The 72,089-nt window shown below is 35.5% G+C and overlaps 2 protein-coding genes across 2 annotated transcripts; both read right to left on the bottom strand.

Moving 5' to 3' along the window:
- Positions 1-7,286: 7,286 nt before the first annotated feature.
- Positions 7,287-14,735, bottom strand: LOC127854606 (uncharacterized). The gene is made up of 5 exons (XM_052389670.1): positions 14,599-14,735; positions 12,297-12,476; positions 9,974-10,264; positions 8,459-9,376; positions 7,287-8,304 (listed from the first exon to the last, which is right to left on the bottom strand). The coding sequence occupies exons 1-4, from the start codon at positions 14,733-14,735 to the stop codon at positions 8,623-8,625; spliced, it is 1,362 nt and encodes a 453-aa protein (XP_052245630.1). The 3' UTR covers positions 7,287-8,304; positions 8,459-8,622.
- Positions 14,736-26,924: 12,189 nt separating this feature from the next.
- Positions 26,925-64,155, bottom strand: LOC127854605 (phosphatidylinositol 5-phosphate 4-kinase type-2 alpha-like). The gene is made up of 7 exons (XM_052389669.1): positions 64,066-64,155; positions 41,724-41,873; positions 33,098-33,244; positions 32,203-32,241; positions 31,196-31,309; positions 29,029-29,308; positions 26,925-28,019 (listed from the first exon to the last, which is right to left on the bottom strand). The coding sequence occupies exons 1-7, from the start codon at positions 64,153-64,155 to the stop codon at positions 27,835-27,837; spliced, it is 1,005 nt and encodes a 334-aa protein (XP_052245629.1). The 3' UTR covers positions 26,925-27,834.
- Positions 64,156-72,089: the final 7,934 nt, after the last annotated feature.

Here is a 72,089-nt window from a genome sequence, read left to right as displayed (position 1 = left end):
TGTGCAGGCAAAGTAATGTAACTCTGACTGGCAGTTTGACAGAATTATGTGCCCTTTTTATACTTAGAAAATTGAAAATTTGGTTAAGTTTTGTGTGTAGGTCCACTTTATTCCTACAGTATCAAAGCTATTGCTTTCATACTTGCAACACTTATTAACTATCATAAGGGGACTGTGCAGGTTAAGTTATGTAACTCTGACTGGCATTTGGACGGAATTATGGGCCCTTTATACTTAGAAAATTACATTTCTTTATTTCTTTTATAGACAATTTTCTTGTGGGACCATGCCAAGTGCCGCTTATTCTTTCTTTAAAAAATGTCCTATTTTAACTTGTATTGTTTTATAGACACGCGCCACCGCTGAGCAGCACCAGCGAGCGGAACTTGTTAGACATCTAGAAATTCGCCGCATTGAAGACTTGCAACGGGTATGGCCTAGTTAAAGACTAAAAAAGGAGTGATATGCAGGGTTACTACTGTTGTTTTGGATTTAAATGTCTGTATATAAGACTCAAATTGAATATTGCATTCATTAAAGCGGGTACGCACCATACTGCAGATGTTTAATGACTAAAACATAAAAGTCTAGGAGAGCCTATCAGAATATCATGCGTCCGTAAATGCGAAATAAGCAGGATATTTAATTTGAAATAACACCGACTGTACAGACAAATATTGCATCATGTATATCATGCATGTACAATGTAATGCTAAATTGAGATTTGCAGACCGTGTGTGTCTTAATTGTTTAATGAGTGCACCGGGATTCTCTCCCATATGACCATCGCCCACAGGCAGACGTGTTAGTTGGTTACAGGAGATTGTGCAAGATACAGGAGACACCCCTTTCCAGAGGTGACACTGGGTATTTTAGTGCTCAGTGTATAGCACCTAGTACACTGTACCTCGATTTTACGTCTCATTCGTAAGACGAGTTTGTAGGTCACGTGCAGAGGGGGGATCGAACCAGCGATCTCTGGATTGTGAAGCCAGTGCGTTACTATTAGACACGGATCTGCTACTTTTTTTATCCAGAACATTCTATTCGCCATTGTGAAAGTCGAAAACAATCGCCAAAAAAACATTGCTTATATGCATTGTTAATATTTCATTAATATTTCAGCTGCGTGATGCAAGACGTTCGCGAATCCAACCGGAGGTAGACCAGGGTGTAACCGTTCGTTTTCGCTTTCCTAGTGGCGAAACAGCAAGTAGATTGTTCGGACCAGATGCGGGCGTCGAGGTAATTGAATTCACGCGCTCTCGCATGAACCACGGTGTAAAAATTTAAATGAGGTTTTAAAAGTAACACCATATTTGAAATAGTTTATAATTTAGTGACCGTTCATTGCATTCTTAATAGTGAAACCATCGCTAGAAATACCCTCATGGGGAATATCAAAGCCACCCATTTTTAACCTAGTCAAATATTCCAAAAATGGCCGAGGTAACGTGTGTATTTATATTTAGCCTTCCTTTAATTTCAATCGATCACGTCGTTATATTTCCTTATGTGTAGGAACTAATCAACTTCGTGGGAGCCCGTGAGGATGCCACACGGCATTTCTGCCTAAGCAACCGGTTCGGGCCTTCCATCGACAGCAGAGAGACAAGTACAGATGGCACTCTATCGACATTCGGTATAGCGGGTCCCACCACTCTGTTCGTTGTCTGGATTGAAGAGGTATACGAAACTGAAATACTATATACCAGTAATGATCAGTTTCTGATTACTAACATCAAGCCTTGGCAATGAGATTGAATTCGTGCTGGTTTATTGTCTGTTTTTAAATTCATGACAATTGTTCGCTGAAAGACTATGTTCTACCTAGATTAACGACTATGTTCTACCTAGATTAACTTAAGATAAATAACAATCTGTTAAAAGTATTATTACGGCATACCTAACTATCACCAGAACGATTTGTTTCGACCATATCACACCTGTTTTTAAACTTGAGTTCATTGGCTTCGGGTACACCGCAGGATATCATAAAGAAAATACCGATGAACACATAAGAAGCTCTAAAATGATGTACCAAACTTGAACTCCAATGGATAACTTATAAATAGGTCAAAGAAAATGTTGTTATTCATTGTTCTTCATAGAACCACGATGATGATCACGGCGACTTTCGGCATTCACGCGCTCAGTCGTCAGATGGTTCGTTTGAGTCAGCAGCCAGGTCACCTCCCCTGGAAGGACAACACGTAGCGACCACGGGGGCGGACTCGCCAGGACATTTGGTTGATGCAGCGCCCGTGTTATCTTCCGACAAATCGATGGACCTTATGCATACGGAACAAGCCTCTCCTAGCATGGATGATCCAATAGCTATTGAGTCGGACGCTAGCCTGAATCTGCATTTGTCTCTGGATGAAGAAACACGGTGTGTGAACGATTTACTACGAATTCTTACTTGTCCGATAGACACCAATGTCTCGGGTGTTCATTTTACTGTGGGTGACTTGTGGTGTACCTCAAGGATAAATCTTAGGTCCTTTGGTATTATTATTTATGTGAATTACATGCCAGGTGCAGTCAAACATAAACTGTTTCTGTATGCTGACGATTTAGCCGTTATAGTGTATGGTAGGCAAGATATTGAAACTATTTTAAGTCCTGAAATGGCTGTACTTAGTCTTTGGTAAATTTCAACCAAGTTGTTTTTACACCTAGGCAATACTGAATCTATATTGTTTGGCTCAAGGCAACGGTTTAAATCCCCGCCATCTTTGAAAGTTACATGCAATTGTTACACCCTAGTGGTCTGTCTGTATATTGTTTTTTATTTACTTAGCCAATTGTACACTAGCATATGGTTCTGATATGTAACAGGCAATGTTCTGAATGCCAGAAACATATGGTGTCAGAATAGATTATAATACATTCACTCTGAAGTTTCTCTAAATTAATGACATTTTAATTAAGATATAAAGGAGCTTTCTATCACACACGTATTACGTATTTTAGATCTGTTTGTGTGTTTTGTCAGAATGAAAACAGATAGCATTATATATAAACAACTTATCTAAATCATATATTTATCTCCCACAGGACAACCCGCATCGTAGTTCGGCGTATGAATCTAATGAACGACATGCTGGACCAGTTCAGCGACGACAGTATCATCGAGACAACAGTTCGAGTTGACGTCGTTGGAGAACAGGCCGTTGACGAGGATGGAGTGTTTCGCGATGTTCTTAGTGGGTTCTGGGGTGAAGTTATAGATCGCTTTTTCGTTGGCGTGGATCAGGCTGCCCCAGTTTTCTCCGGCGCAACACCCACATCTATATGGGAGGCAATTGGCCGGATATTGTACGTCGGCCTAGTCCAGCTGGGATACCTCCCGCTTAGGTTTGGCCTTGTCAGCCTTATTTTCGGCGTATTTGGTGCGTTACATGACGACCATCTACTGCTCTCATGGATAGGAAGTCTCGGGGGACTGGAGCGGGAGGTCATGTCCCAAGCTATTGACGTCGGTGTGCGCAATTGTGATCGGGGCATATTGTGTGACATTTTGGGACGACACGCAGTGCCCGAGCTGCCGACGGACATCAACATGCGGCGCCTGGCGCTCCAGTGTGCAGAGGTTCAGTTTGTGGCCGGAGCCATGTATCCGCTGCACAGAATGCGTTTAGAGCGTCTGCGCCCCCACCTCATATCTCCGTCACACACCATGGGCATTATTGAAAGATTACGACCATCCAGTCGGGCAGTTTCGGAAATGATTCAGACAGAAGCCACCAATAGCGATGAAGAACGAGTTTTAGGATATCTGAGACGTTTTATTAGAGATATAAATAGTGATCTCCTGCGCCTTTTTTGTCGGTTTGTTAGCGGAAGCGACAACTTAAGTTTTGCCGCGATAAACGTCAATTTTGTTCCCCACCTACGAGGCCTGGCTCGAAGGATCGTAGCACATACATGCTCGCAGACACTAGACCTCCCAACATCGTACATGACGTACAATGAGTTCGCCGCCGAAACACGAGCTATATTACAGGCAGGTCACTGGGAGATGGACTTCGTTTGAAACATTGTAGAAGCACTCTTATAGATTTGACTTACCGTGTTTTTTTGTGTTTTTTTTTGGTTTAAAAATACAGGAAAATAGAGGTGTCTCAGTGAATATTGGTTTCATTTATATAAAATAAATATTTATTACACTTGTATATTGAGTGATACAATTTATCAGAGATTACTTGACGGGCAGCTTTGAGCTTCCGGCTTCTTTTTTTTTTTCTTTCTTACTTTTACTTTGTTTTGTTTTCTTTTCATATTGCAAAAACATAAATAATAACCTATAGTTTGACCACAATTATCACTATTTTTCCTTGCAGATTGGGTATATTTTAAAGACGAAATATTTATAAAAAAAACATTCTATTGTACGTGCATATGCACCAATAAATTGTACTTGAAAGAAAAATGTTTGCTATGTATGTACATGTATAATGTTTTTTTTTTTAGTGATATTAAATTAAAAAAAAAAATTGTTTCTTTTAACATCATCCTTAATGTAAAAACGTAAGAATACACGAGTGCAAGTTAAAAACTAGAGTGTTAACAAGGTTTGACTAAAGTCATATAAGGAAAAATGCCCCGCCCCCTGGCAGCCATGTTTTCAAGCAAACGTAATCATTTTCGAACTCATCCAAGATATCATTAAAACCAATCTTCTGACCAAATTTCATGAAGATTGGACAATAAATGTGGCCTCTAGAGAGTGAACAAGGCAAATGTTGACGTCGCATAACGGACAACGCACGACGGACAAAAGGCGATCACAAAAAAAAGTTAGTGATAAAGAAAACACTATTGGCAAATGATTTTGTTTAAACAACTTTTTGTTTTTCACAAAAGATGAACACGAGGAAATAACGTATACGTATGTACACATTAAACAGATTACACATGATCCGTATATAATATCACCCGTCTTCAGCTAAGTAACTCACGCTGTATATATTTATGATAATTTATAACTACGATTATATTTATTTAATATATATATTTTTACACCCATAGGGAAGTTTATTCATAATTTTTTGTACAAACGCTAAGTTCCGAATTGTTAATTTGGTGATATTTATTTTACTGATATTTTTTTATATTTGTATATACTTTCCTCTGCAATAAAGAAAAGGGCCGCGGTCGAACTACGTATTCTGGTGTATGTGGTTTTAATACATACTACCTACATGGGACCTGCGGTCTTAAGTACTTAATATATTGCACTAGTAGTTTCTTAATACATATACTCTAAATTGAAACTGCGGTCTTAATGCGTCTTCAGGTATGCCAAGTTCTTAAAACATTGACTCTTGCGGTCTAAATACGACTTCTGGTACGCTAGGTTCTTAAACAAAGTGACTACTTGCGGTCTAAATGCGTTTTCTGGTATGACTATATGGATCTTGCGTTCTTAATACGTCTTCTAGCATGCGAAATTCTCAAATAATCAACATGTGTCTTGCGGCAGTACTTTGTTGGCGTTTACAATGTTAAAGAAAGGGCTTAGAGCCAAACAATGGAATTTCTTTCAAAAACAAGAGTGCCAAACTGTCACAAGATACGCTCGTTCGGTCGTAGGTTTTGGACACCATGCTCAATGTTTGAAATCTTATAAGTGACCTCGAGACCTAGTTATTGACCCGGCATGATCCATATTTGAACTTGACTTAGATATAATTTAGACGTAACATCTGACTACATTCGGTGAAGATCAGATGAAAACTACTTCAATTAGAGAGCGTACACCATGCTAAATGCTTGAAATGCACTAAGTGACATCGTGACCTTGTTTTTGACCTGGCATGACCCATATTTGAACCTACATATCATCTAGACACAACTTCTGACCAAATTTGGTGAAGATCGGGTGAAAACTACTTAAATTAGAGAGCGGACACCATGCTTAATCATTGAAATGCACTAAGTGACCCCGTGACCTAGTTTTTGAACCGGCATGACCCATATTCGAACTTCGAGGTATCATTGGGACAAATCTTCTGACCAATTTAATGAAGATCGAACAACAAATGTGGCCTCTATAGTGTTAGTTTAAAATTCTCTATAGCCAAATAAGGAAAACTGCCAAGCCCACTGGCGGCCATGTTTTTCAATGAACCGGAACCACTTTTGAACGCAACCCACATATCATCAAGACAAGCATTTTGACATGAAGATTGGGCATGAAACGTGACTTCTACAGTGTTTACAAGTTTTTTTTACCTAGTTGTTGACCAAGCATGACCCAGTTTCAAACTTGATGAGATATCATTGGGACAAATCTTCTGAACAAGTTTCATGAAGATCAGACAAGAAATGTGGCCTCTAGAGTGTTTACAAACCAAATGTGTACGACGGACGGACGGACGGACAAAGACCGATCACAAAAGCAAAAACTAGATGTGTTTGTGAAACACTGTGTCCCCCATATAGTTGATCTTTGATCTTTAAGGATGACATCGACCACTAAAAATGTGCAGCTACATGCATGCAAAATATCAAGTAGCTTAAATATTTCAACAGTTATGGCCAATGCTAAAGTTTGAGGCAAACCAACAAACAAACTAACAGGGTCAAAGCTAAATGCACACTAGGGGACATAAAAAGAGAAAAAACACAGAAAACACTTGAATATTGAACCGTATTATTTATTTAAATTATAGAAGATTTCTTACAATAAGCACCAGCCTGAGTGTTCAAACAGACACAACAATAAATCATAAACAAGAGCACCGCCTAGTAGGTGCAGACAGCCAAGTAGGTGCAGACCGCTTATCTATTGTTCTTTTTTGAAAGGTCGATGGAAAATCTCAATACTTCAATCCAAAAGGGGGGGGGTGGATGGGCCAGAGAGAGGTGTATAGTGTGGGATGGTGTCATTTATTACATTTTCTTTAAAAAAAAACAACAACACAGGATTCTTGGGGGGGGGGTCTATACAACTTTCAATATTTTTATTTTTTTTTGGTGGGAGGGGGGTCTGTGGGGATGGTTTGGGCCAAGTTTATTCAAATGTAAAGGTCAAATTCAACTTGCAAGGTACAGTACCCTCCTGATAGTAAGAAGTCTTAAACAAATTATCAATTTTAAGTATAAATGGGTCATAATTCTATCAAAATGCTATTCAGAGTTTCAGAGTTACTTGACTTTGCTTGCACAGTCCCCTTGTGATAGGTAGTAAGTTTTGCAAGTATGAATTCAATAGCTTTGATACTTAAGGAATAGAGTGGACCAAAACACACAACTAAACCAAAATTCAATTTTCTATGTATTAAAGGGGCACATAAGTCATTATTCTGTCAAAATGCCAGCCAGAGTTATCATGCTTTAGCTGCCTAGTGCCCTCATGATAGTAAGTAAGTGTACCATGTTTGAATGCAATACCTTTGAAACTTTAGGAGAAAAGTGGACCTAAACACAAAACTTTACAAACGCAGACGCTCAGGTGATGACATAAGCTCATAATTTTTTATCAACAGATAGATGCGCTGAAAGACACACTGAAACATGTTATGCAACATATATTTATATACAAATTCAAATCCAGCTGGAATTTTTGTTTGAAAAAAACAACAACATTGAATACCATAGGAAACGACGTATCTTCATTTAAAGCAGGAGACAAGTATTTAAGCTAAATTCAGTAATATCAAATTTATTTTTGCAACATCCTATTATTATACAGAAATTCTCATTTGAAGTGGGAAGAAACAAGTAAAGAATTTGAATAGAGTTACATACACTAAAAAATGTACTTTTTATTTGAGCATATATGCAAGTATCACCCCTTATCTGTTGCCCTTAATAACATATTTTATATTTCAAATCTTGTTTTTAGTACTTAAGGTGTTTTTTTTATCCATTTAATAAATGTATAGTACATGCATAACCGAACAGATTGACAAACCTAATACTTACCCAATATGTTCATGTGTCAAACCAAACATATTCACTAATTGAATACATAACATGTATCAACAAAAGCTGTTTGTAAAACACGCAGGCCCCCCAGGGCTGTACGTAGTCATTGTGTGAGTGCGTTAGAAGCCATTTCACTGCTTCAGGTCACTGTGACCTTGACTTTTGACCTAGTGACCTGAAAATAAATAGGAATCAGCTGCCAGTCACCATCAATGTACGTATGAAGTTTCATGATCCTAGGCCTAAGCATTCTAGAGTTATCATCCGGAAACCATTTTACTGTTTTGAGTCACTGTGACCTTGACCTTCGACCTATTGATCTGAAAATCTGAAATACATGTTTTATGCCAGTCATGATCTATATACCTATGAAGATTCATGATTCTAGGCCTAAGCGTCCTTGAGTTATCATCTGGAAACCATTTGGTGGACAGATCCCACCGACAGACAAACAGACCGACATGTGCTAAAATATTCACCCCCTCTTCTTCAAAGGGGGGCATAATAATAAAAGTAAAACCAAGCAAAGGGGAAAATGGTGTTTAAGGGAAAGTGTGAAGCACAACTGACAATGAAAAACAACTACAGTTCACATTAGCTGATAAAGGAAGTGAAACATATTTCAAATAATAGTCTGTGATGCATGGACTAATATTCACAAACTAATAACTCTCCTAATTATTTCTATTCTACTATCTCGTTGCAAAAATCTACAGTTCTTCTGTACAAATCAACTCCGAAGCCATCTTCTGAGTGTCCAAGAGGATCAATGGTTCTCTTCAGCTGAAGTAGGCGTTCATTACTCACTGGACAAGGCAATCCTGACACCTCAACTTCTCCATCTTCTTGTGGAACTGGACCATCCCAATCAACACCATAGTACTCTGTCATGTCTGGTTCATGAAGTATTTCGCTGACACCAGTTTGGTTTGATCCTCTATTCTGGATAACCCCCTGCACAAACAACTGATTGGGAGTTTTGCCACGCTCACTGCTCAGCCTGTGGTTGTTCCAACCCTGAACAAACTGGTCCAGAGATCTGTTAATTCGTGGCAAGAATATATAGTGCAAACTCCACAAGTGAACACCGCTGTTCAAATCCAACACTCCCTCTTCTTCTAGCTTGTGAAACAAGTCCTTGAAACGGAAAGAACACCCTGTGTAGAGGTCACGCCAGAATCTCTCTATGCGCTGATTGTGGACTGATTTCCCTGTAATGCAGCTTCCCCTTGACTCTCCATGATGAGAGTTCATAAACAAAGCTACATCCTTGTTTTCTCCACCATGGTCACATCTGACACGAGAAGGTATTCCATAATTTGCAGTTGCCTCAGTAAAGCAGTCCATGACAGTCTCTGCCCGATTGTTGGTGGACATTCTTAGGAACACTACCAAACGGCTAAATCCATCTATGCCACCATGTATGACCATGCCCCACCTGTAAAGTCATATTGGGAATTAAATGATCATTATCAACTAAAATATTCTGTCAACACAGTATGGCCATGTCAAAGAACTAAATTATTTGGCAATTACCTAAAGTACCTAAAGAGAATATTTTCCTGGCCATATGTTCCCTGGCTATTACAAAGACATATATAAAGAATAGAGGTCTCCATCCATGTTTGGGGTACCAGTACTTGTATCCTCAGGTGGGAGAAATTATGGCAAGTCTCATTTTTTCCAAATAGAGGGATTTAAACCAGAACATAAGAAATGATCAAATACATAAATCCTTTTTAGTTTTTTCCCACTATCTAATAACACTAGCAGGAATATAGATGTTCAAAACAAGTTAAATTTTGGTCTCATTTTTTCTTTGAAAACGCCTTATCTCGAACTTTCAATATTTTTTCTTGTTCACGCCAACTAAAAGAGATAACGAGAGTAGGGCCTAGGCTGTATCTCAAGGATATACTCTGGACACACAATTGTAGATATTCTTACAGACCCACAGACAGTTCAAGAACTAAATGCCTCTTTGAGTCCTATATGCACAAAAAAAGAATTAATTTCAAAATTGCCCAAAACGTACCTTATAAATTTGTGGTTGCCATCAATGTGCCACAATGCATTTGGCCCAGGCACACTGTATGATCGTCGCTGAATCGTTCTACTCCACCTCATGGCCACAGCTGCTCCATCAACCCTTGTTAGGGATTCTGCAACTCTGCTGCGCTGCACCACCAGTCCTTCAGATGAAAGCAATCCCTGCACATTCCGTTGGCCCAGAAGTGGATTGCCATGTGTCAATCTGAGAACATGCGTGTCCAAGTCCTCGTTGGATATAGTGGTATACTGATTTTGACGACCCAGACCATATTCTCTGAAAACAAAAACAAAATAATCAAAATGCATGAACTGATCAACTATCATGATACACTACAGAATAATTTATATTATGCTGGCTGTAATAATATTAGACTACAAGACATTTAAGCAAACAAATTTTATTTCAGCACTGTCCATAAAGTCTGACCACACAATAGCAATTAAACAATAATAAGTGGACGGTGAATTTTTTTTAATGTTACAATGAAGGACACAGTTATGGCCCAGACAAGCTAATTTATGGAAATTTTTGACCTTTGAACTCAAAGTGTGACCTTGACCTTGGAGATATCGACATAATTCTTTGAATTTCGCATTAAACACCGTCCAATGATCGTGAACAAAAGTGCCAATTGATTTTAAAATCTCACAATGAATAACATAGTTATTGTCCGGACAAGCATTCGGTACAGACCGACAAAGTGACTCCTATATATACATGTAATCTATACATAAACATGTATGAATACATGTAATAAATATCAGTTCCTTTTTACACTTAAAATTTTATTATTTTTAAAACACAGCATATCTATTTGGGAATCTGTTACTGGAATTGAAAAAAAGTTTTCCAATTGGAAACATGATGGAACAAGCCAATTTGTTGAATTGATATCCCCCGCCAAATAAAATTTTGTTTATGGATGGGTGTAGAACTTGAGTATGGTATAATCCTTACCATATAAGGCATACTTATAATCAAAATTCGAACATGACCCTGGCAACCTGCATCTTAAATTTGCAGGTTTTTTTTAGAAAAAGGGGAAGACGCTGGACGCTGGGTGAAAGGCAAAAATAGAGTGCGAAAGAGACATATTTGGGGAAAAAATAAAAACTGTTTTAATCAATGTCTATAACACAGGTACTTGAAAAAAAATGTTTGGTCCGTATAATGAGAGTCTTTTTATATATATAAGGACCAAAACTATTTGTTCAAGTACCTGTGGTCTAAAACTCATCTACTCTGATTTTAGGGTTTTTCACCACTGTTTGCGCCTCCGGTAAAAGGAGGCATTCCAAAAGCAAAAAAACGGCCCCATTCCCAATAAAATCAAGATGACATTTTCCCAATTACATTAAAGAAGTTTTCTTTCAAAATTATGAAAAACGTTAACAAACACTAATGACACAGGCTTCCTGAAAAGTCCCAAAAAGTGCCTGTCAACCAGACAGGCTGATGGAAAAGTTAGCCTGTCCGGACAAAAATTCATCTGACCGCAGGCGTGATATTATAACGGAAGAATTAAGTAAAAAACAACAAAGGAAGAGCACTCTTAAGAACTAGTGTTTCTAATGACAAAAAGGTTCGAAATTGACAAAAAGAGATATTCTAATGGGATGTATAAACAGATGGTGTACAATCCATTTGGCTACATCATCCTCTTATCCATATATATACTCATACCAAATTTAATGAAATCCCCCAAAGCAATTCCAAGATATGGCTTCGGACGTACGAACAACGGCAAAACAACATCCCTCTGCCTATGGCGGGGGATAATAACAGCTATAAATCAGCTGAGAAAAGCCCTGAAAGGGTTCTTTTTATAGCTCAAACACTGATAAAACAAACAAATATTACACGTACCTACAACTACATGAAATGACTTATGCTGGTTCATTCCCACAAGATAAAAACAAGAGATGTGTTTGTCTGACTTTGTCAGAAACACAATGACTCTTATTTCGCCGCTTTGAAATATGATTTCATTTGGCAGGTTTAGAAATTATCTCCCTTTTAAAGCTTATTACTTCCCTGGATTGTTTATACTATTTTTTGAATTTTGACCTTGAAGGATGACCTTGACCTTTCACCACTCAAAACGTGCAGCTTTATTAGATACACATGCATGCCAAATTTCAAGTTGCTGTCTTCAATATTGCTAAATTTATGGCCAATGTTAAAGTTTTCGGATGGACGGACTGACCGATAGACGGACACTTCAACTGCTATATGCCACCCTAACAGGGGCATAAAAAGCACACCTTTATAATCTGAATTGGACAAAAATTAAAATTCGCCATACCTTAAACGACGTTTGATGACTGAAATGCTAACACCAATCATATTAGCAATATCAGCATCAGTAAATCTGAGTTCAAGTAGAAGCTCCAGCTGTTCCTTGGGAATATGGAAACGAGGTCGACCCATTCTCTGACTGCCATCGTAAGAAGGTCTCATTGTTACATTCTGCTCCTGTTGTTCCCTGTAAACATCATCGCGTATGTTTATTAATTTAGTAACAAAAACTGACATTAAAACCCGTACTATGGAATTTTCTATATACTAGACTGGTACATGAATATTAAATTTGGCTTAGCGGTAGTCTGGAAATACCTGAACTGAACTAAACTGGTTGTGAAAACATTGATTCCAGACAACAGCTACGCTAAATAAACCCTCATAATTGTCATTCTCTTGTGAAAGCTTTCAATGATATTACAAACGTCTACAACACCAGTAAAACTGTACCAAATAGTAACTCGGCTACAAATGACTTTTATTTTTCTGAGGAATTTCAATCTGTTTTGGGGATTTTGTTCAGCCTGAATTGTGGAAAAATAAGTTTTTTTCAGAACTGGTAAGTAGTCGAATATATGCCTCTGTTATATACGGATGAAAAACCCTCATAAAATAAGCAATGTATAAACATGTTACAAGTGCAATGTTATAACAAGTGTAAGTTTTCTAATCATTCCAGGCCCATCAGAAATTTGCAAAATGCATATGTGCAAATATACATGTTTTTATAACAATGGGGTACATCCATTAAACTAAATCAAATCTCAAATCACATAGTACTTACTACTGACAACTGTACACAAATACAAGAATAGCACAAATTTACTTTAACAAAGATTTTGAAAGCTTTTGAATCATTTGTCTTTGCAATGCATTGTTACATACAATTTGAGGAATCTCAGCAAAACACAAATTCAGAGAGAAAGATTTAGCATCCCAAAAGGTAAAGGGTTCTGCTTAACAGGAGCAGGGTAGAAATTTCGACCCGAAAATGACATATGATAGTATTGCTATGTCCAAGGTATTAATAAGCCAAATGCACATAATTAGGCACTGAGGCTTTATTTCTTATTGACCAAATAACAGACTTTGGCAATTGAATTGAAATGTTAAACATTCATTTCTTTTTGACAGTCACAACGAACCAAAAAGGAGCAGGCTTCAGCACCGTCCTGTTTCGCTTTACACCTTTCTCTACAATTTTTATAGCACATTTAATAACAATTTTAATTAAAGATTCAGGCATGGTGTTGCTCTGCTGCTTTAGGACCCAGGGAATATGCGTGCATCCATGAGTGACAAACATGTCAGTTTATTTCAATGCACTAACCTTTCATTACAGTTTAAAATCATGTGATTTTCCTTCCATTAAGCGTATTGTTAGACATGAAATATTTGAATAAAAGTTAAAAAAGGACTTATTTCATTTTCAAGTACCTTTTCATGGAACCAATAATATCTTGAATTTCAATGACATCGTTTAGAAGACTGCTGCACTCTGGAAACTGGGCAGACATCCTGCAAAGTTCAATATTGTTGTACTTTAATAATTATTGCTTTACACATATACAACACACACTCATAAGTCTATCCGCTCAGAAGTTGGGGGTAAAAAATTGTAACCAAAAAGAAGAAATTGAGTGGGTCGACTCATTAAGACAGGTAATTCTTTTAAATAAAATCTTTGTTGGAAATGTATCGCTTCTTAAAATACAGAAAGTGTCTGGTCAGTTGCTGTTGTGTTAGTTTTATTATTACAATACTGTAATTTATGGGGGGGGGTGGAGAACTTTTAAGTTGACAAAGTTAATAAAATTGTCAAGATCATGCATACACACTTACTTTTTACAGAAAAAATACACAATTTTAAACTTGTAAACCTAAAATATGTCACAATTAGATTATATGAGTTTTGACATAAAAATATTAAAAGGAGTAAAATGTTTATAAGTCACAAAACAGTTATGCTTCTAGGCATTATTGAATAATTGACTTGAAAAATATTATATCAGCTTTTATCGCATTTCTAACGTCTATTAATTCCTCGATAAATTACTAATTAATTTGATTTTATATTTTCTAGCTTTAAACTTAAAGTACGAATATTAAAACTCAACTTCACATACATGTATATTTCTTGTAAGACAAAGTTTGGAGTGTGTTTAATAGAATAGATATCAAGTTATATCTGTTTCGATGCGCTGTACCTGGATAATTTGAAAAAAAAAACAAGGCGTAAAAATAAAATGTACTTTTTATAGAAAATAACCTCGAAGTTTAACAAGTTTGAACATCGTTTTGCCTACCTGTTGATATTTCTACAAAGAGCATCTAAACGAATGCTCGACGAATTCAGGGTATCCACTGATGGAGATGTTGATAAAGAGCGCGTGACGTCCCTCATCACTCGTTGCGAATTACGTAAAAACTCTTCAAGATTCATTTTTGTGACTTCATTGCATGTTACTTCGATGTTTAAAGATGGCGGTTGTTTTTTCGTCGGATGTTGAAAACGAGAGTAAAATGTAACACGTATTTTGATTGGTTGTTATTTTTAGCAGATCCCTGATTGGTTATAACATGTGTAGGAACAATTAAATCTTCCTTAGGAAGAATTCGATGACGCGGCTAAAAGGGTCATAAGTCACGAATTCTTCCTTAGGAAGATTTAATTATTCCTCAGGAAGATTTAAATCTTCCTAAGGAAGAATTAATACTTCCTTAGGAAGATTTAAATCTTCCTAAGGAAGATTTAAATCTTCCTAAGGAATAATTAAATCTTCCTAAGGAAGAATTCGTGACTTTAGATCCTGATGGTACGTCATAGACGTATGTATTGAAAGTCAAGTTTGTATCAAGGTGGGAAAACATTTAAAAATAGTTGTGTAATTGTTTCGTTTGATTTTTTTTTGATGTTGTTGTTTGTTATGTTTTTGATATTGTTGATTCTGTGCATTTTATATCTTGTATAGTTTCATATATAACCATGTGCAGTAGCACATAGAGTTTAAAACATTAAAAGTTTTCATCAATCATTGTTCGGTTATTTTAAAATCATGCACGGGACGCATGAAACCGGAGGCGTGGGTAATGTAGCGAATTTTTCTGCCTTCGATCCGTTTGTTAATAATAGTAGAGTGTAACCATTGCTCTATACGGCATCGTCCTCTTACAGTTATTCGGACAAAATAGATCGGACGCTAGCATTTTCAATATGGGTAATACATATATTTTTATTCTCAAATTAATAAAACAATTTGCAGTAATGCCTTACAATATAACTTTTTACTGCAAGACTATAATGGGTAACTCACTAATGAGAATTGAATATTGTTAAATAGTATCTCATTGCTGTTTCATAAGGCTGAAGTAAACTAGTTTATACCTATTTCGTAGAATAGTTTCGTCTAGGTTATCACGTGACTTGTCTGTATATAAGATGTGGCTTCTCTGCATTAGGATGATTTTCGAAGTTGGTTCTCAAGGCGTACAGATCGAATACTAGTATTATTAGGTAAATAACTGTAGCTTTCTGTGTACTGAGTAATTCCACATTGTGGTCGGAAAAGTGACAGAACTAGTTGTTAGTAAGGGCTTGTCTGCTGAGTAAACCTAGGTGGAAAAGCGACAGTCTAAATCTAACACTAACAGTTTAGGCTTTGACGTTCGTCTATCCATAGTCTCACACCAGGCTCATCCATAGTTTCAAGCCAGGTTTATCCATAGTTTTAGACAAGTCTCATCCGTAGTCTCAAACCAGGCTCATCCATAGTTTCAGACTAGTTTCATCCATAGTTTCAGAATAGTTTCATCCATAGTTTCAGACTAGTTTCATCCATAGTTTCAGACTAGTTTCATCCACAGTTTCAGACAAGTTTCATCCATAGTTTCATACTAGTTTCATCCATAGTTTCAGACTAGTTTTATCCATAGTTTCATACTAGTTTCATCCATAGTTTCAGACTAGTTTCATCCATAGTTTCAGACTAGTCTCCTCCATAGTCTCAGACCAGGCTCATCCATAGTTTCAGACTAGGCCCATCCATAGTCTCAGACCAGGCTCGTCCGTTGTTCTTATTGATTAGTTTGTTATATTGACCCGGTTTTGTTGATTTCTACTGTGATTTATTATATGCACCAATCATTGTTCCAAATCCTTTGTTTCTAATCACACTGGTAAAGCAGCCAGGCGAAAATATTATATATCCTTAGCCAGCGTTAATCCTAGTCTGGCTACCTTGCACGCTACATAATCATGGAGCGGTTTTTGCAGAATTAATTTTCTGTTAAAACATTGTTTTAATCATGATTCATTTGTGCGAAATCGAGGGGAGAATTAAATCAATTTACATTTATTCAGTCCTGAATAGGAAGTGAAGGCGTCGTATGTCTCTGCCTAATTCTTCGATGGCTTTAAGTATGAACATATTCTCGTCGGTGTATATATGATCCCTGTAAAAGCTCATCGTGCACAATCCTCAAAGCCTCTTGTCGGACATGTTGGATCTTAGCCATGTCTTGACTCGTCTCAGTGTGCTCAATTATCGTTCCTCCCTACAAGTGGTGGCGAGCAGTAAGTAATATGATCATCGCCTCACGAACGGCAAGAAACAAGTCCGTTTCAAACCAAGTCAAAAAATCTGATTTATTCTGTTCGATGAATTCCTTCTTGCTCATCTTGTTCAAAAGTATAATTCGTTGATGGTTCGGACTGTATCTTAAGTACCTGATCGATCGATTTTTTATGAAGTTCGTAGTGAGTTGATATAACATGAAATCAGGCATGTTACATTCTGGAAATCGGCTTCCTAGAGACTGGATAAGTGATTCCACGTACGGAATATAAATTGTGCGTCGATAGTATTCTTCACTGGTTCCAGCAACATTTTCTCGATACTTGACGGCCAAATTGCCGTGGTATCGTCATTGTAACACCAATATCTTCGGCTGTGTGTAATGCCTTACCGAATATATCCTTTGAGAAAATCGAATCTGCATTTCCTCTTTGATCGGTGCACATCGATGTAAGATTATTGACGTGTTTTTGACAACCGTCATTTCTTATTGAACAGCCTGAAGACCTTGCATTATGGGCTCTAAAATGGACGAATCTTTGGCTATTATGTGGAGCGGTGTCACAAATGACGCCGTTCTAGTTGCTGTCCATAACTGATGTGCTGTCTGTCGTCCTGTCGTATTCTGTTCGTTTTGCGCTAACTTTTCTTATTGACGGCGTATTAAGATGCAATGGTTAGCGAAGATACTTGCGCTATTGTACTTTGCGTTCCACCTGGTTTCGCTTTACAATGGTGTTTTCGGAACTAGCCGTATTATCTAAGGGCTGAAATACTTAATGGTTGTTTTCGCAGTGTCTGTGGTAGTACGTACGTCATAAACTGTCTTTAGATCATCTACAACAAGATTAATACGTTTAGCCGAACAATGAACAAACACGACAAGAGTATAATCGGCTTGAAAACGGGCTTGTGCACCATGTTCTTTTCCAGCAATAGTCGAGCATCCATCGTTTCCTTGGCCGCGTACCTCGTTCAAGGTTAGACCGTACTTCTTGCACAGTGTCACGATTGTCCCTGGATAAGTGTCTGCGTCCATTTCATCAAGTGCTGTACATCCAAGAAATTTTTCTCTTATTACGAGTTTCTCTTAATCGAAAAATCACCGACCGATCGACAGTTGCTCCGTTCCCGCGATATCAGCAGTCCCATACGCTTATATTGAGAATCCAGTTGAATTGTTAGCTGCAGTAACAATATAATCCTTCGCAGTCTCTTCACATAGACTAATCCGTTTATTTTCGATTCGAACCGAGGTTTATTTACTTTGCATTGTCACTTGCGTGTTCCATACGTCTCTTTAATCATCAGATTCGATTCAAAACGATAAGTAATCATTCGAATTGCCGGATTTGGAATATCTATCACTTAGTGCAATATCATGGGTACCTAAGAAGATAATGGAATTCCATTGAAAGAAAATGACCGCTATAAGCATCTTAACTAGATGACAAAACATCTTCGCGGAAATGACTAATACACAGGTCCCGTACTGAAACGGGGCCTTTCGATTTTATCACGACATACCTTTCACATTAGTTATTGTGGGATAAACATATTGGATGTCTTCAGATGATAAGTGATTACTAATTAAGTTTATCAAATCCAAATACTGACTCGTAACCTACAGATATACTTCATGATGCACCATTATAGTTTCTGACCTAATTCTCAAAATGTTCTTCGCTCCCTATGTCAAAGGGGGAGAACCCACCCTTGACCGCCATAGGATAACTCCTGCGGACGCCAATGCTTATGTAATATAACCTAAATTTTGAAAACATGTTCATCCATATTTAAAGACTACAATTTAAATGTATACATGTACACAACCATACACGATATAGTTTATTTTTCATATTGCAAGATTGATACATGATTTTATATATAAGAAACGGTAGATGAAAATTTTAAACAAGTTCACATTTTACCATACAAATTACACTACAAATCCCCATTTGCAGGACCACGACCAATGTCAGCAAACGGGTACTTCGTCAAGCCGATATTCGGGAAGGACCTTGAGAAGCACATCAAAATCGGGACCATGGTCATGCGCGGTACAGACTGGAGATATCGTGACGAGGTATATTGCGCGCGCTGGATGACTACATTTTTCATGAATCATATTGTTACATCTTGAACGCAATCTAAGTCTTGTCAAACACGTCTAATGTTTAAACACTCACACCACAACATCCGATTATGTTTCTTTGCTTCAGATCTGTTTTATAATTTATATTCCAATTTTAAACCGATCTAATGCACGAGTAATCTGTGCTCATTCGTCATAATGGTCTGTTCGGCGTTATAACAGGCGAACCTTATTCAATAACAATTGTATTTCGGTATGCACATTTTCTTGATAGTTAATCCTTAACAAACATGGAAGACTAAATTATAAAATGAATTACGTACGGAAGTGAGTTTAGTTTTTCTAAATCTTGGGGTGAATTTCTTTGGTGAAATAACACTGCACTTGGATAATACATGACAACACTCTGCTTGTTTTAGGAATGAACTAAACACTATTTTTTCGAAACCTTCCAGCCCCGAGGGCATAGGTCGCCGGCAAGAGATCTCCAAGCGTCTCAATGCTGGGCTCTTTTATCCAGTTAACTCAATGTGCATCCAAATACAGTAGAATACATTTTATTCAGAAGTTGTGATACAATTTAACATACTAGTTTGTTGAAGTAATCTGTAAAACACACGCAGTCTCCATTACAGTACATTTTCAATTTATATTTCGGACTTAACCATTTCTCATCATCATAATCAAATACAGTGCTAATTCTAGATAGAAGATTGTGTGCCGGCGCCCATTATATAAACATTGAAGACTGTAAAAAAGTTCTCAGTTGGATGCTAGTTTGGTTTAAACTTATTCAAAAGACAAGTGTCTACAAAATAGTAAGGGTTGTGAGGGCAATGGCAGACACGTGAGTGCGTTTTTTTAACTTCTTCTGTTATAGCAAATTCCATTGGTTGACTGTTTTTGTGTTGAACAAAAATGTATACGAGTCCTTCGATGTTTGTTTGTTTTGAGACAATAAATACTGCTGATTCTGGTTTGGGGTAGACAGCAACAAGAAGGTAAACAAGGTAAGAGATGGCAACTATATAGTGGATGATTTTATATAACATGATCAAACTGAATTGTGTTGTTCTCAAGTGAAGGCAAATTATGGATTACGATCTTATTTTTCAACTACACGTGTGGTGAAATATCTGTTTGCAACGAATCTTGCAGTGCGCCCTTGTACTTTTTCCAGTTGATTTATTTGAACTTTCATATGTAGCTCCCAGACAGTGGAGGATTATACACGTATACTATTTTAAGCCTGACTATTGCTTTGTAAGCATGGTCTCCCCTTTAATGAGTTTGGGATTGATGCAAATAAATCCTATTGCTGGTTTGCATTTTGTGTAATTGAATTAATGTGTTAATCCATTTTGAGGCTACTTCAGAGAGTAAGACCAATATATTTCGCGTGGTTTACCTTTTCAAGAATGAAGTTATGTATTTTTGGGAGGATGACAGGTCTTCTTTTCTGGGTATTGCTAAGGATGTTACATTTTACAGGATAAAAATGCATCAACCAGACCTGCTTCTATCGACCAGCAGCTCCAATATCTAGCTTGAGGTTTTCGGCGTTAGAATGGTTGTTGATATTTTTGTAGATAAAACTATTTTTGCGCTTTTGATGTGTGTGCGATTTAAGGTATTTGCGTTTGCATGCGTTCACTTTTATCTTTAGTTATTTTTTATCCAGGGCAGTTTTTCGTAGTTTGTTGTGTATTTGGTATGTTTTATCATTTTTTCGAAAGTTATTATAAACATATATACATCATTCGCATTGCATTTAAGTAACACAATGGTTATTTTAAATAGTCAGGATAATATTGCCTTCGAAATAAACAATATTAATACAAATATCTCGACAAAAGAGTTCAACGCGTTATATAATGAAGCCAGCTGAAATCTAAAATAAGATTTTATCCATAAACAATGCACACGCACAAGTTGCTGTGTATCCTGGCTCTACAAAGTTTCGTTGAAAATGTCAAGTTTCTGCTAAGTTAGGTTCCTGAATGATAACGTACTTAAAGTAAATGAAACCCGCACACTATCCCTGTTGAGTTATTGCTTTGACAACATCATACTGATTTGAACATGATTTGAACAGGATGGCAGGGGTCCGGACACCGTTACATATGTTTACTCGGTCATAAATAACGGATGGGTGACGGTCAAGTGTGACAAAGGCGGGCTTTTGGTCGGCTACCGTATTGGCGCGGGAGGCAAATACGATCTGTTAATATTTGCAGATGCACAATCCATGTAACCCACGAATTATGAAATTAACGCACACATTATCTGATGGAAAAATAACTGTCCATATGAAAAGAGAATTATGAATTAGCGTATGTATTAGCCAATAAACATATAAACATAAGTGTACATATACATTGATGCACACTGTTTCCGATACGAAGAGTACAACTAGTACATACATGTATTGGACCATGAGCACTAAAATATGCCTGTATATACATGTCAATCATTTTATTAAGGGTAAGCGTATAAAGAAAGTCACATTGTCTTATCATACGTCAATCAATTCATGGTTTAATATATACGTGGTAAATAAAATACTGTCGAATGATAATTCAATCCGTTCATCGGTAATTTTATAAATGGTAAATAAAACACACTGTAGCAAAATGATTCAATCAATGTGTTGGTAAATATATACTAGTAAATGCAACACACTGTTGCATGATTATTCAATCGGTTTATTAGAAAATATGTGAATCATAAATAAAACATTTGTTTGCATGATTATTCAATTGTTCTATTGGTAAATATATAAATGGTATATAACACACACTGTTGCATGATTATTTAAGTGATTGATTGGTAAATATATAATAGGTAAATACACTTTTGATAATGTTTCAATTAATTCATTGGTAAATATGTAAATGGTAAATTAAACACAATGTTGTATGCTAATCCAATCAATTTACTACAATCCTTGGAAAACCGACCATGGACAAACATCAATAATGAATTATCTGTATATGTATACTAGTTAATTGTTGTATGCTACACATTGAAACCCACGAATTCTGGATAATATAATCCAATTAAATTAAGCTTGATTCAATAAAAAGCCTACAGCTTAAATAGACACTCTTAGAGTCTGCTTCTTGAGTAGAACGAGTCCTTTTTGTGTCTTAAGATTCTGAGAACAACCAAATAGTGGGGACTGAACCTAGGACCACCTGATAACTAGGCAGACTCGTATTCACTTCACTACCATGTTGGTACCAAACAGATTACATGTATACGCAGTTGTCACTTTGTATTATTTCAAAACAAAACCTTTCTTCTTTCACATAGTTTAATTTCATGTAGTCTTAAACATACAGTCAAAATATACACGATATTTATTGTTCACATGTACGAATAAATAGCAAAACTTGACAACGAAATTTGATGTACAAAAAATGTGAACAATTTGGGCGCCACATAGTAATAAACATGGTACTATATAATTTACAAGGTGGGTTGTGATGCAACACTCAACCATGTTCCAACCAGGAAAGTTTCTGACTTAAGATAGTCGTACATTAAATACATTTTTTTTTAATTATAAAACTAGATTAAACCCAAAAAAACTAATTTGGAAACAGGTCTACACAAAATACATTCTAACAAATCCTTTCAGGAAAATGTTAAGCTAATGTAATAATATAACCAAGCATTAGGTTACTGGTAAGAATAGTATAATCATGCAATATAGAAAAAACAAATCTATATTAATTGAGAAAAATGCAATTTTAGCATTCACATAATATGGATATGGGTATTTGATTCTTAAGGAATTTGGAAAATAAGCAAACAAGCAAAAATATGAATGTGTACTATCTGAATATGTTCATGAAAACAATATACCTCATTGTGAATATGTACACATCAAATAAAATACCTGTCAAAATACGAGTACCTTTGTTGTGGACCTACTTTTTTACCCCACATGATCCAGTTTAAAACTTTGTTGAGATATCAATAGCACAATATGTCTGACCTTTTTTCTTAAAGTTTTGACGATAAATGTCACAAGATTTTCCTATACTTTGATCTTTTGACCTAATTTTTGAACGCACATGACCCAGTTTCAAACTCAAACTCAGGCATCAAAAGTGGAAAAATATTATTACCAAGATTGCAAGATTGGTTAAAACATGTGGCCTCTAGAGTATTAACAAACATTTATTTCAACTAGTGGCTTAGTTTTTTACCTTTCATATGTAAACGAGTTTAAAACTTGGCCCAAATATCATAAAGACAAATGTTTTGACCAAGTTTCATGAAAATTGGGCAATAAATGCCAAATCTACGGTTTACAAGGCAAATGTTTATGACATATGAAAACAAAGAATAAAAGGTATTCACAAAATCTCAAAATGAGAATATTTTGCTCAGGTGAGCTAATTAACAACAATGGAGACATTATGCCATACTGACAGTTACAATGCACAACAGTCTAGTGTCCTTCTAAAATTATACCATGAAAAAAACAAAAAACAAACATAATCATTTTCATCATCAATTGGAACGATTATTTACCATAATGTACCACTCTAAGTGGTTTAAGTACATTCAAATAAATGACTTAAAGAAAACCAAACAGTAATAGCATGTTTTAGTTTTACTGACTGGTTTAAACACTAAATATTTTTCTGAAATGTAACCTGCTTTTCTTTCGCCACTGACTACATAAGTCTTTGGACTTAAATATATCATATGTATCCTTTTCATATCTGCTAAAGCAATTGCAAACAAACTATTATAACCAATAGCTTTACACTTTTCATATTTTTAGCACACATTTATTACATCAGAATTTTTAGAAAAGTATTTATTTGAATATGATGTCATACAAAAAACACTGCACACGTAAAATCTAAATTAATTGCTGAACTGGGAATCAAATGCTTGTTTTTGCATTCACGACATTTTTTCAAGCCTTCAACATGATTTATGAGTAGAGATAATAAGTATTAAAAGAATTAAACAGTGTTAGGCGAGTGTAATATTGGATTGAAGATTAAGTTTATCAATCTCAGTTAAAAAACATTTGAGTGCTCGGCTAATTCTAAAAGCATTTGCTTAAAAGCCATGCATAATAAACTTCATCCGTATCCGATACTCGCCTCATATTCACTACCAATTACATGTATCTATGTAATTGATTGGATAATAATATTCATAACAAATGAATAAGGAAATTGCTACGCTTACTAGCTATAGTTTCTAGACATAAGGATTGCATTGATTACTGTGAAACCAATATTATGCGTTGGACACTAATAGCCGTGGATTTTGTGGAACCGTTCACATCAAAGTCCTACCTCAAATCAGACATTATAAGATAATCCAGAACTTGAAATATAAATTAATTAAAAAAATGCCTTATAAACAAAATGTAATTAATCCAAAGTATTGCGTATTTTAAGTTTATAGCAACACACATGCATGAAATTAAAAGCAATACATTTCAAAATATCAACACATATGTAATAAGAATCAATTTTTTATGGCCAATAATTTTTATTTTATAATAGATTGCAAGTGCACATTGATCTATGAAAAATATTAATCAATGCATCCAACATTTAGGGACTTAAATATTACAAAGAACTCAATTCTGATTCAAACAGAATCTTTGCTCGTAATGTGTAAATGTTAAAATTAAAGTTGTACTACATATTAACATAGAAACATAGCACTTCAGACATTTATACATATAGTAAACAATAATATTATTATATTAATATTTATACAATTCAATCAGCTGTCACAATTCGTACCACGTGACAATATTTTGCCGAATTGGATGCCTCTTTATCCAATATATTCCCTACTGGACAGTCGGGGTTAAACCAAACACTTCAGACCGTATCCACTTCAACTTCAAAACAAATCAATAGACTCTAAAGAAGAATGTTTGATTATCTGCATAAAAGTTGTTAAAAATATGTCCCATATCAATCATGCTTAAAATAACATTTATTGATTACTATTCTCTGAGGGCATTTTTCTCCAGAAACAAAAAACTTGATAGTGCTATAACGTAGAATAAACATTGAAATGTATTACTGAACATTAATAATAACGTCATTAAAGATTGTAGTGGGTAAATAATTAAACGATTATTTAACAGTGTTATGTACAATACTGTGATACATTTGGACTTGTGCACAGCTAGCATACGCATTTGGGACACACCAATTGTCCAATATGGTATGTCAGCTTAGTACTCGTCTAAAGTTTATCAACCCATTACACACTATGCTGTCAAATAACCTTATAACATAGTATTCTAGCATGGTGAAATGTGAATGAAGTATGAAATGTTAACCCTCTCCCTATCAGAAGCAAAGCATGCGAACAGCATAAATCCAGAACAGCTTGCTAGTAACTCGCAGTCTGTTCCGGTTTTATGCTGTTTGCTGCTCACCAGTATTGGAAATGAAGGCTCCACAACTTGAATCTATTAAGATATGTCTAAAATACAACTTGATTTAAGGGGCTACAAATGCATCTAAGTGCATATCTGAGTGGCAAACGGTTAACAAATTGACCATCATATAATAATTACAAATACTGACCAACAATGAAAATATATCAAGGATAATCATTTGAGTTGCATACTGGGAAAACTTAGATAAATGCATGTGTGGTGTCGTCCCACATTAGCCTGTGCCGTCCAGACAGGCTTATCAGGGACAACACTTTCCGCTTGTATGGAATTTTTTGTTAAATGGATGTCTCTTCTAAATGATAGTCTAGTCTAAGCAGAACGTTTCATCCCAGATGAACCTGTGCGGACTGCACAGGCTGGTATTGGACGACACTTTATGCACATGCATCAAGCCCAGTGTCCCCAGAACGCGGCTCATATTATTCAAGAACAACATGCACAGAAGTATGGATTGTATGCATGAATCAACCTAACAATCGTCAAAGAACTCATTTAAGGCAAAAACAATTAAAACATGGTAAACAGGTAAAAGTTTTCAGTATATCAATGCCAGTTGTTATAATCCATTCAAACAAAGCTGCCAGCATATAGGATTAGAAATACATAACTAAAGTCACCTCCTAAAAAATTCAATGGATAGCATTAAACGACATTTTTACTGGAAGCATTGACAGCATGTGAAATGTGAGACAGTGAGAATTACATTGTAATCAACTTTTATTGTGCATTGTAATTGCTGAGTTACAAAATGTCACTTTTTTACATGTTAACTAAATGTTTATACTTTACAAACATGTTTACAACATCTATGGCATTGTATAATGAAGGCAAATAGTATCATATTTCCATTGTACCCCCTTGGATCAATATGGTATTGAGCACTTTAATTGCTGAGTATCACACTTTCCCTTTTTAACATGTTATCTATACATTTGACAAACATGTTAACAACACCTAAGGAACTGTATGATGAAGGCAAATTGTATCATATTTCCATTTTACCCCTTGGACCAATGAGTAATATGTGCACGTAAATGTGTAAAAATAAAATAATAAATGTACATGTACATATGCATCATTAATGAGTTGGGATTTAAAACTCACTTGATCTCATACAGAAATGTTATTCAGAATCGAAGATTTCACGCACTATCAGCGATATTTGGATTTACATATCAACAAGGGCCCATTTTCAAATAACACGGTAGGGAAATCTTAACATAAGATGGTTTTTAAGGCAACATTTCAGATCAAATGTTCTATAAAATATAAGGAACATGTTTTCTGCTAAGTGAAGGATAATATATTAATCACTTCAGTTTTATGTGCCTGTTTAAAACATGCTCCTGTAAAAACATCTAAACAACAAATAGCCAAACAAACAGAATTATAAAATTTTTCGTCTGTTTTTGCTTCGGGGTTAGGGGAATATGGGCCCTCCATGTTTGACAACAAGAACATGTATAATAATCAATGGCTACAAAAAAATTTCATATTTCGGATACAATTCTCTATAATTGTAACATTATATTATGACTATAGAATACTTATATGGGAACAAATACAGATTCATTCAATACTTCTATAGATGTGTGCAGCAATGTAGTATTGGACGATAATGTATTAGTTCGTATTTTTTTCTCTGTCATCTTGATAGGTTCAGTCTTTTAAGAAATAAAACTTACAATAAATGAGATTTTGCTGACAGCAAACAATTCAATACTTGAATTTTACAATAACATGTAACATAGTAAAACAACAGCTATTGCTCAGTACATTTTTTGAAACATGGTAATATTTTTTACCAAAACAAATAATAATAATAAAAAAATACTTGAAGCTTGAGGCTGAGGCAAGTTCATTTCAAAAGTTGGTCATGCGACTGGGCAACCAGCTTTTCATAAAAGCTTGAACCATTTCCCCCACTGCTGATAACTTTATTTTATTTTTAAAGAATCAACATTCAGGTTCATTAAAGAGAATTTTACATTGAGTCATGGCAGAAATATTTTATTGTTGTTTGATTTTGTTTTCTTAAATGTAAGCATAAGATAATTACGACATGTACTTGGTCCTGGGCTCCTTTTTTCTTTGCACGGTCAACCAATGTACTAAGGATAGTTACCCGTCTCGGCAACCTACCGTACACAACTTAGTTTCTGTCCCTCTGGTAAACAAACTTCTAACATCAGTGTTGTGATTTAAGAACCACCTCAACGGAGGAAAATTCCCTACCCATCTTACAGGTTTTAACTAAACTCTTCATTTGTATTTAGATCCAGCATTGTTAATACCTATTTGTATAATTAGTTTTACATTGTTATGGAGCTGACAGCTTAAAGGAGGAGAAATCTCACCCCTGTAACATGTAAAAACGTGAACACTTAACAAACAAATATCACTTTGACTGTCACGCTATACACTTGTCGATAAATTCAAGGAACCGTTTTGCATATTGATCGGGATGAACGGTGGATATCTCCGCCCCAACGCCATGTTTCATCGTCTTTGCGGCAAGAGCGGTGCGCTTTTTCATTCCATACCGTGTCAGAATGTCTATAAGTGCAAGGAAGCAAATCTCCTTCTTTGGTCCTCCTGTAAAAGTAAAAATAGTTGCCGTTCAAAATATTATTTTAATGGAATGGATTACCGTTCCAAATAATATTTAAACGGATTTTTTTTTCAAAAGAAGTGAAGGCAAGAGAATGGTAACAATTACAAATATTTCATTTGAAAATGGGTTAAAACTTGTATGTTCATGAGTTAATACAAATATCAAACAAGAGATGTCTTCGTCAGAAACACAATGCCCCCTACTGCACCGCTTTGAAATAAAAATTTCTATTTATCATTTTATCATGTAAAGCTTATTACTTCCCTTGGATTTTGCCCAATCCAACCGGAGGGGGGGGGGGGGTCTGTGGACAATCAAAAATGACCAAGTCAGACATCACTGACAACCACGACCTGTGGTTTATCAAAGAGATCATAGCCAGAGTTCATCATGTATCTATGGACACAGGTATGTAATGAACCCTACCTTTCACAACTTAGTACAGGAAAGAAATGATAATAATATCATTTAAAAAAACCTTTGACAAATCAATCATTTGAGTTATAAATAACGTTAATTATTGTTATAAACATAGCATTAACGTTGGCATTGAGGTAAGTGTGTCGTTTATTCTAAATTAAGTTGTTGTTTTTTACTCTTGTTAAAGCTGAAATAGTGTCAATGCTGTTCAATAAAACGCTTCAACACAGTGCACATTTAGTGGTGTGTAGCCCCAAATGGTCCATATACAATAAATAGTGACCGGTCCATATACTCTTAGGTTTCTCTATCGTATTTTACAGACTGAAACCGGTCATAGAGATTTAGAAGGATCAATATCTCTGAGGTGTAATATAAGAGTTTATACTGTTTAACTTATACAGCTGGACGGGAGATGAACTCAATGTTAAAATTAATTGATTATTGTTGTTGTTGAAACCTTCAATAAGAAATGTTTAGGTCCAATTGCAAAAAATACATACTTATTTTCCTTGGGAACAAGTCTCTATAATGGCCCAAAATTCTAACGAAAAACAATCGCTGACCTACCTTCCAAACTCTTCACTCCGAACTTCTCAATGTTCGGATCTATGTCCCCGTTGAATGCCGGCACAGGCCCGTACGGTTGTGGGCTGTCGGGCGGTGTGGGTGCGAACCCGCCGATGTCTGGCACCTGTTCCTCGAGCCCGTTCTCGTCTTCCCCACTCACAGGCTCCCCGTCAGACTCGCTATTCTGGGCATTGATGTCCGAGCCCTCGGGCTCGATCCTGTCGCAGTCATGGATGCCCACGATCAGACTGTAGTCCATTAGGTGCAGACTGGCCAAGAACTGTAACAGAAAATATAGTGCATTCAGTAGAAAAGATGCTATCCATTAATTTATGGCTGACCATCAACTTTAATAGAAAAGATAAAATCCATTAAAGTGCAGGCTGGCCAAGAACAACAAAAGAAAAGAGTACACTCATTCCAGTTCCCATAGGGTCCCATTATAAAATTGCCAACTTTCCAAGCATTTTTTTAAAACATTAAGTAAAATGTTACCAAAGCAAAAATTAAGTGCAGGCTGGTCAAAAACTTGAACACAAAATATGTGGCCTATTAAGTGCAGGATGTAGTCAGTTAATTTCAGGATTGCCAAGAAAACAGAACAAGAGATGTGTTCGTCAAAAACACAATGCCCCCTACTGTGCCGCTTTGAAATAAAAATTTCTATTTATCATTTGGCAGGAATAGAAATCATCTCCCTTTAAAGCTTATTACTTCCCTTTGATTTTGTCCAATTTGCCCTCCAATAATATCATTTTTCACCAAAACATATCGTTGTTTAGCATTTATTTCAGTTTTAAACCGATTATTGATAATTTTGATTGCTTAATTATCCATTGCAATACTGGCTCATTTGCGGTGGTCGCTAAAACACGTTAACACGTTAAAATAGAAATAAGCGTCTACGGACTTGGATTAGAATGTGTAGTTTGCGGTTCCTGTTAATTTTTGCAGTCATGCGGAACATTTCGCACTTTATCGCTGTCAATGTTGGTAGAATAATCCTCAAACTAAACATGCTTACATCTGAGTCGTTAAGGGCATGCTATATAACGTAATGGATAAAGGGAAGTCACTCTAAATGTCATTTGTGTTTGTTAATGTTTTTTAATGATTTTGACAGAAAACTTCTTTATTGCAATTTAGAAAAATTTCATCTAGATTTGATTGGGAATGGGGGCCGTTTTTTTTTGCTTTGGGAATGCCTCCATTTTCCGGAGACGAAGACAGTGGTGAAAACCCCCTGAAATCAGAGTAGATGAGTTATAGACATTGATTTAAACAGTTTTTATTTTTTCCCCAAAAATATATCTCTTTCGCCCTCTATTTTCCCCTTTCACCAAGCGTCTTCCCCTTTGTCTAAAAAAACACCTCCAAATCAATCATTTGAGTTATAAATAATCAAAATAAAAAATCTGTACAGTAACTGTGAAAAGAACTTTAATTCTTGGTAAGGAAATATATAATCTGAGATTTATAATTATATAAATTACTTCCCTTGAAAATAATTGTCTCTAACAAATCTCTATTTTTAGTAGCAAATAATTAAAAGCCACTACCGTGACTGTAGATTCACCACTCGAAATATGCAGCTCCATGAGATACACATGCATGCCAAATATCAAGTTGCTATGTTCAATACTGAATAATAAATAATTATCTTCCTTTAAAGCTTATTACTTCCCTTGGATTTGTATTTTGACCTTTGACCTTAAAGGATGACCTTGTAATAAAGAAAGATCATTTCTTTTGTAGCTCCCATCATCAAAAGATTAAATACTTTATTGTCAACAAAGATTCTTCACTATATCACAAACACTATTTATTCGCTTATTAAAATTTTAAAGACATTGTTTTGCTTTTTTATCCCCTGCCAAAGGCAAAGGGATAAAGAATTGACTTTGTTTTTGGTGGGGATATCAATTCAACGAATTTGCTTGTTTTTTTCTTTTTTTTCATATCATTTTATTATATTAACATTTGGGTTGACAGCTTAATCACTTTCTGAAAGCAGCATCCCATTCAAAGGGAGGTAATACTTCTGCAAGTGCACAAATCAAGCCCCCATAGTAAGCTCCATTGGAAAGTATCTAACATTAAAAGGGAGGAAATATTTCTTAAAATTTAAAAATTCCGGCCTCCACAGTTAGGTCCCCTAGAAACTTACGTTCACATCGCGGGTCAGTTTGTTCATCAGTTCTGCCTTCTCCTCTGCCCCGATGTTGACTTTAGCATCATCTTCCAAGAAGTCATTGTCCTTGAAGGTGGGCAACTCCTTTGCCTATAGAAGAAAGAGGTTTATGAGCCAGGCTCTGGGAAAACTGGACTCAATGCAGTTCACATAGGCTAATCATGGACCAGTGCTCCAGCTAGGCCTAAATTGAAGGACAACCCGCCCTGCCCTTCTGAACCTCTGCCCCTCCCTTCCAAGGGCCCCCCTACCCTTTTTTTTTTTTGTGCATATGATAATTAATAAATCTCTAATTAGATTGGGATTAATTTATTCCTCATTATAGACATTATATTTGAATGGTTTAATAATAACGGGAATAATATATTCTAAAAATTATTAAAAACATGTAAATTAACATGCAAAAGGAAGCATTTCAGAAACGCCCACGCGCTCAAAAGAGCACTTTTGACAAAAAAATGCTTGTCAAAGGTGCCCTTTTGACAAAAAAGTCCCCCATGCCCTGTCCTAATCCAAATACCCAAAAAAAAGCGGAAAGTGTTGTCCTTGCTAAGCCAGTGCATGGCAACTGCTATCAACTATTGGCAAAACTATCTTCACCCAAATTCTTGACTTTTACATGGATCTTGAAATGTAAAAACAATTTCCAAACCTACCTTGGTGTTAACAAGAAGAAAATCAACTACAAAATCACATCACTGATAAGAGTAACACTTGTGACTAATATGGTTGAGTATTTTTCCCAATATTTTTGCCAAGCATTTTATACAAAAAAGTCATATCCCTTGAGCTTAAAATATATATTATTTTTCTAAGGAGAATAAATATCAGACCATTCTAATTGCTCATTTAATGAATGTCTTCCTGAATAAGTATTTGTATAAGTGGTATAGAAAAATGTTTGGGTATAAGAGATCAAAGGTTTAACATTATATGGCAAACATCAGGAAAACAAATAATGCGTTTTTTTTCTCTAAAAATACCTTTTCCTTGTCACTTGCACATCGGTCAACAGTCGAGCCCTGTAACAAAAACATAAAGAATTTAATGTTTGTGTCAATAATATGTTGTAGATACATGTACACAGAAGACACTCAGATAGATATATATTGCAAGCACTTTTTCACATAATGTACAAAAGATGTACAAACTATGAACAAGCCCCTTTAAATATATATTTGTAAAACTAAAAAGGTAATTGGTGTGTAAAATTCAATTCATAATTTCACCCCTGGACATTGTCTTGAACGAATTTTTGCAAATTGCAAAGTTTAAACAGACACATAAGTTCACATCTCTGAGAGTCCGCCAGATTTCATTATTTTCTGTTAATTTTTCATTTTGACTCTTATCTTGTAGAAAGAGTTGAATCTTCTTTCAATGTCTGCTAGTCTAAGGGTCAAGCTGAGAGTAAAAGGAAAGCCCTGGGCCAGTACTCACCAAACAATTCTTAGACTTAGACTTTATTTTAAGAATAAAGAATATTATTTAAATTGAAATATTCAAAAGTTGCTTAAATATTGATTCAATTAACATTAACTGCCTGTATATACATCATTTTTCATGTAGAACATTCTGTTAAAGACATAATGACCAGTAGAAGCCCATATATATTCAAACGCTGGATGTATTTTTCTTGGTGTTAAATCTATTCTTCATCCTTCTTAAGTATGAAAATAAGTTGGTAAATACAGGCTTGTCTCATAAACATATAATTCTTAACAAAGAATTATTCAATTTAAGGTTCTAACTAAGACCTAATTTCCAAGGAGTTTAAATTTATAACAGTTTTAAGAATATTCTGTATAGAAATTGAGAAGTCTTCAGAATCAGTTGGTGAATAGGAGCCCTAGAAAAACATCGTGACACGCCACACACCTTCAGATCATATTTCTTGTGTGTGGGTTGTCGTGGGCTGAACACGTTTCTCATCACGCATAGGTAGGTCTCCACGTCATTCACCGTGATCCGGTACATCCCCAGGTAGTGGGGCAACATCGTGTTAGCGTGACACTCCACGATGTGCTGCGAGAATCAAACACAATAGTATTTACCCGGTAGCTGCATTTCATGTTATTCAAAGAAATTCCCTAAAATATCATTTGTTCTGATTGAATGCTTTGAGCTTTTATGAATACATAACAAGAGGGCCAAGATGGCCCTAGTTCGCTCACCTGAGAGGAGTCGGTTCATTCAATCTTTACCAAACGTCAAACTTGACATAGAGATATTTTCCAGACAAACATCCTGGTCAAGTTTCATCATTATTGAACCAAAACTCTGGCATATGGAGTGTTTTTGTTTTTGTAAGATTTGACCTGGTGACCTATATTTTGAGTTGACCCCCCTTACCAAACATCAAACTTTGCTTACAAAAATAAATATTATAACCAAGATTCATAAAATCTGAAACAAAATTGTGACCTCTAGAGTGTTTACAAGGATTTTGTATAATACAATGTAAATTTGGACAATCTAAGGGTAAAAATTATGGCATTAATTATGTGATATATATAAAACCAATCTTTTCACCAAGTTTCATGATGATTGGGCAAAAAATGTGACTTCTAGAGTGTTCACAAGCTTTTTTTACTTTGTATAAATTTAAGAAAACAACCCCCCTCCCCGGCAGCCATGTTATTCAACTGACCGGAGCCATTTTTGAACTCAACTTTCATATCAAGGAAACAAATGTTCTGACCAAATTTCATGAAAATTGGGCAAAAAATGTGACTTCTAGAGTGTTCACATGTTTTCACTGTATACATATAGAGGAAAATGCCCCGCCCACTGGCGGCCATGTTTTTTCACCGATCGGGACCATTTTCAAACTCGTATGAGATATCAATAAAACCAATGTTTTGACCAACTTTCATGATGATTGGGCAAAAATTGTGACTTCTAGAGTGTTTACAAGGTTTCTCTATAGCCAAATAAGGAAAACTGCCCCCCCCCCCCCCAGCAGCCATGTTATTTAACTGGCCAGAACCATTTTCGAACTCAACTCTCATATCAAGGAAACAAATGTTCTGACCAAATTTTATGAAAATTAGGCCAAAAATGTGACTTCTAGAGAGTTCACATGTTTTCACTATGTACATATAGAGAAAATTGCCCCGCCCACTGGCGGCCATGTTTTTTCACCGATCGGGACCATTTTCGAACTCGTCCGAGATATCTATCAAACCAATGTTTTGACCAACTTTCATGATGATTGGGCAAAACTTGTGACTTCTAGAATGTTTACAAGGTTTCTCTATAGCCAAATAAGGAAAACTGCCCCGCCCACTGGCGGCCATGCTTTTCAACGGATCGGAACCACTTTTGAACTCAACCAACATATCATTTAGACAAACATTTTGACAAAGTTACATGACTTTTGGGCAAGAACTTTTACTTCTACAGTGTTTACAAATGTTTTCTTTTTTTTTGACCTAGTGACCTAGTTTTTGATCCGGCACGACCCAGTTTCAAACTCGACCGAGATTTCATTGGGACAAAGTTTCTGACCAAGTTTCATGAAGATCGGACAATAAATGTGGCCTTTAGAATGTTTACGAACAAATTTGGACGGACGGACAGACGACGGACAAAGACCGATCACAAAAGCTCACCTGAGCAATCAGGTGAGCTAAAAATGCCGCCTGGAGTACAGGTGGAAAGTTTTCATGGAAAAAAACAACGTAATCTGTTGCAACTCCCAGCCATCCGGAGGGTCAATAACTGGGAATATTGCATATATAGTGAACTTTCAAAACAGACAACATCATGCTGGTGTTGCAAGAGTGAAACCAGTTGCAAATAGTTAAAAAAAATGTACACAAGTAGATATGGAAAAGCCATTCCTGGTATTGCAATTCAATTGCTTTAACAGAAAGGTTACATACAACCATCTTGTATAAAACTGAAGTGTAACCACTTAAACTAGTCTTCTTACTCTTGAACACTTCTAATATCCTCATATATTTTGCTCCAATCAAGAAACATCTTTTGGAAGTGAAATAATTCAGCATTTCTTTTCTTCAAAATTAAATGTTTATCATAAAATGCCAAATCACCTATGATGATTGCACAGACATGAATTGTAAAACAGTTAAAAATGGTAGAACTGGTTGGGTTAAAAGTCGCATTCATCTTCAATAAAAAATACTGGTAAATTGACCAGTGTTTTATTCACCATTTTGGGAATGCAGGGCCCATTTCCCTTTGGATTGGGAAAAATTGCGGTGTTTTGACCACAATTGGGATAATATTTCTGTTGTTGTTTTGCTAACAAATGCTTCAAAATTGAGAATAAAATATATTTAATATTAGAGCTGGATGGGAGATGAACTAAATGTAGAGATCTAAAAAAAGTTTTTTTGTCTGTTTTAAACCTTCAATCAGATATTCTGATGTCCCATTTGGGAAAAATATATACTTTCTTTCGGAATGGGGCCGAATACCGGACCAGATTTTGAACAAACAAAACTAGAGCTTTGTCACAGACGTGACGAACACCCCCATATGCCGCAGTGACACAGAATATTTTGCATGTTGTCTTAAAAAAAAGCAGACGCCATGCTCAATGATTTAAACACACTAAATGACCCGTGACCTAGTTTGTGACACAGCATGGCCGATGTTCAAACTTAACCTACACATCATCTAGATACAACTTCATACCAAGTTTGGTGAAGCTGTGATGAAAACTACTTGAATTAGTGAGCGGACACCTGATGCTCAATGTTTAAAACACACTAAGTGACCCCGTGACGTAGTTTATGATCCGGCATGACCCATATTCGAACTTGACCTACACATCATCTAGATACAACTTTTGAGCAAGTTTGAATAAGATGGGATAAAAACTACTTGAATAAGAGAGCGGACACCATGCTAAATGTGTAAAACGCACTAAGTGACCCCGTGACCTAGTTAATGACCCGGCATGACCCATATTCCAACTTGACCTAGACAACATCTGGATACAACTTCTGACCAAGTTTGGTGAAGCTGTGATGAAAACTACTTGAATTAGTGAGCAGACACCATGCTCAATGTTTAAAACACACTAAGTGACCCCGTGACCTAGTTTATGACCCGGCATGACCATTTTCGAACTTGACCTACTGACATCATCTAGATACAACATTACTGTTGAACAAGTTTGGTGAAGATGGGATGAAAACTACTTGAAATAAAGAGCAGACACCATGCTCAATGTTTAAAACGCACTAAGTGACCCCATGACCTAGTTTATGACCCGGCATGACCCATATTTGAACTTGACCTAGACATCATCTAGATACAACATCTGACCAAGTTTGGTGAAGATCGGATGAAAACAACTTGAATTAAAGAGCAGACACTTAATACGGACCGACCGACCGACCGACCGACAGACAGACAGACAAGCTCACTTCTATATACCCCCCTAAACTTTGTTTATGGGGGTATAATAACACTTTTTACTTCACCATAAAGGATCAATACCACATAACATATTTATATCAAGACAGACTAAAGGAAATTATTTATCAACAATGAATACCGTTACATGTGTACTCAGAAAGGCACAATAAACAGGTAATACTAGCTAAGGCCTTCCCAGCATACTGACAAAATTAAGAAACTTGATACAACCGGTGTTAACAGCATCCCATTTGTTATCCAAATTGATTCAGCATTCATCAATAATTGATCACAAGACTTGCCTCAAGTTTTTTGCAACAGAGCAGCAAACACAATTACACGTAATAACCCGCAATTACCAGCAATAACACGCTTTGCTGGCTGTTGTAGTCTCAGAATGTGCCAAGTAATGAGCATCATTGTGAACAAGGCACGATTAACCCATTTATGCCTAGTGGACTCTCCCATCCTTCTAAATTGGATCAATTTATTACCCAAATTAGGGATGTCTGGTATATTTATTTCCATATTTAGAATATTTCTTACAGAAATTCCTTTAAGCAAACAGCGCAAACCCTGATGAGACACCGCATTTTGTGGCGTCTCATCTGGGTCTAGGCTGTTTGCCAAGGCCTTTTTTCTAGACGCTAGGCATAAATGTTTAACATCTAAAATATGTGCAAACTGATTTGTTGTGTTATCCCTTAACCACTTAGATACGTATTTTGACGCTAGTATGGTCCCTTATAAAGTTAAATATAATTTAAGACCTTTTTTTTAATATAACGTCTTAATGCCGGGCTAAACCTTTATTTGTCAGTCAGCATTCCGCTGAAACATGACTGGCATGTATGTGCCTCGGCCCGGGATCGAACCCGGGACCTCTGGATTTTAACGCAAGCGCCTTATCCACTGAGCTACGGAGGCACATTAAAGACCTTTTTTACTAGATTCAAGCTTTAAAGGATTTATTTCCAACCCTTAGATACTGATGAGCAGGAAACAGCATAAAACCTGAACAGACTGCGAGTTATCTGCGAGTTTGCACATATCCATTTTCACTCTGCTTCTGAGAGGGAACGCGTTTATGTTTGAGACTATTTCAAGTCCATGTCTTTTAATTTGCTTGGTGCATTATACTCTTTTATCTCATCATTAACCGAATCCTGATCTAATTCAGGGTTTAAATTTTGTGAGAATTTGTTGTTAATGTTTATGGAACTTCATATTGCGACTTTAAAAATTGTTTGTAAAAAGATACCAATAGTAGTTTCAAAAGATGAGAAAAATACACTTATAAAGTACTTTTAGCAGATGGGATTGTTGAATCATAATATTGACACAATAGATCACTGCAAAATCTTGCGGACTACAAGTTTATTGTTGTCCCTTATGACTGCCAAAGATTACATATTGTTGAAACAAAAATATATATTTTGTATTACTTGCAATTTTTAGTTCATTTCCTTATTCAGCTCTTTTGGTTGAACCTAATTAGTAAATTTAATATAGAATATCAACACCTTTATGCTCATTTTTAAAGTATTTGTTAGCAAAAAAATACACAACAATTTCCAAATTTTAGTCAAATCAATGTGATTTTTTCCAGTCCAAAGTGCTCTGGCCCCATTCTTAAACTGGTGAAAAAAACACTGAATACCTAAAACTGATGTATAAAGTGGGGAAGTCAGACAGAACTGGGTCAATATTTAAGGTATTCTCTTCCAATTCCTCAAATAGGCATCTTTATATCTGATAATATCCGTTGTGCAGACTGCATTTTAAGAGAACAACGACAAGTTGCGAGCCAATTAGCCAGCTTTGGTTCACGTTTATGACATATGATTGACACCACACTGGGTGAAGTATCACATAAAGGGATTCACATCACAACTCAAATAGTTAAGTTCTTGGTACATGATGTACATGCATACATTTCAATTCTGTGGATGGATAAACAATTTCTGGGTTCTAGCAAGACTTTTTTTAAGAGTCAGATTTTGAAATTAAACACAAGCCAAAAAAAATACTTCTTTACATCAGTGAAACGTTGAGTAACTCAGATGTTAACTTAATATTGGTTGAGATTTTTACATGTTACACTGCAAAGCACACTAAAGACGGGATAGTGGAGCCTGGCACAACAGCAACAACTAGAGCTTTGTCACAGACGTGACGAATACCCCCACATGTCGCATTGACACAGAATAGTTTGCATGTTGTCTTCACCAAAAACAGCCGACACCATGCTCAATGTTTAAAACGCACTAAATGACCCAGTGACCTGGTTTTTAACCTGCCATGACCCATGTTCGAACTTGGCCAAGACATCATCTAGATACAACTTCTGACCATGTTTGGTGAAGCTGTGATGAAAACTACTTGAATTAGAGAGCGGACACCATGCTCAATGTTTAAAACGCACTCAGTGACCATGTGACCTAGTTTTTGACCCAGCATGACCCATATTCGAACTTGACCTAGACATCATCTAGATACATCATCTGATCAAGTTTGGTGAAGATCAGATGAAAACAACTTGAATTAGAGAGCAGACACTATATACGGACCGACAGACAGACCGACTGACCGAAAAGCTCACTCCTATATACCCCCTAAACTTCGTTTGTGGGGGTATACAAACACAGTGGGGATGAATAAACACCAACTCCGCACAGCAGTAATAACAATTGTACCAATGAAAAATTGTATCATGGTGCATGGCCATTGCTTTACCCCTGGGACATGTTTTGAACAAGTTTGTTGAGAACAACAATAGAATGCTACATACCAAATTGTAATATAAACCTTTAGGTCTTGTGGTTTCAGCGGAATGATTTCTTTAAGGTTATGTTACCATGTAAGTCTATATGAATAATTTGATCCCAACGGCTTTTTGGCCAGTTTTAACCCAGGGGTAATGATTGGATGAAACTAAGTACAGGGGCAATATAAAATGTTAAATACCAAAAGTTACACATCTGGATGATGTAGTTTGAGATATGTATATTTCTGCTTACAGTCTACTGTCATTAGAAAAAATAACCAAGTCAAAAAAAATCTTAAGTTGAAAAGAGAGGCTAACTTGTGTAACTTTTAATGTAGGACAATAAAATCGCACATGCACAGCTTCATATCATAGGGCACATTGCCTGCACATAAAATTTTAACCCTTTACCACTTAGATATGTATTTTGATGCATTTGTAGTCCCTTAGAAAGTTACATTAAATTAAATACCTTTCTTATTAAATTCAAGTTTCAAGTTCATTTCCAACCCTTAGATACTGATGAGCAGCAAACAGCGTTAAACCTGAACAGACTGCAAGGCTGTTCTGGTTTTATGCTGTTTGCACTTAGCGAATATCACTTTGCTTCTGAGTGGGAAAGGGTTAAATGATATACATTGAAAATTGTATGAGAATGCCTGACGCCAACTTTATGCCTAGTATGAACGGACTGACTGAACTCCAGACAAACTGACATATGATTATATAGATTATATTATATAGATACCTATATACCACTTTATGTTTAAGGCTGTGTATAACAATAACTAAATTCTAAAACAAGAGCACCGCATAACGGATGCCATGCTCGGCTGCAAGTGCAGTTTTTAATAAATGAATGCTTGTCAGATTTTTTTTGATTTTTTTTAGAGGTCACAGTGACCTTGACCTTTGACCTATTGACCCAAAAATGGGTGTGGCATGTAGAACTCATCAAGGTGCAGCTACATGTGAAGTTTCAAAGTTGTAGGTTGAAGCACTTTGATTTAAGAGCCAATGCTCCAAACCTTAACAAAATGTAAAGGTTTTAGCAAGACGCGGACGGCGGACGGCGGAGAACGAGCTGGCTATGACAATACATCGGGTTTTGTCTGAAAACAGCCGAGCTAATAAAATGACAGTCTTTATATCATACCTACTGATATTTCTTAATTAATAAAAAACTTCGCACATTTCGCACAAGGACCGGTAACCGACCACAACAGCTTACCATCTATTTCTTTGTGCACAGGAAAGCTTACCTGTATATTCAAATATGTTCAGAAACTTGATAAATTTATAAGATATTAAATACGCTACACAAAAAACTTGCCCATAACAAGAGCTCCGCAGCCAGAGATAGATGCCCCCCCCCCAAATAGGGCCTTGACAACCATTACTCATTCCTTTGATGACCAATTAAACACTTTATGTCACAGTGACCTTTACCTTTAAACTAGTGACCCCAATTTCAACAGGGGTCATCTACTGTCCAAGGCCAATGCACATTTGAAGTATCTAGCCAATCTGTCAATTTGTTGACAAATTTTTGATCGGAAACGATTGTCACGCTTATTGTGACAGTGACCTTTGACCTAATGACCCTATTTTCAATATGGTTATCTACTGTCCAAGGCCAATGCACATGCAAAGTATCAAGCCAATCGTTTAATTCGTTGACGAGTTATTGATCGGAAACTATTTTCACACTTATTATGACAGTGACCTTTACCTTTGACCTAGTGAGCCTAATTTCAATAGGGGTCATCTACTTTCTTAGGCCAATGCACATGTGAAGTATCAAACCAATCGATCAGTTCATTGACAAGATATTGATCAGAAACAATTTTTACACTTATTGTGACAGTGACCTTGACCTTGGACCTAGTGACATCAATTTCATTTTTTTTTATACAAAACTTCATGAAATTTCGTTATTGCAGCAAGAAATTATTTGTTTTCCATTACAACCTTTCTCATATGAAAGAATCCATACGAATGTTAAGCATATTCTTCACATAGAAAAGAATCCTTTTTTTACCAGCCACTTCAAATTATTTGATGCAAAAGCTGGGCACATGCTTAACACTTCGTCGCTCAGAAGTAAAGTGAAAGTTGCTTTATAAAACCAGCATAAAACCAGAACAGCCTGCGAGAAGATGTATCTCCCAGGTTGTTCATGTTTTATGCTGTTTGCTGCTTATCAGTATCTTGTGGGTGCAAATGAAACTTTTAAAACTAAAATCTATTAAGAAAAGTCTTTCATAAATTTGATTTTCTAATGCACTTAAAATAGGTTTAAATGAGCATCTGAGGAGTTAATATCAAGTAACTGTTTCTCACCTGAAGATATTGCTTGAGAAGGTGGTGCATCTGTTCCACTTCCTCACTGACTAGAGTTTTGATGAAGTACCGCTTGTCATGAGACAGTATCATGCGGGCCCCACTGCGCCCTGGTGAGTCCATACCCTGTGGCTGCTTGGTTAATGAGTTCTAAAAATAGAACACAGAGGCTTCTTGGGTAATGAGTTCTTAAAATAGAACATGGAGGCTGCTTGGATGAGTTCTTCTTGGATAATAAGTTCTAAAAAAATGAACATGGTGACTGCTTGTGTAAAGAGTTCTAAAAATAGTACACGGAGGCGTCTTGGATAATGAGTTCTTAAAATAAAACATGGTGGCTGCTTGGGTAAAGAGTTCTAAAAAGCTTCTTAGGCAATAAGTTCTTAAAATAAACAATGGAGGCTGCTTGGGTTATGAGTTCTAAAAATAGAACATGTAATGAGTTCTTAAAATAGAACATAGAGGCTGCTTGGGTAATGAGTTCTAAAAAAAGAACATGGAGGCTACTTGGGCAAGTAAGGTTCACAAGGTTTCACATAGACTTATGACAAAAAATAGCCTAACAACTGGCAGTAAAGCTGGCAGCATATACAAAAGTGACAGCTAGAGTTTTTAAATAGTTATACTTATAATTTACAAAAAAGGAACACTGGCATTATGATGGCCATGTTTCAATTGAGAGAAACCATATCTGACTTGTCAAAGAAATCATGAAAATGTTTAGAGCCAGTTCATGAAGCTTGCTCAAACAGAATGGACCTCTTAAGAATTGATAAGCTTGACCAAGTGACATATCTCAAGTAGAGATTTGTTTTCTTTAAAAACTCTTACAATTATAATCTCCACTTACTAGGCCATTAAATTCATACATCACAGTTCTTAAGGTCTAAATCACAACTATTCATAATAATTGCCGGGACAATAATAATATGGACCTCTTGATATTTCAACTTACCTAGGTCACTCAACTGATACCCAACCCAAATAAACTGAGCCCTCCTTATCAGCTTTTGTGATGTTTTAAGAACCATTTTATAATTTTGTCCACAATATCATAAGGAACGAAATTAATATTCCGAGCAAGTTTTCTGGTGATTGGGCAAAAAAGTGGCCTCTAGATTGTTAATAAACTTTTTAGTTAATTACACCCAGTGCCCTAGTTTTCGATACCAAATGACCCATGTTTGACATCAACTGTGCTTTAATTGGGACAAATGTTTTAACAAGTTTTTATTATGATTTAGCATTAATTTTGTTGACTTTTAAGAAATCGCAAGCTTTTTTTAATTTAACCTAGTGACCTAGTTTTTTACCCAACATGACCCAGTTCTGAACCCAGCCGAGCTATCGATGGAATAAATGTCCTTACCAAGTTTCATACAGATTGTGCAATCAATGCAGCCTTTAGCCCTTTGCATGCTGGGAAATTTGTCGTCTGCTAAAATGTCGTCTACTGAATTTCTATAATTAGCATTTTTTTTCATTTTTTCCCCAAGAATACTATCAGAATAGCAAACAGTTTGGATCCTGATGAGACGTCACGTTCTGTGGCGTCTCATCTGGATCCAAACTGTTTGCAAAGGCCTTCAAAATTCGGTTCCAGCACACACAAAAAACAAGAACACAAAAGCTGCTTTTTTAATTTCTTTGAAAATACAACAACATTTAATCAGTTCTTTTAATTGAACCCATGGTTAGTTGAGATATATTCAAGATTCAAGACTATTCATGAGTAGAAACTTTATTGTCTTGGGAGCATTAAGAAAAAGTTTGAAACGAGAGGGCCTGAAAGGCCCAAAGTCGCTCACCTGAGATAACAAGATATTATTGGGATAAATCTTCTGACCAAGTTTCACGAAGATAGGAAAATAAATGTGGCCTCTAGAGTGTAAACAAGGTTTTACTATAGCCATATAAGGAAAAATGCCCCGCCCTCTCGCAGCCATGTTTTTCAACCAACCGGCATCATTTTTTAACTCATCTAAGATATTATCCGGATGAATCTTCTGACCAAGTTTCATGAGGATCGGACAATAAATGTGGCCTCTAGAGTGTTAACAAGATTTTGCTATAGCCATATAAAGAAAAATGCCCCGCCCCTTGGCAGCCATGTTTTTCAAGCAAACGTCACCATTTTCGAACTCATCCATGATATCATTGAAACCAATCTTCTGACTAAATTTCACGAAGATTGGACAATAAATGTGGCCTCTAGAGAGTGAACAAGGCAAATGTTGACGTCGCATGACAGACGGCGGACACCGGACAAAAGACGATTACAAAAGCTCACCATGAGCACGTTGTGCTCAGGTGAGCAAAAAATATATCATAGGAATTATAATATATACTTTTCAACAGTTTTCATTGAATAAGGATAAAACCTTAATTACCATGATCTGAGACTGTTCTTATCTAATTTATAATTTTGATGTCGATTTTTTACTTTTTAGATCCATGGTGTGCAAATTTAACACAGAAATGGATGCCAATATCAAATTATTCTATAAACCTATGAGCTTTTATAGACCAGACATATACAGCCATTAAAATGGATCTCAATCTCAGTTGGCCCACTGTTTTACGGCGCCTAATTACAACAGTATTGATTTCCTAGAGCAACAAATTGCCAAGAAATAAGGCCTAAAGCAATAATTGTGTTACTGGTCTGCTTCAAACAATTGTTTTTCACTTTGATTTTGCTTCTAACACTTTATACACCATGGGTGAATCTACAGATTTTTTTGATTTTTTTTTTACTTTGAATTTGTTTTTATTATCAAACACTTTGCAAACCATGGGTAAATCTACAGAATTATTTTTTCACTTTGAATTTGTTTCTATTTAGTATTATCAAACACTTTATACACCATGGGTGAATCTACAGCATTAATTTTGTTTTATTTTCACTTTGAATTTGTTTTTATTATTTAACACTTTATAAACTATGCACCAGCACATACGGTTAGTTTAGTATTGTGAACAAACTTGCCATGATGGCCTTGAATCGATAACCTAAATTCTCATTTAGGCACTAGCTGAATATTATGTAAGAAATGATAGGTGTTTACTACGTACAATTAGCAAGATGTTTTAATTTCAGAACAGGTCCATTTTGCCCACAAAACAATGACCTTTTATGCAGATTCTCTAACAAGTAAGTACCAAGTATTTTGACAATACAGTAAATTCGGCGGATGACCACTGTATGATGATACATATCAAATACCAAACCTTACGCACTGTATCTTCAGATGAAATTATTTTTTAAAGTTTTCATTAATAATATTTTTAAAGAATATAAGCTACCCCAGGGTGGGCCAATTTTTACCACAAAGGAATAATGTAAACAAATTGGTATAGGATATTTTTACAATATTATATAATAAATAACGGATCTATGAGCCTTGCGGTTTCAGGCGAGATTTTTAAGTATTCACTTATAAGATCTATTTTATCTGTTGTGTCTCACATATGCAAAAGACTTGAAAAATAAATAAATGCGGTCACCCAATGATCATTCCCGTTATGATTAATGAAAATCTGCCAAGCGATTAAGGTTATGCTTGTTTTGTTGGCAATCGGTTAACGACGGACGTCATGACTGACAGTAAACTACGTCGGATGCCGTTGAGACACCCACCAATATAGCTCACGTTGAGCAATTTGTGCTCAGGTGGCAGATAAACTAAAAATATAATTACTTGACGGAACAATTTATTGGTAGCATGTAAACATTGTATGAAGAAAAGAAACACGAAGGTGATTCCTCTTTGGAAGGTACAGGTAGCTGAATTCTTTTTGGGGACGTACTTAATCTTGACGCCGATTCTTTTGAAGACGGCAATAATTGGGCACATCATCTTTATCTGTAACTACGTCGGTCATTATCATCATTTTTCGTAACTACATTATGAGAGGTGAATTTCCATGTTTTTTTTATTGCCTTTTTTCTTTCGGACTGACTCATTTGGTGCATTCAGCACACGAATAATATTACGACATCCTAAATTAAATGAATACATCTTAACACATACGAATATGTCGACATAACATTATCAAAATATAAAACCACAAAATAAGTGTCAAAATAAGTGCAGCATTTACGATCGTAGCAAATTTCGAGCCTCTGTACTGTTCACGAACAATTAACTCGATGACGTAATGAATACATCGTTATCAAAAGTGAGAAGAAATATCGAGTTGAAGTGTCATAACTTAAACGGGTCTTCGTCATAACTTTGAATATTAAAACTATATAGAATTGCATACGCTTTATTCATGGTTAATACGCAAATTGCTGACCCTTAAATTAACAGCGTTTTATATATATATAAATAATCTGAATTTTAAAGCTACTGTATACTTAACTCAGACACTGGTTCCAATTGTGCCTGTGTGAATTAGATAGAATTATTGTTAGCGGTTAATTTGCATACACATTTTGAATACGTAGCAATTTATTGACTTTTATTAATAGTTGGAAAAATATCGATAACATGTCTTCTCGTACTATGTGGTGTTTGTGCAAATTCATCTTTGTAAATACAAACATGCTTTTCATGACTTTTATATTGTAGAACTCACTAAAACAAATGTTTTCTACACCATACCTATCTGTTAACATATGATTTATGATGTTCATTCTTTACCATATATTTGGTTACAGGAATGTTACTATTTAAGCTGAAATAATGCGAACTAAACGATATGTCTTATGTATAGATCTATAGGCCCCAATATTTTGCACGACGGTTACATTACAGTAAATCTATATATTTAATTTATTTTACGCAAGTATTTTTAACCCTGTCGTGATTGCTTGTTTTCATGATGGGGTTTCGTACACAGCAGTAACATATAATCTTTGCACGTAATAGCGGAGTTTACATTTGCCGGTACCCGTTAAATACGTTAATTGTGTAGCAGTAAAATTGTATAATATTTTAAATGTATAGTTATTAAACGCTGTATTATAATGATTAGACTGTGTTATATATAGACACTAGTTCCTTTAATCCATTTCAGACAAATGTCTTCATTTTTTTTTAAATACGTTTAATATTTTATTAAAGCAACTCATAAGTATTTGGCTTTAAAATTTGGCTGAAATGACTCCTCAATATGCACGGAGAGATGGAGGTATCAATAATTTTGTTTAATGACCATATACTTGCCTTCCTCACGTGGTTTATGCAGGGACCCAAGTATAGGTCCCTGGCTTTATGACACCATGTTTTCTTTGTAATTGCATGGACAGTATCCGATCATAACGAGATTATCGGTTTGTGATTAACAAATATGCAATTAAACACCGGTTTAAAAATGATGAAACAAAGATTGTCATAATTGGTGTGAACAATTAAATAAAAACCATTACATTAATCGAGAGAATTTATATAATGTGTAACAAGATAAGTTTTTACAGCTATATAAAGGCTCAAATCAGTTACTTTATGTCGTGCACATCGATCTTTTTGTTGTTTGTTTTCTTCCTTAATTGGGTTCGTTCATTAAATTAAATTATTCTGAAAGAATGTTCATTTCTGATAATTATTTATCTAAAAATGGTCGCGAAGATGTGCCAAGTACTGCAAGTAGAGAGGTTTATGTGGTAACCACATACCGAGCTTGTAGATTGTGTTCCACTCCCGAGTTTGTTGTTAGTAAAAACAAATAAAAACAATAATATAATCGTTCAAAAATGCATCTCCTTGCATGCTTATGTTTTATTCGGACATAATTAGTAAAAATATAGGTGATATAGTGCATGCTTATCAATAAAAACGATGATTATATCAACCTTCTCGATATGCGCTTGTATGAATTCAACCTCTTTTTGCCAACCAGTGGGCGGAGTCTAAACTTTGCAGGTGCGCGTGACATCACTCGTCAACTGGTCTTTACACGTTTGCTTTCGAGCAATGCCTTACGTCACCCAATTTTTACATTTGTTTACATTAACGGATTGAGAGTAATAATTTTATTTATGAAAATTGGCAATAAAATAGTTCCTAAAAGATGCATTCAAATTACCATGTTTTGGCCCGATGTAAGGGTAAATGTAAAATTTATATTTCATTTTGAACAACTAAGGTTAATACCACGCGTTTCAAGCCAGTTTTCTTAGCTACGATTAACCTGATAACTGCCGCATCTGCGCCGAGAAAGAGTTGTATAATATATGCAAGAGGTTTGAGTTCTTCAACTAAATTCATTCACAATGAAAAATGGAAATATCGTGTTAAATGGAATATTTTGAACGGAGCGTATATAGAAAAGAATCAATAAACAATGTTTGAATTATACGAGTCGCGGAAGAGAATGTTTATGAATGATTAAAATAGTTCACATTTTGCTGCGTCTTAACTAGGTGGTATTTTTGCTCAGCACAGGTCATTCATAATCTGAGGCTATTAATAGATGTGGGAAAATAAAACTACTTCTGATCAACAAGTATAGTAGGATATCGGTAGTCAACTATCACGCGTCTGTTGCGTAACCACGTTGAGAGTGCTTGCAACTACAGCGGGGTTAAATTTGATGTGTCTGGGAAAGGTTCTTTTGTTCACAACAGGTCGCGGCGAAAGCACGTTTTATAACAACGCAATAGTATATGGTTTAGCTTGTTTATATTCAAAGTTCTCAATTTATAAAACGTTGAACATGAGTTCACCAATAACTACAGCTATTCTAAAAACAACAATATAAATGCTTTATAATCGCTAAAACCGAATATAAAAAACAACTAAACGGTATTCGGCGTAAATGCTAACTTTGAAATAAAGTTTGAAATTTACGTTTCTAAATACAGTGGAAACCCTCTTAACCGGATCTTCTCTATACCGGAATCCTCTCTAAGCCGGACAAATTGTCCGGTCCCATTTTACCGCTATAAAACCATGCGTAAAATATCTCCTCAAGACCGGAATCCCCTCAATTCCGAATACCGGTCATTCTTTTGATCGATATTGGGTTATTCCATACGTTATTGTACCTCTCTAATCCGCTCAGGGCCGGTTTATTGCACCTTAGACCTAGTGTCAAAAAGTTGTGAATAGCGGATTAAAGACGCTTGAAATTAATGAAGGTGGTCGAAAAAATTACATACTTGTCCTGTGATGTACATATCGATCAATAGAGGTGATAATACTGATTATAATTACTGATAACAAACATAGAGTTCTTTAGTGTGTTTTGTTTTTGATGGAGGAAGCCGTGCTAAATTTTAATAACCGTTAATGCTATTTAATATTGTGTTGTTTATTACAATTGCAAATTTAGTGTCATATAAAATGGTGATTTGCAGAGTAATTGAAGCAGTTGCATTAAGATATTCATTTAGATTTTCAAAATGTAATTAAGATAACTAAGACTAAACAAGAGCACCGCCTTGCGGGTGCAGACCGCTCATCTATTTTCTTTTTAAAGGTGAAGGGACTCTCAATTTCAATCACAAAGGAGTGGAGTGAAGAGGGGTGTATAGTGTGGGGGTGTGGTCATGTATTACATTATCTTCCAAAAATGCAGAAAAAAATGCCAACAAAAATCGGGGGTGGGGGGGGATGGGATTCTTGGGTGCGATGGTTGGACGGTATTTAAAAAATAAAATAATAAAAATAATTATTTGTGTTTTTTAACCGTTTCAAAAAAAAATTGGGGGGGGGCGGTGGGGTGGGTGGAAGGTATAGTGTGAGGGTGTGATGGTCATTTTTCTTTCGACCCATTTAAGTCACACTTTCATAGCCGCGTCATGCGAAAATGGGTCTTATGGTGTTTCGGCCAGCGTAGCTCAAGCCCAGCTTGTGCATTTGCGCAGTCTGGTCAGTTTTAGTATACCTGTAGCTTTTTTTTAAATTTATTCAAAAATAAGCGAAATATAAATCATTTGATAAAGCTACTATTAATCCATAAACAAACTAACATAATCGTGTGTAACGTAATTAAAAATCATAGCACCGCCCTGGAATAAACATGGCTTATTTTGAAACGAACGCCGGCCATTATGAGAATGGTCGTCGTAATAGACATGGAGAACCATCAAATAAATTACAACTTCTTAAAACTCTTTTTTTTTTAACTTTCCAGCACTTCTTGAATGTTGTTCAACTGAGGCTGGATATTATGAGGAGGGCCGATACTATGATAATTAGGGATAGGCTATTTTAAACAAACGCGCGAATTTGGTCGTTCGTTGTGACTTCATCTGTGCGACGATGCAATAACTATGTTAAAGGGGCCTTTTCATGTTTGGGTTAATTGACAAAATTGAAAAAAGTTGTTTCCGATTTGCAAATTTTCGTTTTAGTTATGATATTTATGAGGAAACAGTAATACTGAACATTTACCATGCTCTAAAATAACCATTATATGCATCTTTTGACGATTTAAAAACCCGAAAATTATAAAGCGTTGCAATGCGAAACGAATTAATAATTTGGAGAGTTCTGTTGTTGTCGTTATATTATGTGAGACTACGAGGATTGCTTATATAAAGTATAAAATATATCAGGCATTGTATCCGGAAAGATGGCCGAGTGGTCTAAATGGGTATTACTTTTACTCCAGGACTCCAGGGGTCAGTGTTCGAGCCCTGCTGAGGGTTACCTTTTTTCTTTTTTCTAATTTTATTCTTGATTTTTACTGGAGTTTTTTATATATAATTTTAACATTTATCAATATAAAGCATTTTATAAAAAAAACTCAAAACATGCCAAAATCTGTGAAAAGGCCCCTTTAAAAAAAGCGCATGTCGTATTCTTTACATTTTGATGTTAACTGAATGCAATAATTAACTTGTTAAAATATCAATCTTTTTCAGAAAAATAACATCCATTACCGTCCCTTCTCTAGAGGTTGTATCAAAGTGATGCACAAGTTAGTGCTCAAAGTTTATTGACGAACCATCATATATGTGTATTGTAAAATATTTGCCCTCACTACCCTCAGTTTTTTTATGTAACACAAAACAAAATAATCCTAATTCATGAAACTTTTTCTTACATAAAACCAATACAAAATAAATATAATAAATACAAAAAATTAAGGTATCTATGAATTACTTGATATATGAAAGTTGTTTATAAATCGCATTAATTCCACAAGCTATACTTATGTAATATTAGCCTAAATTTTGAAAACATGTTCATCGATATTTAAAGACTATAGCGTATATGTATAAATGTACCCAACCATACACGATATAGTTGTAAGATTGATACATTATTTAATTCATTAGAAACTGTAGATGAAATTTTTTTTCATATTTGACCATACAAATTACACTACAAAGTGCCATTTTCAGGACAGCATCCGATGTCAACCAACGGGTACTTCGTCAAGCCGATATTCGGGAGTGACCTTGAAAAGCACATCAAAGTCGGAACCAGGGTCGTGCGTGGTCGGGACTGGGACTGGGGTGAACAGGTAAATTTTGCGCGCTGGATGACTACATTTTTATGAATCATATTGTTGCATCTTGAACGAGATCTAAGTCTTGACAAACTCTTCTAATGTTTAAAAACTCCAACCATTTCACCCTTCTGCTTATGTTTCATAGTTTAAGATCTGTTTAAGAATCGAATACTCCTTTTTAACAGATGTAAAGCACGAGTGATTTGTGCTCATTCGTCATAATGGTCTGTTCGGTGGTATAACACGCGGACTTCATTTAATATGAATTGAATTTCGGTATTCACGTTTTTCTTGATAGTTAATCCTTAACAATCATGGAAGACTAAATTATAAAATGAATTACGTAAGGAAGTGAGTTAAGTTTTGCTAAATCGTTGGGGTAAATTTCTTTTTTAGTGCAATAACACTGCTAAGATAATAAATGAGAAACCTCAGGTTGATTTAAGAATGTACTAAACACTATTATTTCGCAACCTACCATCCCCTAAAGACTAGGTCAACGTCAAGAGATATCAAAGCTTCTCAATGTTGGGATTTATGTTCCAGTTAACTCAATTTGCATCCTAATACTGTGAAATACATTATATTCAGAAGTTGCGATACAAGGTAATATACTCGTTTGTGGTAGTAAATTGTAAAACACACGCAGTCCCCTTTATAGTTCATTGTCAATTTATATTTCGGACTTCACCAGTTCTCATCATCATAATCAAATACAGTGCTTATTCTAGATAGAAGATTTTGTGTCGGAACCCATTAGATCAACATTTTAGACTGTAAAAAGTGCTCAGTTGAATGCTAGTTTGGATTAAACATAATCAAACGGCAAGTGTCTACAGACTAGTGAGGGATGTGAGGGCAATGACAGACACGTGAGTGCGTTTTTTTAGCAAATTCTATTGGATGACTATTCTCGTGTAGAACGAAAATTTATACGAGACATTTGATGTTTGTTTCTATTTGAGAAAATAAATACTGCTGATTCTGGATCGGGGTCGACTTCAACAAGAAGGTAAACAATATGCGTGATGGCAACTATATGGTGGAAGATTTTATATAACATTATTTAAATGAATTTTGTTTTGCTCAAGCGTAGGCAAATTATGGGTAACGATCATATTATCTACTAAACGTGTGGTGAAATATCTGTTTGTAACGAATCTTGCAGTGCGTCCTTCTACCTTTTCCAGTTGATTTATTTGACTTATCGTATGTAGGTCCCAGAAAGCGGAGGATTATACTATTTTAAGCCTCACTATTGCTGTGTAAGCATGATCTTCCGCTTTAATGAGTTTGAGGTTGATGCGAAGAAATCCTATTGCCTGGTTTGCATTTTGTGTAATTAAATTAAAGTGTTAACCATTTGAGGCTACTTTGGAGAGTAAGACCCAGATATTTCGCGTTTTTTTTTATCTTTTCAAGAATGAAGTCATGTAGTTTTTGGAAGGATGAAAGGTCTTCTTTTCTTGGTATTTCTAAGGATGTTACATTATACAGGATGGAAATGCATCAACCAGACCTGCTTCCATCGACCAGCAGCTTCAACATCTAGCTTGAGGTTTTGGGATTTGGAGAAGTTGTTGATATATTTGTAGATGAAACTATTTTAACGATTTTGATGTGTGTGCGATTTAAGGTACTTGCGCTTGCACGCGTTCACTTATATTTATTTTTTTCATACAGGGCAGTTTGTCATAGTTTTTTTAGTGTAGTTAATATGGTTTAGATAGTATTTTATCGAAAGTAATTGTAATTATACCTACATCATTTGCATGGCATTTCAGTAACACCATGGCTATCTAAAACAGTCACTAATACGGCCTTAATAAACAATATTTAAGGAAATATATCGACAACAGAGTTTAACGCGTTACATAATGACGCCAACGGAAATCTAAAATTATATTTTATCCACAAACAATGCACACACAAGTTGCTTTGTATCCTGGCTCTACAAACTTTCGTTGAAAATGTCAAGTTTCTGCTAAGTAAAGTTCCTGAATGGTCAGTTACATGAAGTAATGGAAACCAGCACACAATCAATGTTGAGATATTGCTATGACATCATCATACTGATCTGAACATGCGTTTGCTTTTATTTCATACCACAGGACAATGGGCATCCGGGCACCGTGACAATGGTTCACTCGAACAGAAGGGTGGAGGTCAAGTGGGACAAGGCCTGGTACAGGGAATACAGTGTTGGCGCGGAAGGCAAATACGATCTGTTAATTTTAGCAGATGGACAATAACTGCCCATGTTACCCACGAATTATGGAATTAACGCACATATTATCTGATGGAAAAATAACTGTCCATGTGAAAAGAGAATTATGAAATTAGCGTATGTATAAGCCAATAAATATAAGTGTACATATAGATTGATGCACACTGTTTTCTATACGAAAAGTACGACTGGAACATATTGGACGATGAGTCAATCATTTTATTAAGGCTAAGCGTGTAAATTATATAGAAAGTCACATTGTCTTATCATACTTCAATCAATTCATGGTTTAATATATATATATATGGTAAATAAATCACTGTTGAATGCTGATTCAATCCGTTCATCGGTAATTTTATAAATGTTAAATAAAACACACTATAGCAAGATGATTCAATCGATGCATCGGTATATATATATACTGGTAAATGTAACAAACACACTGTTGCATGATTATTCAATTGGTTAATTGATAAATATGTTATTGCTAAATAAAACACACGTTTGCATGATAATTCAATCGTTCTATTTGTAAATATATAAATGGTATATAAAACCTATATTTTTTATTTTTCAAATGATACATTGGTAAATATATAAATGGTTTATAAGCAACCATGGACACACATCAAGAATGAATTAACTTTTTATGCATACAAGTTAATTGTTATATGCTACATTTTTATATGCATAGTGGTAAATTGTTGTATGCTACATTTGTATATGCATACTAGTTAATTGTTGTATGCTACATTTCTTTATGCACACTTAGTCTAGTTAAATGCTGTGTGCTAAAATTGTATATGCATACTAGTTAATTGCGGTATGCTAAATTTGATTATTCATACTAGTTAGTTGTTGTATTCTACATTTGTATATGTATACTAGTTAATTGTGGTACGATACATTTGTATATGCATACTAGTTAATTGTGGTATGCTACATTTGTATATATATATATATATACTAGTTAATTGCAGTATGCTAAATTTGTATATGCATACTAGTTAATTGCAGTATGCTACATTTGTATATGCATACTAGTTAATTGTGGCATGCTACATTTGTTTGTGCATACTAGTTAATTGCGGTATGCTACATTTGTATATGCATACTAGTTAATTGTGGCATGCTACATTTGTTTGTGCATACTAGTTAATTGCAGTATGCTACATTTGTATATGCATACTAGTTAACTGTGGTATACTACAGTTGAGACTTAACATTGTTCTCTTCAATATACTACAATAGACATTCCGTGCAAATTAAAGCAATACTAGAGAACTTAAATTAAACAAGAACTGTCTCCATCGGAAGACATATGTCCCCAAAAACGCTTTTTGAAACCGAAACACAGATTTCGAAACCTAAACGCGGAACCTAAGTTCAAGGTCAAGGTCAAAGGGGTCAAATTTATGTGCGTATGGAAAGGCCTTGTCCATATACACATGCATACCGAATATGAAGGTTACATCTGAAGCGACATAGAAGTTATGAGCATGTTTCGAGCGGAAACGCAATTTTTTGATGATTCAAGGGCCGTAACTCAGAAGTGCCTGGGTAAATTGGCTGATTATTGAACTTAACCTAGATTTTATTGCCTTACAAATTTTAATAATGTTTGGTGAAGATCCGATGACAATTGGTGGAGTTATTGAGCGGAAACGAGAAAAAACTCAATTTTTTATGATTCAAGGGCCGTAACTCAGAAGTGTTTGGGTCAATTTGGCCGATTATCGAACTTGACCTAGATCTTATGACCTTACATATTATCATGAAGTATGGAAAAGATTGTACGACATTTCCTTGAGTTATTGAGCAAAAACGAGAAAAAACGCAATTTTTCGATGATTCAAGGGTCGTATCTCAGGGATGTCTGGGTCAATATGGCCGATTTATCAAACTTGACCTAGATGTTATTGCCTTACACATTGTTATGAAGTTTGGTGAAGGTCTGATGACAATTGCTCGAGTTATTGAGCGGAAACGAGAAAAAAACAAATTTTACGATGAATCAAGGGCCATAACTCAGGAGTGTGTTGGTCAATTTGGCCGATTATCTAACTTGACCTAGATGTTATTGCCTTACACATTTTGATGAAGTTTGGTGAAGATTTGATGACAATTGCTAGACTTATTGAGCAGAAACTAATCCACACGGACTAACTAAGTAACTAACTGACTGTCTGACGGACATGGCGATTTTAATATGCCCCGGAATCTATGTTCTGGGGGCATAAAAACAATTTTACAATGATTCAAGGGCCGTAACTCAGGAGTAACTGGGTCAATTCGGCCGATTATCGAACATGACCTAGATGTCATTGCCTTACACATTTTCAGGAAGTTTGGTGAAGATCTGATGACAATTGCTCGAGTTATTGAGCGGAAACGAGAGAAAAACCAATTTTATGATTATTCAAGGGCAGTAACCCATAAGTGTCTGTGTCAATTTAGCCGATTATCGAACTTGACCTAGATGTTATTGCCTTACACATTTTCATGAAGTTTGGTGAAGATCTGATGACAATTGCTTGACTTATTAAGCGGAAACGAGAAAAAACGCAATGTTTTGATGATTCAAGGGCCGTAACTCAGAAGTGTCTGAGTCAATTTAGCTGATTATCAAACTTGACCTAGATGTTATTGCCTTTCACATTTTCACGGAGTATTGTGATGAAACAATGACCATTGCTGGAGTTATTGAGCGGTAACAAGAAAAAAAAACTATTTTACAATGATTCAAGGGCCGTAACTCAAGAGTTACAAGGTCAATTCGGCCGATTATCGAACATGACCTAGATGTTATTGCCTTTCATATTTTCAGGAAGTTTGGTGAAGATCTGATGACAATTGCTAGACTTATTGAGTAGAAACTAATCCGGACGGACTAACTAACTAAGTAACTAACTGACTGACTGACGGACATTGCGATTTTGATATGCCCCCGGAATCTATGTTCTGGGGGCATAAAAACAATTTTACAATGATTCAAGGGCCGTAACTCAGGATAAACTGGGTCAATTCGGCCGATTATCGAACATGACCTAGATGTTATTGCCTTACATATTTTAAGGAAGTTTGGTGAAGATCTGATGACAATTGCTCGAGTTATTGAGCGGAAACGAGAGAAAAACCAATTTTACGATTATTCAAGGGCAGTAACCCAAGAGTGTCTGGGTCAATTTAGCCGATTATCGAACTTGACCTAGATGTTATTGCCTTACACATTTTCATGAAGTTTGGTGAAGATCTGATGACAATTGCTTGACTTATTGAGCGGAAACGAGAAAAAACGCAATGTTTTGATGATTCAAGGGCCGTAACTCAGAAGTGTCTGAGTCAATTTAGCTGATTATCAAACTTGACCTAGATGTTATTGCCTTTCACATTTTCATGGAGTATTGTGATGATACAATGACCATTGCTGGAGTTATTGAGCGGTAACAAGAAAAAAAAACTATTTTACAATGATTCAAGGACCGTAACTCAGGAGTTACAAAGTCAATTCGGCCGATTATCGAACATGACCAAGATGTTATTGCCTTACATATTTTCAGGAAGTTTGGTGAAGATCTGATGACAATTGCTCGAGTTATTGAGCGGAAACGAGAAAAAACCCAATTTTACGATGATTCAAGGGCAGTAACTCAAGAGTGTCTGGGTCAATTTAGCCGATTATAGAACTTGACCTAGATGTTATTGCCTTACACATTTTCATGAAGTTTGGTGAAGATCTGATGACAATTGCTTGACTTATTGAGCGGAAACTAATCCGGACGGAAAGACTAACTAACTGACTAACTAACTGACTAACTAACTGACTAACTAACTGACTAACTAACTGACTGACTAACGGACGGTGCGATTTTAATATGCCCCAAGAACCTATGTTCTAGGGGCAAAAAAAATCTTTATTCAAAAACTTTAATCTATTCATTGATTGGTGAATACTGACCCAGGTTATCATGACCTCATAAGTTTTGAACATGCTGAAAACCTTTCCACGTCCTCCATGGTTCGCGCGACGTTCTAGAGAGTTCTACAGGTGTCCTCTGCAGAGGCGGTGGGTGAACGTTATAAGGACATGCTCGGATGTGGAGGCACTCACAAGAAAGATTAAAAAAACTGAGCTAAGCATTAAGTGTCCGGATATAATCACTTAAAAAATTGTGTTGGCTGTATTACTATATCTGACAAAACCATTGATATTTGTTATGTTGTAACATCAAACAAAAAGAATGTCTTACATGTACGATTAAAAATAATCGAAGATCGCCCCACGCCCCTCACCGATTATTCTGGATCCAATCCCTGATGACATAGGTGTGGCATGTTTGCCGGAAAACATTGATCTAAAAAGTTGAATTTCATAGCACAAAATAAAATAATAATAATAATAATAATAATTTAAATTATTATAATTTACACGATTCGTGCATTTAATGAAATATTGCTCCCCGATCTTAGCATGATTTCATGATGACATATTGAAGCTTTTTAAATAAAAAGGTACTTTTATTAGCTCATTCTGTAACCATCCCTCTTATCATAAGCAGTCGCGCTATGCAAAGGGACGCAACAATGAAATTGAATTGTGTTGCATTTATTCCCCTTGCAACAGGGACATTATAAATGTGAATTGTGTTTTCGGAAAATCATGCCATACGCTATTTGAAATTACATTAACGCATTTAAAACAAAACATAACTATAAAAGCTAGCTGATATGCGACAAAGGAGAACATACAATCAATCATGTATTTTGTATGATAAACCAGTGGCCTATGCAATCGTTGAATAAACAATAAATTCACACGTAGACCACAATATATAAATGCACAAGAGATGTGTTTGTCAGAAACACAATGCGCCGCTTTGAAATAAAATTTCAATACATCATTTGGCAGGTTTAGAAATTATCTCCCTTTTAAAGCTAATTACCTCCCATGAATTGTATTTTTTTTTACTTTTGACCTTGAAGAATGATGTTGACCTTTCACCACTCAAAATGTGCAGCTCCATGAGATACACATGCATGCAGACAGACAGACAGACAGACAGACAGACAGACAGACAGACAGACAGACAGACAGACAGACAGACAGACAGACAGACAGACAGACAGACAGACAGACAGACAGACAGACAGATAGACAGTTCAACTGCTATATGCCACCCTACCGGGGGCATAACAAATATAGACCTCAAATACGATTTTTTACTTTTGCCATCGTGAAATTTTCTAATATATCTTTTATCTATTTTTTCATAATTGCACGTAAATAAACAAAGAGTGGGGAAAAGACGCGTCGCAATTTATTTAAACTATTTCTTGAATTTTGAATGATGTTATCATTTACAATAATAAGAGAACATAGTAAGGTCCCAAAAGCGTCCTCTCACGACGCGGTGGGTGACCGTTATAAGGACATGCTCATTTGTGGAGGCACTCACACGAAAGTTGAAAAACGGAGCTAAGCATACATTGTCCGGATATAATTACTTAAACAATTGTGTTGGCTGTATTATTGTTTCTGACAAAATCACAATCGTGATACATCGACTATCTCCGGAATCCTCCGCAAGATATGCAACACTATCCATGCAGATTTGTCGTGCCATGCTCTCACATACAAATGTAATGCAATGAAACCGTCGTGCAAGAGTTTGGCAAGACAAAAAAATACGATAAATTGTCTTCTGATCCAGTGTGACAAGATCATTGAATTCTGCACGGAGGATGCCGGAGATGGTCGATGTATCACAATTGTTAAACCTGTAATGTTGCGGCGGGGTTACATCAAACTAGAAAAAATGGCTTACATGTGCGATTAAAACAAATCAAAGATAGCCCCACACCCCTAACCGATTATGCTGGATCCAAACCCTGATGACGTAATGTGGCATGTTGGCCGGAAAACATCGATCTAAATAGGTGTATGACATGTATAGCATATAATTTAAAATAATTATAATTTACATGATTTGTGGATTTCAATAAGAATTGCTCCGCGATCTTTACATAATTTCATATGATGCCAAATTGAAGTGATTTAAATCTTAAGGTACCCCTCTTATCATATCCAGTCGCGCTATGCTAAGGGACGCAACAATGAAATCGCAGTGTGTTGCAGTTTTTCCCCTTGCACCATGGACGTTATAAATTTGCATCGTATTTTCGGAAAATAATGTCATACGCTAATTGAAATTGCATTAACGTGTTCCAAATGAAACATAACTATAAAAGCTAGCTGATATGCGACAAAGGAGAACCTACAATCAAGCATGTATTTTATATAATTAACCAGTGGCCTATGCAATCGTTGAATAAACAATCAATTTACACGTAGACCGCAATATTTAAATGAACAAATCTAAACCTCAAATACGATTGTTTACTTTCGCCATCGTAAAATCTTCTTATGTATCTTTTATCTCTTTTTTCATATGTCCACGTTAATGAACAAAGACTGGGAAAAAGACGCGTTGTAATTTATTCCAAATATTTCTTGAATTTTGAATGATGTTATCATTTACAATAATAAGAGAACGGACCAAAGAAGACGTAAAGACAGCGCGCTGATGGGGATCATTATCCTGTTCGCAGACATTTCGATAGGAAAAACCAGTAATTCAATAAGAAAGTGTCGTTTTAATTAATGCAAATAACTTTTGCAAATTCAATGCCAGAGCATGTATATAAAGTGATGCATACAATACACGTGAGTTGTGGCACACGATTAGAGATAACTCAACAGCGCGTGAGTCTGAATTGTCAGTCATTTAATAGGGCATATATGTTTATATCTGTTTTTACAAATTAAATATATTATTTTAAAGATTAAATATTAAATTACTTTTTTGAAACTAAAGTTTTTGGGGTGCAACAAAATGAACATGAATGCTAACGGTAAAGAATTTTGTCTCAATGCAAAATAAACTTTTACTTGTTCTCTTTTTCATCATAGTGATACGTACCACGTAAGAACAGTTCGAAAGCTCGAAACTTATCAGTTTTAGCGTTGTTTTGTCGTTGTCCGCCAGTCCGACCGTCTGTCACAAACATTTCAGAGCTGTATCTCAGAAACTATGTAAGATTTAAATAGGTCCCTGCTTAACCATAACACGACAAAGACGCCGACGAATGGACGAGTACATTAAACACTTAAGCTCGAACAATTTGATAATACTTGGAATCTATAACTCGACAAAATGCACACTTGAAGCTAACAACGTATGTATATGTTTTCCATCCTCGGTGACTTCTTTGTTTATCTCAGGACAAAACGTGCATTGAGCGTAGAACTCGTACTTCAGAAAGAAATGAACATAACGATAGCTACAGTAGTATTTATTGCAATAAAACTACGATCACATTTTGAAAGAACAAATCATAAACGATGGTTTAATGTACGCAAACACATTGGGATAACGTTCAAACAAGAAATGTGTAATACAAAAATCTGACAGCCTGTATCTTGTATGTGAATTATGATAATTCTATAAATTTATAAACAAAGTGATACATTTGGATTTTTTTCTATCAGAGGGTATAATGGGACACATATTAAACCTTAATTAAAACGGAGTTAGAGCCAAATAATGATACCATATAAAAGAGAACACTATTTATAGCAGAACATAACTAAGAACAAAGCATTGGAAGGCGATTTCACAGCACACCAGTTCAAACGTACATTTTAAATGATGAACATTAATAATTACCACATTATCACTTACAATGTGCGTACATATAAACACAATGTATACCGCCACATGATTTCAATATGACGAGGGCAGAGAACACATATGAAATGTCATGTTTAATTGTAACACTACATAATACAAAACAATAATCCAAAAGTACAGTTTGCTACATCATTTAAATATAATACAGTAATTCATTATGGTTTGAAGGTACTGCTTTAGAGTGTATTACCTTTTTGATTTCACTGTGACTTAAAAACGATGAAGTATAGACAATGAACCCACCAGAATGTGCAGTTTTGTCTTTTCTAAACATTGTATCGAAGCCTTCAATTTGTTATAAATCATCACCGATATCATGTGACAAGTGTGTTTCGGTGAAACATAAAATGCTATGTGTACATTCAGAAAATGGGTCTCGTATATAGTTCATCTTGTTTCATGGTCAATCAGTTTTTCTCCCCTAAATGCCTGAACATGTCTTATTTTGCCCGATCTTCTACTTCAAGGAGCCAAATTTCGCTCATTTTTTAAGAAAATTTGTCAGGACTTTTTCTACATGTAGGCCAATGCCTTTGTTATCAATGTTAATTCACAGTTGTTTTAAATTGGACTTTGAAATATTTTATTTTTTCCAAATTACTAACCCTATGTTAGTTCATTCGAAAATACACCGCGCTGCTCGATTGGTATTACGCTGCTCACCAGGAATCGGGTTTCCCGGGGTGTGATTTACTCCCGAAATAAAACCCCTCATGTTTTCCTCCTGAATTTTTTCCGACTATCATAGTAATTTTGTCTCTCCTCAAAAACGTTGCTCTTCGCTCCATTACAGTGCATTTTCCGGCTCCAATATCATCCAGTACTTCTGATATCCGGATAGACAATTCCAGGAAGTATTCTGGAAATCTGGATGTACAACTATTTAATCAACACTGTGTTAGTTATAATTGATAGATTGATTTGGTGTTATGAAAATACACCTGTAATATTGAGATGTTATATTTGAAAACACATTTGTGCAATAATTGTCATTTTTTAAATGTATTAAGAACAAAATAATCATGGTCAATTAACATTCTATTTTACTAATGCAGCCTTCTATAATTGCATACAACGAAATATAAGAGAAACATTAGGTAACTCACTTTGGACGTCTTGTGCAAAACTGTGACAAACCCAGAAACATTTATCATTTAAAAGTTTTAGAAATATCACAACGAAATTAATTTAAAGGGTGCAAGAGCACAAGAACAGAATGTTGCCTGCCATTTCCACATTAAAAGACTTTTGGTGAATCTGATGTTTAACAAAACATCCGTATGTCTTAACAGGGCATTTTCCACGAATTGACAATTAAGCAATTTTCTGTCGCAAACTTAGAAGAAAAACAGTGTACATGAAGCAAAATAACACTACAGACAATGCCATATACATAAAATTATATTTGTTAATGTCTAAGCTCCATTTGTTATTATTAAAATTAGTATGCGTTACAAACACGAAACGTTGAAACAAATCGGAATATTTCTGTTATGTACTTTTAAAATTGTGTTTTCATTAGCATCACTTCCATTTACTATAATACTCAGCTAACTTTATGACTGTCAGGATGGCCGAGAGGTTAAAGCGTACTAGTACATCGGACGATCACGATAAAAATCAGATTGAAACTACCCATCATTTGTTAAAAATCTATTTTACGCTATATTAGTGTGCTTTTTGTTAACCATGAGCTCATTCATTCATTTCGATATCTCTATCAAGAAAAGGAATTGAAAGACAAACTTAAACAGGCCAAAAATCTGTTTACAAAGATTCACCATAACGTGTTTTGCGTCAATAACCACGCATAATATATTTGTTGAATAAAGTGTCTCATTCGCAAAAAGGTACCTCTTCTAATTTAATTCTCAATTTGTATATGCGTTTGTCAGACATTCCGTAGATGGGATGTAAATACATATAATTATTTCTATGAAGTGTCTTATTCGAAAAAGGTTCACTCATCAAAACGTGTCTGATTTCATTTACAACTTGTATGTGTGTATGTCAGTCTGTCCGTAAATCGGATGTGACTACAAATTATGAGTTCCACAATTAAGACTTGTATGAAATTATAAATATTTGATTGATTGCAAAGAAATATTTTAGTATCTTCACACTCGTCCACGTTAATACATTTTTAAACACATAATGTTAAGTGCACAAAGACGTTTTCCTACAAATAACTACGACGTTCTAGTCCTAATAAGTACAGGGACACACCTTCGTTAATACTATCAAATACACATGTTTTTCACGTACCAATAATTGCATTTGAAACTCTTTATAATTTTAATGCATTATTAATTTTATGAATGAGAAGCACACTATAGCTTTGAACCTGCAAGTTTGTGACGAGATGTTGATCCCTTCTGTTTTTCGACCGGCTCGGTGGATCTAAATTGGTGCAAGCTCTTCTAACACCAAGGTTGAGTTTCGAACTGGGAAAACGTACCTTGAAGAAACATATCGGTATTCAATACAAAAATGAAGTAGTTTAACCTACGTCATCCATTCAAAACTAGTAATATTATGCACATGTTTAATCCGCATATACTGCCTGTTCGTGGCAAAGGTATCAATCAAACAACAATTCCAGATGACTGTGCATTAAATCGTAAATTCATGGAAACTATTTTTAAGGCAATAAGTAAAAGCACTGTTATCAAACGTGTATATGTGTTTATCATCATATCATTTATATCAATTTATACTGCAAGTATGTTTTCATTTGGTAACATAAACTAAAAATAAATAAACTGAGTGTCATAGATTGGTTATCGCGCTAAAAAAGCACACGAATATTGTCTTCGAACTGTAAAAACAAATTGCCTTCGTCCATAATTTGCAGAGACATAGCATGGTTATTACCTATTTTATAGAAGGAAATAACCGGCCGCCGTTCTAGAAAGCAACCCATTTTTGCATGGATCCATCGCAAAAAACAAACCTTGTTCTGTGTTCCTGTTTCCCGAGGCAATGCCTGTAAACGCGGCAGACAATCTACCGTCCTGTTGATCGTTTCATGTTCTGCTTCCATTTCTATCCAGCCTGAATATATCAATAATCTCTTATCCATATTGTTTGGTTCAAAACTTTAAAAATAAAGCACCTTAACATTAAAATGAGAATACCTATTGTTCATTGCATGTTTTTATTTATTTTCTATTCCGATGAAAAAAGTTGAGACTATCTTCTCTACGGAATACACTTGGAGACTTTTTTAACGCAACACTATTCAAACTTGAATATCTCATTTATGAGTTCAGATTTTGATTTTTTATATGACTACATTCTGAGCAAGTTAACGATAAAGTCATTCATCCGCGACGATTGGACGCTTTAGCACGTGGTGTATGTAAAGTTTAATATTTTTGCACGTGGAAATGGTGACACGCAATATTATTCTAAAATGTGTTTCAAGTCACTCATTTAAGGTGGGTTCTTATAACAGGAAAAATTAACATTTATTTAAAAAATGTACGGCTCACATGAATATTCAGAAGCGCAATCGCATATTTTGGCAAATCGCAGGTTACCTACCCAACGTGCTAAAGCGCCCGATCGTCACGGATGAATGATTTTATTATTAGCTTTCACCGAATGTAATCAAATAATCTACAATTTTAAACGAAAATCTATACTTATAAGTGAGATATTGAAGTTTGAAAGTGTTGCGTTAGAAAAGTCTCCAATACACTTGCAGGTAACCTGCAATTTGCCAAAATGCGCGGTTGCGCTTCTGAATATTTATTGGAGCCATACATTTTTAAAAACTATTTTTATGTCATCGTGATGTAAGAATCCACCTAAAATGAATCAATTGAAATAGATTTAGAATATTATTGCGTTTCACCAATTCCACGCGCAAAAAGATGAAACCATACATACCCCATGTACTAAAGCGTCCGATCGGTAAGGATGAATGATTTTATCGTGAGCTTGCTAAGAATGTAGTTAAATAATGACATGTAAAAAATATAATCAAAATCTTATAACTGAGATATTCAAGTTTGAAAAATGTTGAGTTAGAAAAGCATACCGATTACGAAAACTGAAAAAAGCTGTCAGCTGATCTATTTTTCGCGCTTCAGGATATGATAAAACTATGATATTCACTTTTATTTATAATACGTACGAACCATTGGTAATTAATCTTCCATTAACGTTAACATATCAGCCATAACCTTTGTTAATATTGTTATCGATACTTTTGTTACTGTTATTTACGTCTAAATATTTTCCATTTGCACGCGCAATAATCGTTCAATAAAAGTAAAGTGTTGTAATGCGTCTTCCCCGTCCCACAGGCCGAGCAACGATGGGACAATACAATAGTTCATAACTAAAATGATTACGAATGGATCTTATCTAAATTACATTCATAATAATTTACTTGATTGTTTTAGCTACTATTTGTATGCATAATGCTCGAGGACATATATGAAATTAACACACAAACTTGTATTTGTTTAACTTCATTGTTTACCTGGTACGACATGAACTTGTTCTTCTTTGGCTACATGCTATTCGAAAGATCTTCACCAAAAATTCGGTTCAACAGCGCTGTCTGCATGACTCCCTGATTCGCGAGTTTAATCGGCTAGCGGAATTTTTTTTAAAGATCTTTTCATTAATTATTGTATTTTGTTATGTAGTATGTTTATGTGATATTGATAAACACGGGTTTTAAAGCGAATTTCATTCATGGAATTGCATTCGTAGTGTTAACAGAATCTGATATGACGCAGACATATTAATTTATTGTTGATTCCAAATAAAAATTAATATGTCTGCTTTTGTCCATAGTTCGGCAAGTCTAAAAATGTTTTTTTTTCCGTGTTTGTGTTAAATGGAGAAAGTTATATCTGAAGCATCCATATGGTGCTGAACAATGCATACTCATTCTTGTGATTTGGGTTTAGAAACCATCTCAACATTCTGGATTATGCCATACAAACATTACTAACAACTAGTGGCAGCAGTGTCGAAGTCAAATTTCTTAAAATTTAACTATGGTTTAATGCGACAAGTAAAATAAGCTTATGTATGGCATTTTGACCCAGGAAATTAACTGTTCTGTAAAAATAATACATTTTGTTTTAAACGAGGAATGCAAACAGGTTGGTATTACTTTAATTGCATTTAAGAAAATACAAAGCATGGGTTATTAATCTTATTATTTAAATGTGACATTTATTTAAAATGCTAAAATTAAGAAATTCATGCATGTACGTAATAATTTGCAAAATACAATAAACACATACGTTTTTTTATCAGCGACCAAATGGCATAACATGTTTTCATGTAAATGTTATGAAAGCGATGCAAACGTATTGCTGCAGTTAACAATTTAACATTGTTTTCGACAAACAGGCTGACATTTTAATTAATTATAATGGTTTGCTGGGTTGATAACTTTTTAAAAACACAAACAACATTTTAATAGGAACACGGATATATTTTTATATGAATTCATTATTCGCCTGGATGTTGTGCAGCATTTGACTGGTGTTTTTCAGCCAATCTTGAGCGTGAATGATATCTTATGAGTATCAATTCGATGTCTCTACCTGATACTAAAAAACTCCTCATTAATGGGACCTTTTCATAGATTTTGGCATGTATTGAAGTTTGTCATTATATGCTTTATATTGATAAATGTGAAGATTGGATCCAAAAAGCTCCAGTAAAAAACAAGAATAAAATGAAAGGAAGAAAACAAAGTAACCCTCAACTGGCCTCGAACCACTGACCCCTGGAGCAAAAGTCTAACGCTTAGGCCACTCGGCCATCTGTGCTCATACCATGAGTGATGTATTTCATAATGTATGTAAGCAATCCTCGTAGTACAACAAAATATAACGACAACAACAGAACTCTCCAAATTATTCAATCGTTTCTTGTTGCAACGCTGTATAATTTTCAGGTTTTTAAATCGTCAAAAGATGCATATAATGGATATTTTAGAGCATGGTAAATGTTCAGTATTACTGTTTCCTCACAAATACCGTAACTACAACGAAAATTTGCGAATGTGAAACAATGTTTTTTTTATTTTGTAAATTTACCAAAACGTGAAAAGGTCTCTTTAATAGTCAATATCTCCCGTAGTAGTTTTTATTGGTGATCTTAATGCGATTAGCGTCTTTTTTACTCAATTAATGAACAATCTGCTTTGCACGACAACCTTGTAAATACGTACGAACACATGTCAAAAAATATTATTTTAACCGGATGTGAATGAGTTATACGTGTATATAAAGAAGAAATTCTCAACCGCTGTGCTCATTCTTAACATAAAACCGGAATGATCTTTACACCTCTGTTGATCGTGGAAGTTCTACTTGCCTGTGCATTGGTGAGTTTTATTTATTTTCTTTGACATCGACCATCAATAACTGTTTTGCTCTCAGTTTCTGTGGTATTTTCAGGTATTTGTTAACTGGAGATTGCATTAATTAACGTAGAAAAGTGTTGGTGTCGCTATTCTTCTGTTTACGTTAAGTTTGTATTTATTCATGATTTATGTTATGGTACGTGTTTTTTGTTTGAGTGAATAAATGAGTTTAACAACACCATTGTGTCTATAATATGAATACGAAAATGTCGTTCCTTTCATCAGTGTGTGCGTGTGTGCGCGCACGCATGCGCGGGTGCATGTGTGCATGCGTGATTGCGTATGTGCGTGCTTGCGTGTGTGCGTGCGTGTGTGTGTATATGTCAAAGATTATAAGGTCCTTTAGGGCGATCGACCGCTTTATGTGAAGACCCGGAGTTTGTGACAGCACTAACCGGACAGACAGACAACAGATATAGATATACATATTTTATATATTGCCTGTGTTTAAACTCCTTAGGCGGTTCCGGTGCCAGGACGTGGAGCGTTGGCCGGATACTGCATCACGTCAAAACATTGCAAGGCCAATGAGTGCTGTGTTCGCTTCAACCGGAATTCCGTAGTCCCACCAGACATCAAAAGATTTGTGGAAGGGAAATGTGAGCCATTGGGAGGGCTAGGCGCCGGTAAGCTTGTTTTACTGATTGATTTATTTCCTCAGTTGATTTATTTATTGATTAATTGATTGATTGATTAATCGACTGACCGACCGACTGGCTGGCTAATTTTGCTCGATCGACCGACCGACTGAGATCATTAGTTATAATGTTTAATCATATTATGACAAACCGAACGACTTAGTTCGATTTATTATGATCAATTAAATTATGACCGATCGACCGACTGAGGTCGATCTTTTATGTTCAATCAAATTATGACCGATCGACCGTCTGAGGTCAATATTTTATGTTCAATAAAATTATGACCGACCGACCGACTGAGGTCGATCCATTATTTTCCATCAAAATATGACCGACCGGCCAACTGAGGTGGATCTATTATGTTCAATCAAATAACGACCGAATGAGGTCGATCTGTTATGTTCAATCAAATTATGATCGACCGACCGACTGACCTAGAAAATTTAATGTATGCTCTAATTGAAGAATTGATTAAACCTTTTTAAAAGTTTGTATTAGTTTAAAAATTGGTACAAAAATCAAACGTATAAGTATGTCTTGTTATATCATGATAAATTGCAATGTCCTCAAAAACAAAATTTTGTGTAAAATACCATAAACCTCATTAAAAATATGTTTGTTTCTTTACCTTTCTAGGGAAGTGCATTGTCGTGGGGTGATGATATGAAAGATTCGTTTGTTTTTCATATGGTACATGACAAGATGCAATTTAAAATTTGATGTCGTTTTAAATGCTAAATACATAGACAAAATAAGAACACCCGTGTCGGTTTGTATCACTGAAGTAACATGTGTTAAACGTTTTGGGGGAGGGCCTCTGCTCTTACATACATTTTATTAATGAATTTCGCAATTATACGTGTCTAAATTTTAATATGCGTGGCATATGCATTTTCTCTGATCGTCAGTCATATGTGAGACTGAATGAACGGCTTGCATTTTTCACAAATCATATCCTGTATGATTTGTGAAAAATGCACGCCATTCATTCAGACTCACACATGACTGACGATCAAAGAAAATGTTTTAATGGAGAAGCATAATCTTCCCAAAAGAGTTTCTTGTGTTCTAAGCAGGCTCTAAAACAATTTGGTCGGGTTTAAAAATATTTTCATGAAGTCCAAATAAATGTAAACAAAATGAAGCATCAGATCCACCAGGAGGAGACGAACCTCATTATGGAACATTTATTCATGAAAAGGAACTGGTTGCCAAGGTATGACACAGCACTACAGCAATAGGACCAACACACATAACTACGCTACAATCACACAAGATGTATAAAACTCGGCCACTTGATTGAAACGGTCATTACAAAGTATTGGCTTTAAAGGGACCGTTTCACCGATTTTGCAGATATTGAAGTTTGTCATTAAATGCTTTATATTGATAAATGTAAACATTGGATCTAATAAGCTCCAGTAAAAAACAAGAATAAAATTAAAGAAAGGAGAAAAGGAAACCCCAACTGGGCTGGAATCACTGACTCCTGGAGTAAAAGTCTAACGCTTAGACAAATCGACCATCAGTGCTCATATAATTAGTGATGTATTTTATACTTAATATAACCAATCCTCGCATCCTCACAAAATATAACGACAACAACAAAACTCTATAAATTATGCAATCGTTTCGCGTTGTAACGCTTTATAATTTTCGGGGTTTTAAATCATCAAAAGATGCATATAATGGATATTTTAGAGCATGTTAAATGTTCAGTATTACCGTTTCCTTACAAGTATTATGACTACAACTAAAATTTGCGAATCTGAAACCACTTTTTTAATTTTGTAAATTTACCGAAATGTGAAAAGGCCCCTTTAAGGATCTCTAAACCTCACACTTGACACAGATTTATTGAGAAAAAATTAAGATTAACAACATTTAACATAATAATTAAAATAACAATTGATGGGAAATATTTCATTTGTATGTTTATTTAAGAAACAAATAAAACCATTTGTTGGATTCGAATTTCAACACCTGATTACCACATGCATATGTGTGTGTACAAATTCATGTATCCAAATGCGCATTATATGTTCAAAATTTGTTGAAACATAAAATATTACACGTTTTACGAAAAACTACATGGAAGAATATCGTGTAGTTAGAAAATAAACGATCCTAAATGAATCCGCGTCAGATTAAGCATATTTATGTGTCTTTCATATAGTATACGCGTACACTGTATGTACACATTTACTATGTACGTCGCCGCGGTGTAGTGGCTTAGTGTCCGCCTAACGATCGGGAGGTCATGGGTATGATCCCCACTGTGGGAGCGTTCTTCAGGTTTTCCACATAAACACTAAACACTGGGTCTAGTTTCAGGAAACGGATTCGAGGGCGTTTAAAATAAGCATTAGGCTTTCTATGCAATCGAGCTAAAATAAATAGGTTTAAACTTAGTACGTGTTTAATGTAATTTCGATGAAATATAAAGATACATTGAAACTCCATTTACAACTGGAGATAAATTATATGTTCCAGTTTCTTTTTCGGCACGTAACCTATATCCATACAATTCGGTACAGTACAAATTCTCTCATCAAACACATATGAATAAAACTGGGATCACCGCATTGCAAAGGTAAACTCAAATCCCTTGATCAAGTTCATCCAGCTGAACAAGCGCTTGGAGCTGTTCTGTTTTCGTTTGCAGTATTCGTAATATCACTAATATGGTATAATGCAATTGATTCGAAGTAACATTTCGATATTCCAGATGAACTTGAGTTTTATCGAGCGACCAAGCGTAGGTCAATCAGAACGTGTTGATTATGTTGATTCTGGAAAACCATATAGAAGTCTAGAAAGATCGAAGTAAAAAGCCTTGCAGCCATTCAAATCGAAATCCATACAATAATTCTCCACTGCACATTATTTTTTACCGATCGTGTACGACATTCTGTGCTACAGGACCTAAACTTATCATTCGATGTTCCAGATAATTCTTTAAATGATATAGGAGATGACGAGCTGATACAATTATTGATACTCAAACTATCGACGTCAAGTGATACCATGACCTTGACCCTATGCCAGTGATTCATGACGTCCTCACATCGTCACAACGGTTCTTATATTTCGTAACAGTTGATTTTCAAGTGTTTTATAAGCAACCTCCGCAAAGAGATTTGACTGGAACCAGCGTAGCTGGATCAAATCACCGCCTTCATAACCAACCACGTGATGATAGCATAGCATCGTGGTACAATAATTGTACCGTTTTTATTTTCCTTTCTTTTTAATTTAGGTAATTTTATTTTATTATGAACCTTAACTTATAAACTATTATCACAATATAAAAGACAATTATATTACTTTCATAATATAATACTTAAACGAAAAAATAAAAGGTAGGATTTTAATGTGGTGGCAGAGATTGTATGGGAGAGCTTGGAACGACAATTCTGCGTGGAGATTGGTTTATAAGACAGGAAAATTGAGGCTCAATCTTTTGACCTTCATGTGTAACCCTAAACTTGAACCGGCAAGCTTAACTCATCATTGCCTTCTGCGTCGTATTTAAGCCGAGTTTCGATGCTTGATCTTCTACCTTTCAGTAATACCTTGACCTTGAGCAAGAGTGACTTTTTCTGCAAGTTTTTTTATTAACCTTAACATTGGACGCAAGCTTGAAAGCCGGCAGGGTGGAAGGGATATGGAGAGGACACGTAAATGAAAGGGAAGGACTGACAATTTACGCTCATACTATTGACTTACAAGTGTAACCTTCACCTTCAGCGCTTTTGTTGAAGATTTTGTGCAGAAATTATTTGGGTCACTTGAAGTATTGCATTTGTCGTGGAAAGTAGAAAATGAGGCATTTTCTTTGACAGGTTTCAAAATGTGAAGAAAAGAAGGATTCGTCGAAGGAATTCCAAAATTATTCCAATTAACATATTATGTACATGGTAGGTCAATTTA

The sequence above is a fragment of the Dreissena polymorpha genome, chromosome 13 (assembly GCF_020536995.1).
Source record: "Dreissena polymorpha isolate Duluth1 chromosome 13, UMN_Dpol_1.0, whole genome shotgun sequence".
NCBI classification, from domain to species: Eukaryota; Metazoa; Mollusca; class Bivalvia; order Myida; family Dreissenidae; genus Dreissena; species Dreissena polymorpha.
This window is presented reverse-complemented; position numbering and strand designations above follow the sequence as displayed.

What these genes read in the sequence shown, in the direction of transcription:
- LOC127854606 (XM_052389670.1), bottom strand. Translation starts at nt 14,735, where the DNA reads ATGAATCTTGAAGAGTTTTTACGTAATTCGCAACGAGTGATGAGGGAC. An exon ending in CTTTGTAGAAATATCAACAG is followed by an intron (nt 12,477 to 14,598) that starts GTAGGCAAAACG and finishes TGATGTTTACAG; the next exon opens with GGAACAACAGGAGCAGAATG. An exon ending in GGCAACCACAAATTTATAAG is followed by an intron (nt 9,377 to 9,973) that starts GTACGTTTTGGG and finishes ATGACTTTACAG; the next exon opens with GTGGGGCATGGTCATACATG.
- LOC127854605 (XM_052389669.1), bottom strand. Translation starts at nt 64,155, where the DNA reads ATGGAAGCAGAACATGAAACGATCAACAGGACGGTAGATTGTCTGCCG. An exon ending in TTCTCAAGCAATATCTTCAG is followed by an intron (nt 33,245 to 41,723) that starts GTGAGAAACAGT and finishes TGATTCTCGCAG; the next exon opens with CACATCGTGGAGTGTCACGC. An exon ending in GTGCAAGTGACAAGGAAAAG is followed by an intron (nt 31,310 to 32,202) that starts GTATTTTTAGAG and finishes TTTCTTCTATAG; the next exon opens with GCAAAGGAGTTGCCCACCTT.